This window comes from Siphateles boraxobius, unplaced genomic scaffold (assembly GCF_051911475.1).
Source record: "Siphateles boraxobius isolate OS27281-9 unplaced genomic scaffold, OSU_SipBor_1 1, whole genome shotgun sequence".
In the NCBI taxonomy this organism is placed as follows: domain Eukaryota; kingdom Metazoa; phylum Chordata; class Actinopteri; order Cypriniformes; family Leuciscidae; genus Siphateles; species Siphateles boraxobius.
The window spans coordinates 6,218,700-6,290,788 of record NW_027508699.1 but is presented as its reverse complement, the minus strand read 5'-3'; the positions used below and the strand labels follow the sequence as shown (position 1 = coordinate 6,290,788).

The 72,089-nt window shown below is 39.1% G+C and overlaps 1 protein-coding gene and 3 long non-coding RNA genes across 4 annotated transcripts; all 4 read right to left on the bottom strand.

The window, feature by feature from the left end:
• Positions 1-44,821: 44,821 nt before the first annotated feature.
• On the bottom strand, positions 44,822-45,426 carry LOC143710189 (uncharacterized). The gene is made up of 3 exons (XR_013194576.1): positions 45,334-45,426; positions 45,007-45,168; positions 44,822-44,836 (listed from the first exon to the last, which is right to left on the bottom strand). It is a non-coding gene; the product is annotated as an uncharacterized LOC143710189 (long non-coding RNA).
• A 37-nt stretch (positions 45,427-45,463) lies between these two features.
• On the bottom strand, positions 45,464-46,031 carry LOC143709744 (uncharacterized). Its single transcript, XR_013194428.1, has 3 exons — positions 45,936-46,031; positions 45,709-45,823; positions 45,464-45,615 (listed from the first exon to the last, which is right to left on the bottom strand). It is a non-coding gene; the product is annotated as an uncharacterized LOC143709744 (long non-coding RNA).
• Positions 46,032-51,023: 4,992 nt separating this feature from the next.
• Positions 51,024-52,123, bottom strand: LOC143756924 (uncharacterized). The gene is made up of 3 exons (XR_013210359.1): positions 51,976-52,123; positions 51,745-51,869; positions 51,024-51,525 (listed from the first exon to the last, which is right to left on the bottom strand). It is a non-coding gene; the product is annotated as an uncharacterized LOC143756924 (long non-coding RNA).
• An 8,114-nt stretch (positions 52,124-60,237) lies between these two features.
• LOC143746590 (G2/M phase-specific E3 ubiquitin-protein ligase-like) lies at positions 60,238-65,980 on the bottom strand. Its single transcript, XM_077238549.1, has 9 exons — positions 65,951-65,980; positions 64,230-64,361; positions 62,817-62,987; positions 62,411-62,634; positions 62,011-62,321; positions 61,295-61,473; positions 60,999-61,171; positions 60,680-60,894; positions 60,238-60,482 (listed from the first exon to the last, which is right to left on the bottom strand). The coding sequence occupies exons 1-9, from the start codon at positions 65,978-65,980 to the stop codon at positions 60,238-60,240; spliced, it is 1,680 nt and encodes a 559-aa protein (XP_077094664.1).
• Between the last annotated feature and the right edge of the window lie 6,109 nt (positions 65,981-72,089).

The following is a 72,089-nucleotide window of genomic DNA, read 5'->3' as shown; positions in this document are numbered from 1 at the left end:
CTCATAGACTCTTTCTGATGTTAAAAGGTCAAGTCAAGTCAAGTTCTCCAGACAGTAGTCCAAATGGGATCTTTTGAACTTTTTTCTGCTCAGAGGGTCCACAGAAGGTCTAAATGGTCAGAAATTGATCTGTGGAAATCAACACCTGGCTGATGATTTAAACTCATTTTATTGCAGGTTTGAAAAGCCCTCAATCACACCACACACTGGCTCTGACCTGCACTTCACACATTCACCATCACCTGCTGCACTCCCATTACTCCCCCCACCTGCCATCCAACCTGAGCTTAAGGTCTGTGTGGAGGACGTGAGCAGAGTCTTCAAAAACAGAAGACTAGGAAAGCCTCAGGCCCAGACGGCATCTCATCTGCTTGTTTAAAAGCCTGCGCTGACCAACTGGCCCCGGTCTTCACGCAGATCTTCAATATATCATTGGAGCAGTGTGAAGTTCCCTGCTGCTCCAAACGCTCTACTATCATTCTTGTACCCAAAAAAACCCAAATCACTGGACTTAATGAGTACAGACCTGTCTCTCTCACGTCTGTGGTTATGAAGTCGTTTGAAAGACTGGTAGTCCATACGGGAGATTTTTTTTTTTAATTCTCCTCAGTGGGTTCACAGAAGGTCTAAAAGCTACATGATGTCCTAATAGACTCTTTCTGATGTTAAAAATTCAAGTGAAGTCCTCCAGACAGTAGTCCATATGGGAGTTTTTGATCTTTTTTTTCTGCTCAGAGGGTCTAAAAGCTATGGAAGAATAACATTTAAAAGTAAAATGCATTCTGTTACATTAAAATGCATTCAAGAACTAATGCGTTTCATTACATTGCTCAAGCGTTTTGCATGGAAGAATAACATTTAAAAGTAATATGCACTCTGTTGCAATGCATTAAAGAACTAATGCGTTTCATTCCATTGCAAAAGCCTTCTGTTGCATTGAACAAGCGTTTTGCATGGAAGAATAACATTTAAAAGTAATATGCACTCTGTTGCATTCAAGAACTAATGCGTTTCATTACATTGCACGAGCATGCTGTTGCATTGCACAAAAGCGTTTTGCATGGAAGAGTAACATCTAAAAGTAACATGCACTTTTTTGCATTGCCATGCATTCAATAACTAATGCGTTTCATTCCATTCTGTTGCATGGCACAAGCATTTTGCATGGAAGAATAACATTTAAAAGTAATATGCACTCTGTTGCATTAAAATGCATTCAAGAACTAATGCGTTTCATTACATTGAACAAGCGTTTTTCATGGAAGAATAACATTTAAAAGTAATATGCACTTTGTTGCATTGCAATGCATTCAAGAACTAATGCATTTCATTCCATTGCAACAGCGTGCTGTTTTATTGCACAACCACTTTGAATGGAAGAATAACATTTAAAAGTAATATGCACTCTGATTCATTAAAAAATGCATTCAAGAACTAATGCGTTTCATTACATTGCACAAGCGTTTTGCATGGAAGAATAACATTTAAAAGTTATTCTTCCATGCAAAACGCTTTGTGCAATGCAACAGAACGCTGTTGCAATGGAATGAAACGCATTAGTTCTTGAATGCATTGCAATGCAACAAAGTGCATATTACTTTTAAATGTTATTCTTCCATGCAAAACGCTTGTGCAATGAAATGAAAAAAATTAGTTCTTGAATGCATTTTAATCAAACAGAGTTCATATTACTTTTAAATGTTATTCTTCCATGCAAAACGCTTGTGCAATGCAACTGCACGCTGTTGCAATGGAATGAAACGCATTAGTTCTTGAATGCATGGCAATGCAACAAAGTGCATAATACTTTTAAATGTTATTCTTCCATGCAAAACGCTTTCGTGCAATGCAACAGCACGTTCGTGCAATGTAATGAAACGCATTAGTTCTTGAATGCATTTTAGTGCAACAGAATGCATATTACTTTTAAATGTTATTCTTCCATGCAAAATGCTTGTGCAATGCAACAGAACGCTGTTGCAATGGAATGAAACGCATTAGTTCTTGAATGCATTGCAATGCAACAAAATGCATATTACTTTTTTGTTCTTCCATGCAAAACGCTTATGCAATGCAACAGCACGCTGTTGCAATGCAATGAAACGCAATAGTTCTTGAATGCATAGTGCAACAGAGTGAAAATTACTTTTAAATGTTATTCTTCCATGCAAATGCTTGTGCAATGCAACAGAACGCTGTTGCAATGGAATGAAACGCATTAGTTATTGAATGCATTGCAATGCAACAGAGTGCATACTATTTTTAAATGTTATTCTTCCATGCAAAACGCTTGTGCAATGCAATTGCACAATGCTGCAATGAAATGAAACGCATTAGTTCTTGAATGCATTGCAATGCAACAAAGTGCATATTACTTTTAAATGTTATTCTTCCATGCAAAACGCTTGTGCAATTTAATGAAACGAATTAGTTATTGAATGCATTTTAATCAAACAGAGTGCATATTACTTTTAAATGTTATTCTTCCATGCAAAACACTTGTGCAATGCAACAGCAAGCTGTTGCAATGGAATGAAACGCATTAATTCTTGAATGCATGGCAATGCAACAAAGTGCATAATACTTTTAAATGTTATTCTTCCATGCGAAACGCTTTCGTGCAATGCAACAGCACGATCGTGCAATGTAATGAAACGCATTAGTTCTTGAATGTATTACAGTGCAACAGAGTGCATATTACTTTTAAATGTTATTCTTCCATGCAAAATGCTTGTGCAATGCAACAGAACGCTGTTGCAATGGAATGAAACGCATTAGTTATTGAATGCATTGCAATGCAACAGAGTGCATACTACTTTTAAATGTTATTCTTCCATGCAAAACGCTTGTGCAATGCAATTGCATGCTGCTGCAATGAAATGAAACGCATTAGTTCTTGAATGCATTGCAATGCAACAAAGTGCATATTGCTTTTAAATGTTATTCTTCCATGCAAAACGCTTGTGCAATGTAATGAAACGAATTAGTTATTGAATGCATTTTAATCAAACAGAGTGCATATTACTTTTACATGTTATTCTTCCATGCAAAACACTTGTGCAATGCAACAGCACGCTGTTGCAATGGAATGAAACGCATTAGTTCTTGAATGCATGGCAATGCAACAAAGTGCATAATACTTTTAAATGTTATTCTTCCATGCGAAACGCTTTCGTGCAATGCAACAGCACGTTCGTGCAATGTAATGAAACGCATTAGTTCTTGAATGTATTTCAGTGCAACAGAGTGCATATTACTTTTAAATGTTATTCTTCCATGCAAAATGCTTGTGCAATGCAACAGAACGCTGTTGCAAGGAATGAAACGCATTAGTTATTGAATGCATTGCAATGCAACAGAGTGCATACTACTTTTAAATGTTATTCTTCCATGCAAAACGCTTGTGCAATGCAATTGCACTCTGCTGCAATGAAATGAAACGCATTAGTTCTTGAATGCATTGCAATGCAATAAAGTGCATATTACTTTTAAATGTTATTCTTCCATGCAAAACGCTTGTGCAATGTAATGAAACGAATTAGTTCTTGAATCCATTTTAATCAAACAGAGTGCATATTACTTTTAAATGTTATTCTTCCATGCAAAACACTTGTGCAATGCAACAGCACGCTGTTTCAATGGAATGAAACGCATTAGTTCTTGAATGCATGGCAATGCAACAAAGTGCATAATACTTTTAAATGTTATTCTTCCATGCGAAACGCTTTCGTGCAATGCAACAGCACGTTCGTGCAATGTAATGAAACGCATTAGTTCTTGAATGTATTTCAGTGCAACAGAGTGCATATTACTTTTAAATGTTATTCTTCCATGCAAAATGCTTGTGCAATGCAACAGAACGCTGTTGCAAGGAATGAAACGCATTAGTTATTGAATGCATTGCAATGCAACAGAGTGCATACTACTTTTAAATGTTATTCTTCCATGCAAAACGCTTGTGCAATGTAATGAAACGAATTAGTTCTTGAATCCATTTTAATCAAACAGAGTGCATATTACTTTTAAATGTTATTCTTCCATGCAAAACACTTGTGCAATGCAACAGCACGCTGTTGCAATGGAATGAAACGCATTAGTTCTTGAATGCATGGCAATGCAACAAAGTACAATGCAACAATGCAAAATACTTTTTAATGTTATTCTTCCATGCAAAACGCTTGTGCAATGTAATGAAACGAATTAGTTCTTGAATGCATTTTAATCAAACAGAGTGCATATTACTTTTAAATGTTATTCTTCCATGCAAAAGACTTGTGCAATGCAACAGCACGCTGTTGCAATGCAATGTAACGCATTAGTTCTTGAATGCATGGCAATGCAACAAAGTGCATAATACTTTTAAATGTTATTCTTCCATGCAAAACACTTTTGTGCAATGCAACAGCACGCTCGTGCAATGTAATAAAACGCATTAGTTCTTGAATGCATTTTAGTGAAACAGAGTGCATATTACTTTTAAATGTTATTCTTCCATGCAAAATGCTTGTGCAATGCAACAAAACGCTGTTGCGATGGAATGAAACGCATTAGTTCTTGAATGCATTGCAATGCAACAAAGTGCATATTACTTTTAAATGTTATTCTTCCATGCAAAACGCTTATGCAATGCAACAGCACGCTGTTGCAATGCAATGAAACGCAATAGTTCTTGAATGCATAGTGCAACAGAGTGCAAATTACTTTTAAATGTTATTCTTCCATGCAAAATGCTTGTGCAATGCAACAGAACGCTGTTGCAACGGAATGAAACGCATTAGTTCTTGAATGCATTGCAATGCAACAGAGTGCATATTACTTTTAAATGTTATTCTTCCATGCAAAACGCTTGTGCAATGCAACTGCACGCTGTTGCAATGGAATGAAACGCATTAGTTCTTGAATGCATTGCAATGCAACAAAGTGCATATTACTTTTAAATGTTATTCTTCCATGCAAAATGATGGAAGTCCATATGGGAGCTTTTGATATTTTCTTCTGCTCAGAGGGTCCCCAGTGGGTCTAAAAGCTATTGAAAAATAACATTTAAAAGTAAAAAGCATTCTGTTACATTAAAATGTATTCAAGAATTAATGGGTTTCATTACATTGCTCAAGCGTTTTGCATGGAAGAATAACATTTAAAAGTAATATGCACTCTGTTGCATTGCAATGCATTCAAGAACTAATGCGTAACATTGCAACAGCGTGCTGTTGCATTGCACAAGCGTTTTGCATGGAAGAATAACATTTAAAAGTAATATGCACTCTGTTGCATTGCAATGCATTCAAGAACTAATGCGTAACATTGCAACAGCGTGCTGTTGCATTGCACAAGCGTTTTGCATGGAAGAATAACATTTAAAAGTAATATTGCACTCTGTTGCATTGCAATGCATTCACGAACTAATGAGTTTCATTCCATTGCAACAGTGTGCAGTTGCATTGCACAAGCGTTTTGCATGGAAGAATAACATTTAAAAGTAATATGCACTTTGTTGCGTCGAATGCATTCAAGATTCAAGGTCTAAAACTCATTCATTTTTTTTATAATAAAACTAAAAACATTTTTTTTAAGGTAGCCTGTGTCCTACTCTTAAACCGACATGATTTTAATTATTGATATTGCCCTGCTGATTTAGTCAGTATTGATGTACGTTCACTGATTCTAGCTTCTCTCTTTTCTGTCTCTTTCTTTTCATGTAAAATGAGTTAAATACATAAATATAAAATTTTATTTCTATAAAATTTTAGGTCTAAAATTTAACCCTCAGAGGGTCCCCAGAAGGTCCAAAAGCTACATGATGTCCTCATAGAGTCTTGGAGTAATATTTGATGACCAGCTGGCCTTCACAGACCACGTTACAAAGACAGCTTGCGATCAACAAAGACATGATCGCATGCAGTTTTGCAACGTATAACACCAGGAAGATCAGGCCTTTCCTAACTGAGCATGCAACACAACTTCTCGACCAGGCCCTGGTTATTTCTAGGCTTGATTACTGCAATGCTCTTCTGGCTGGCCTTCAATCATGTGTAACTAAACCTCTACAAATGATCCAGAATGCTGCAGCCCGCCTTGTCTTCAACGAGCCCAAAAGGGCTCACGTCACTCTGTTCATCTCACTGCATTGGCTACCACTCGCTGCTCGCATCAAATTCAAAGCTTTGACGCTTGCTTACAGATCTACCACAGACTCAGCTCTGTCCTACTTTCACTCCCTACTACCAGTCTACATCCCTTCCAGAAGCCTACAATCGGCCAAGGAGCGACGGCTCGTGGTACCATCACATCGAGGCACTAAATCGCTCTCCAGAACATTCTCATTAACGGTTCTATGCCAGTGGAATGATCTCCCCACCCTCGTCCGTAATGCAAATCCCTGACAGCATTCAAAAGACAACTGAAAACTCATCTCTTCTGTGAGTACTTAACATAAAAAAAAAATAATAATAAAAAAAATCCTTCTCTTTTAAATCTTTCCTTCTCTTTTAAATCTTCCCTTGTCTGGCTTTTGCTACTCTGAGCAATGCCTGAACTTTTTATTTTGAGCACTTCTTGCGTTGTTTTTCCCCTCTTCACGATGACTCGCTTGCTTTAGTTGCAGTTGTAAGTCGCTTTGGATAAAAGCGTCTGCTAAATGACTAAATGTAAAATGTAAATGTAAGTCAAGTCCGCCAGACAGTAGTCCATATGGGAGCTTTCGAACTTTTTTCTACTCAAAGGGTCCCCAGAAGGTGTAAAAGCTACATAATGTCCTTACTGACTCTTTCTGATGTTAAAAATTTAAGTCAAGTCCTCCAGACAGTAGTCCATATGGGAGCTTTTGATCTTTTTTTCTACTCAGAGGGACCCCAGAAGGTCTAAAAGCTATATGATGTCCTCACAGACTCTTTCTGATGTTAAAAAGTCCGTTCAGAGGGTCCCCAGAAGTTCTTAAAGCCTTGGATGATGTCCTTAAAGACTCTTTCTGATGTTAAAAAGTCATGTCAAGTCAAGTCCGCCAGACAGTTTTCTGCTGTTTCTGTTTATAAAGCTATACTTTGAGGACCCTTTTAACAGAAAAAAGATCAATAGGTCAGATATGGACTTCTGTATGGCCACTGAAGTATCAGAAGGATCATAAGGTCAATCTGAATGAAAAGTTAGTATTGTTCAATAACTCTTTGTCCAGAAATATGCTCATTAGGTCAAAAATGGACCTCTGTAGGGCTGATTTAACATCAGAAGGAGTCTATTATAAGGAATTTGACCAGAAAAAAGAATATAAGGTCCGATGTGGACTACTGTCTGGCGGCCTTAACATCAGAAAGAGTGTAAAAGGATGTATAGTTTTTAAACCTTTAAAGGACCCTTTGACCAAAAAAGAGTTCAAAAGGTCCGATATGGACTACTGACTGGCCGACTTAACATCAGAAAGTGTGTATAAGTATGTATAGTTTTTAAACCTTTAGAGGACCCTTTGAACAGAAAAGAGTTCAAAAGGTCCGATATGGACTACTGTCTGGCGGACTTAACATCAGAAAGTCTATAAGGATATAAAGCTATACTTTGAGGACACTTTTAACAAAAAAGATCAATATGTCAGGTATGGACTTCTATATAGCTTATGAAGCATCAGAAGGAGTCTGTATATAAAAAGTTCAAGATCAAGTACTCTTGGACCAGAAATATGTTCAGTAGGTCAAAAAGGGACCTTTCTGTGGCTGATTTAACATCAGAAAGAGTCTATAAGAATATGTAGTTTTTAAACCTTTAGAGGACCCTTTAACCAGAAAAAAGTTCAAAAGGTCCGATATGGACTACTGTCTGGCGGACCTAACATTAGAAAGAGTCTATAAAGATATAAAGCTATAATTTGAGGACCCTTTTAACAGAAAATAGATCAATAGGTCAGATATGGACTTCTATATGGCCTCTGAAGTATCAAAAGGATCATAAGAAGTCAATCTAAATGAAAAGTTAGTATCCTCTTATATATAACTCTTTGTCCAGAAATATGTTCAGTAGGTCAAAAAGTGACCTCTCAATGGCTGATTTAACATCAGCAGGAGTCAACAAGTTTATATTTTTTAAAATGTTCTGAGGTCCCTTTGACCAAAAATAAGTTCAATAGGTCAGGTATGGACTTCTATATGGCTTATTAAGCATCAGGAGGAGTCTATATAGAAAGTTCAAGATCCAGTACTTTTGGACCAAAAATATGCTCAGTTTGTCAAAAAGGGACCTCTCTGTGGCTGATTTAACATCAGAAAGAGTCTATATGTAGTTTTTAAATATGTTCATTAGGTCAAAATGGACCTCTGTAGGGCTGCTTTAACATCAGAGTCTATTATAAGGAAATTGACTGTCTGGCGGACTTAACATCAGAAAGATTGTAAAAGGATGTATCGTTTTTAAACCTTTAAAGGACCCTTTGACCAAAAAAGAGTTCAAAAGGTCCGATATGGACTTCACATAAGAAAGTGTATAAGGATACAAAGCTATACTTTGAGGACCCTTTTAACAGAAAAAAGATCAATATGTCAGAAATGGACTTCTATATGGCCTCTGAAGTATCAGAAGGATCATAAGAAGTCAATCTGAATGAAAAGTTAGTTTTGCTCAAGAACTCTTTGTCCAGATACATTTTCAGTAGGTCAAAAGGGGACCTCTCTGTGGCTGATTTAAGATCAGAAGGAGTCTATTATAAGGAAATTGACCAGAACAAAGTTCAAAAAGTCCGATATGGATTACTGTCTGTCTGACTTAACATCAGAAAAAGTTTTTTAAGGATATAAAAATATACTTTGAGGACCTTTTAACAGAAATAGATCAATAAGTCAGATATGGACTTCAATGTGGCCTCTGAAGCATCAGAAGGAGTCTATGAGTGTGTCATAGAAAGTTCAAGATAAAGTACTTTTGGACCAGAAATATGTTCAGTAGATCAAAAAGGGACCTCTCTGTGGCTTATTTAACATCAGAAAGAGTGTATAAGGATGTATAGTTTTTAAACCTTTTGAGGACTCTTTGACCAGAAAAAAGTTTTCATCAAAACAAGGTCCGATATGGACTACATTCTAGCGGAATTAAAAAAGGTCCGATATGGACTGGCGGAATTAACATCAGAAAGTCTATAAGGATATCTAGTTTTTAAACCTTTTTAGGACCTTTTGACCAGAAAAAAGATCAAAAGGTCCGATATGGACTACTGTCTTGGCGGACTTAACATTAGAAAGAGTGTATACAGATATAAAGCTACTTTGAGGACCCTTTTAACAGAAAATATATAAATTGGCCAGATATGGACTTCTATATGGCCTCTGAAGTATCAGAAGGATCATAAGTCAATCTGAATGAAAAGTTAGTTTTGCTCAAGAACTCTTTGTCCAGATACATTTTCAGTAGGTCAAAAGGGGACCTCTCTGTGGCTGATTTAAGATCAGAAGGAGTCTATTATAAGGAAATTGACCAGAACAAAGTTCAAAAAGTCCGATATGGATTACTGTCTGGCTGACTTAACATCAGAAAAAGTTTTTTAAGGATATAAAAATATACTTTGAGGACCTTTTAACAGAAATAGATCAATAAGTCAGATATGGACTTCAATGTGGCCTCTGAAGCATCAGAAGGAGTCTATGAGTGTGTCATAGAAAGTTCAAGATAAAGTACTTTTGGACCAGAAATATGTTCAGTAGATCAAAAAGGGACCTCTCTGTGGCTTATTTAACATCAGAAAGAGTGTATAAGGATGTATAGTTTTTAAACCTTTTGAGGACTCTTTGACCAGAAAAAAGTTTTCATCAAAACAAGGTCCGATATGGACTACATTCTAGCGGAATTAAAAAAGGTCCGATATGGACTGGCGGAATTAACATCAGAAAGTCTATAAGGATATCTAGTTTTTAAACCTTTTTAGGACCTTTTGACCAGAAAAAAGATCAAAAGGTCAGATATGGACTACTGTCTTGGCGGACTTAACATCAGAAAGAGTGTATACAGATATAAAGCTACTTTGAGGACCCTTTTAACAGAAAATTTATCAATTGGCCAGATATGGACTTCTATATGGCCTCTGAAGTATCAGAAGGATCATAAGTCAATCTGAATGAAAAGTTAGTATTGTTCAAGTACTTTATCTCCAGAAATATGTAGAAAAGGGACCTCTCTGTGGCTGATTTAACATCAGAAAGAGTGTATAAGGATATAGAGTTTTTAAACCTTTTAAAGACCCTTTGACTAGAAAAAAGTTCAAAAGGTCCGATATAGACTACTGTCTGGCGGACTTAACATCAGCAAGAGTCTATAAGGATATAAAGCTATACTTTGAAGACCCTTTTAACAGAAAAAAGATCAATAGTTCAGATATGGACTTCAATATGGCTTCCGAAGCATCAGAAGGAGTCTATGAGTATGTATAGAAAGTTCAAGATAAAGTACTCTTGGGCCAGAAATATTTTCAGTAGATCAAATATCTTTCATTTTTCAGGTTTTATAACATCATAAGAAATTAATTTGTAAATATAGTAATTTAATTTTCAAGGACTCTTTGGTCAGAAAAATGGTCAAAAAGGATCTATGTATGGCTGATTTAACTACAGAAGGTACATAAGTTGATACAGTTTTTTAAACCTTTTGAGGACCCTTTGAAAAGAAAAAAGTTCAAAAGGTCCGATATGGATTACTGTCTGAAACATAGAGTAATATGTTGACTTAACATCAGAAAGATCATCAGCTAAGGATAGAAAGCTATACTTTGACGACCCCTTTAAAATAAAAAAAGATCAATATGGTCAGTTATGGACTTCTATATGGCCTATATGGAAGTATGAGAAGGATTATGAGGTTAATCTGTATGAAAAGTTAGTATTGTACTTAGTATTGACCTATTGATCTATTTTCTGTTAAAAGGGTCCTGTTAGTATTGAACACTTTTTCCAGAAATAAGGAGGTTCACTAGGTAAAAAAGAGACCTCTGTATGGCTGATTTAGCATCAGATAGAGTCTACAAATTTATATTGTTTAAAACGTTTTGAGGTCCCTTTGACCAAAAATAAGTTCAATAGGTCAGGTATGGACTTCTTATGTCCATTATGTGCTCATGAAGCATCAAAAGGAGTCTATATAGAAAGTTTTAGATCAAGTACTCATGGGACAGAAATATGTTCAGTAGGTCAAAGAGGGGGGTTTCAATGGGTCAAATACAGGCTTGGCTGTCGAAACATCAGAATAAGACAATGAGAATTGGTTGAAAGTTAAATATGGAGTACTCTCTGGCCTGATATTAGGTTCATTAGGTTAGAAATGGACTACTGTATGGCTGAGGTAACATCAAAAGGAGTCATTATGTATAGAATGTTCAAGATCAAGTACTTTTTGCCTAGAAATATATTCAGTAGGTCAAAAAGGGAATACTTTCTGGCTGATTTAACATCAGACAGAGTCTTTGGTAAGTTGCCTTTTGGGGACCATTTGGCCAGAAATACTTTCAATGTGCCAAATACAGGCTGAAACATCAGAATAAGTCAATGAGAATGTGTAGAAAGTTAAATGTAGAGTACTCTCTGGCCAGAATACATTAGGTCAAATATGGACTACTGTCTGGCAGATGTAGCATCGGAAAGAGTCAATCAGTATGGAATATTTTATAGGTCAAAAATGGACTATAGTTAAGGCTGAGGAGTCTATGAGTATATATAGTAAATAATATATTTTGGGCCAGAGATTTGTTAAATAAATCAGATATGGACTACTGCATTGCAATGCAACAAAGTGCATATTACTTGAAGATGTTATTCTTCAATGCACAACGCTTGATCGTATGTGCAATTTAATACAACAGCAGATTGCATTGCATATCTACGAAAATGGACTATGTAATGAGTTAGTTCTTGACTGCATTGCAATGCAACAAAGTGCATATTGCTTATATGATGTTATTATTCAATGCACAACGCTTGATCGTATGTGCAAGTACATATTGCTTCAACAGCAGATTGCATTTGCACATCTCTTCAATGGACTACTAAAGGAGTTTATGGGTTAGTTCTTGAATGCATTGCAATGCAACAAATTGCATATTGCATATATGATGTTATTTTTCAATGCACAATGCTCTATCCTATGTGCAATGCGTTGCATCAACAGCAGATTGAATTGCACATCTCTTCAATGCACTGCGAAATGAGTTAGTCTTGAATGCATTGCAATAAACAACAAAGTTCATATTGCTTTTATGATGTTATTCTTCAATGCACAACGCTTGATCGTATGTGCAATGCATTGTATCAGCAGCAGATTGCATTGCACATCTCTTAAAAGCACTAAGAAATTAGTTATGAGTTAGTTAGTTCTTGAATGCATTGCAATGCAACAGAGTGCATAGTGCTTATATAATGTTATCCTTCAATCCACAACGCTTGATCGTATGTGCATGCAATGAAATAGCATATTGCTTTGCGCGATCATCCCTCAATGCATTACGAAACGAGTTCAGTTAAATCTTGAATGCATTGCAGTGCAACAAAGTGCATATTGCTTATATGACGTTACTCTTCAATGCACAATGGTTGATCGTATGTGCAATGCATTGTATCAACAGCAGATTGCATTGCACATCTCTGCAATGCACTACGAAATGAGTTAGTACTTGAATACATTGCAGTGCAACAAAGTACATATTGCTTATATGACGTTATTCTTCAATGAAACAACGCTTGATTGTATGTGCAATGCATTGCATCAACAGCAGATTGCATTGCACAATCATCTCTTCAATCAAATGCAATACGAAATGAGTGTCTTGATTGCATTGCAATGCAACAAAGTGCATACTGCTTATATGATATTCTTCAATGCACAACGCTTGATCGTATGTGCAATGAATGCAACAACAGCAGATTGCATTGCACATCTCTGCAATGCACTACGAAATGAGTTAGTTCTTGAATGCATTTGCAATGCAACAAAGTACATATGGCTTATGACGTTATTCTTCAATGCAAAACGCTTTATCGTATGTGCAATGAATGCAACAACAGCAGGTTGCATTGCACAATCTCTTCAACGAACTACGAAATTAGTGTCTTGATTGCATTGCAATGCAACAAAGTGCATATTGCTTATATGATATTATTATTCAATGCACAACGCTTGATCGTATGTGCAATGAATGCAACAACAGCAGGTTGCATTGCACAATCTCTTCAATGAACTACGAAATTAGTTATGAGTTAGTTCTTGAATGCATTGCAATGCAACAAAGTGCATATTGCTTATTTGATGCTATTCTTCAATGCACAACGCTTAATCGTATGTGCAATGAATGCAACAACAGCAGGTTGCATTGCACATCTCTGCAATGCACTACGAAATGAGTTAGTTCTTGAATCCATTGCAATGCAACAAAGTGCATATTGCTTATATGACGTTATTCCTCAATGCACAACGCTTTATCGTATGTGCAATGAATGCAACAAGCACAATCTCTTCAACGAATTACGAAATTGGTGTCTTGATTGCATTGCAATGCAACAAAGTGCATATTGCTTATATGATATTATTATTCAATGCACAACGCTTGATCGTATGTGCAATGAATGCAACAACAGCAGGTTGCATTGCACAATCTCTTCAATGAACTACGAAATTAGTTATGAGTTAGTTCTTGAATGCATTGCATGGGAACAAAGTGCATATTGCTTATGTGATGCTACTCTTCAATGCACAACGCTTAATCGTATGTGCAATGCATTGTATCAACAGCAGATTGCATTGCACAATCTCTTCAATGAACTACGAAATGAGTTATGAGTTAGTTCTTGAATGCATTGCAATGCAACAACGTGCATAATGCTTATGTGATGCTATTCTTCAATGCACAAAGCTTAATCGTATGTGCAATGCATTGCATCAACAGCAGATTGCATTGCACAATCTCTTCAATGCACTACTAAATGAGTTAGTCCTTGAATGCATTGCAATGCAACAAAGTGCATAATGCTTATGTGATGCTATTCTTCAATGCACAACGCTTAATCGTATGTGCAATGCATTGAATCAACAGCAGATTGCATTGCACAGTCTCTTCAATGAAGTACGAAATGAGTTATGAGTTAGTCAGTTCTTGAATGCATTGCAATGCAACAAAGTGCATATTGCTTATATAATGTTATTCTTCAATGCACAACGCTTGATCGTATGTGCAATGCGATGCAACAGAAGCTTGCATTGCGCGATCATCTCTTCAAATGCATTACGAAACGAGTTAGGTTAAATCTCGAATGCATTGCAGTGCAACAAAGTGCATATTGCTTATATGACGTTATTCTTCAATGCACAACGCTTGATCATATGTGCAATGAATACAACAACAGCAGGTTGCATTGCACAATCTCTTCAATGAACTACGAAATTAGTTATGAGTTAGTTCTTGAATGCATTGCATGGCAACAAAGTGCATATTGCTTATATGACGTTATTCTTCAATGCACAACGCTTGATCGTATGTGCAATGCATTGCGTCAACAGCAGATTGCATTGCACAATCTCTTCAATGAACTACGAAATGAGTTATGAGTTAGTTAGTTCTTGAATGGACTAACTTCTTACTAACTAACTAACTAACTAACTATCTTGAATGAATAAATGCAACAAAGTGCATAACGCTTATGTGATGCTATTCTTCAATGCACAACGCTTAATTGTATGTGCAATGCATAGCATCAACAGCAGATTGCATTGGACAATCTCTTCAATGAACTACGAAATGAGTTATGAGTTAGTTAGTTCTTGGATGCATTGCAATGCAACAAAGTGCATAATGCTTATGTGATGCTATTCCTCAATGCACAAAGCTTAATCGTATGTGCAATGCATTGCATCAACAGCAGATTGCATTGCACAATCTCTTCAATAAACTACGAAATGAGTAATGAGTTAGTTCTTGAATGCATTGCAATGCAACAAAGTGCATAATGCTTATGTGATGCCATTCTTCAATGCACAACGCTTAATCGTATGTACAATGCATTGCATCAACAGCAGATTGCATTGCACAGTCTCTTCAATGAACTACGAAATGAGTTATGAGTTAGTTAGTTCTTGAATGCATTGCAATGCAACAAAGTGCATTTTGCTTATATGACGTTACTCTTCAATGCACAATGCCTGATTGTATGTGCAATGCATTGTATCAACAGCATATTGCATTGCACATCTCGTCAATGCACTACGAAATTAGTAATTTCTTAAATTCACTGCAATGCCAAAGTGCGTATTGCTTATATGATGTTATTCTTCAATGCACAACGCTTGGTCATATATGCAATGCATTGCATCAACAGCAGATTGCATTGAACAATCTCTTCTATGAACTACGAAATGAGTTATGAGTTACTTAGTTCTTGAATGCATTGCAATGCAACAAAGTGTATATGCTTATATGATGTTATTCTTCAATGCACAACGCTTGATCGTATGTGCAATGCATTGCATCAACAGCAGATTGCATTGCACCTCTTCAATTCACTACGAAATGAGTTAGTTCTTGAATGCATTGCAATGCAAACAAAGTGCATATTGCTTATAAGATGTTACTCTTTCAATGCACAACGCTTGATCGTATGTGCAATGCAATGCAACAGTAGATTCCATTGCACATCTCTTAGATCTTGTTCCAATGCATTACGAAATGAGTTAGTATTGAATGCATTGCAATGCAACAAAGTGCATATTGCTTATGTGATCTTATTCTTCAATGCACAACGCTTGATCGTGTGTGCAATGCATTGCATCAACAGCAGATTGCATTGCACAATCATCTCTTCCAATGCACTACGAAAAGAGTTGAGTTGAATTAGTTGAACTAATTCTTGAATGCATTGCAGTGCAACAAAGTGCATATTGCTTATATGATTTGATTCTTCAATGTGTAGAGGGGGGCCGCTTAAGAAGAGGGGCTCTATGGCTACCTCTACATGCACGACTATGCCACCCTTTTTAACAGGGAAATATTAATACTCATGAATTGAATAACCCACAAAAAGGACACACGTATAATATATCGTATAATAACGATAACGTTATTATCGAGGAAGGGCCAGAGACGTGGATACAAAAATACAAAAGATTTTATTATAGTCATCAACAATCTTAAGACAATATTTAAAAAAAAAACTGGGTCACCATGCAACACTCTCAACACTCAAGAAGTCAAGGAGGTAGCCGAGGCTTAACAATGGCAAGTACACTATTTTAATCACTCTTACCACACTTTGCCAGGCCAAGCATGAACGGCCAAGCATGAACGCACAGCACTCAGTGACAAACCCTCCACCACAGCACGTGAGGGCCTACTAGCAACCTACTAGTTATACAAAGGAAAGAGTTAGTTATTAAATGCATTGGAAAGCGACAGCTCTGTGATGTTTTGTCGTGAGTAAACAACTTGTATTGCATGTGCACAATTCTATACATCATGACTCCCTTTGATGTTACCTCAGCCATACAGTAGTCCATTTCTAACCTAATGAACATATTTCTGACCAGAGAGTACTCTATATTTAACTTTCAACACATTCTCATTGACTTATTATGATGTTTCGGCAGCCAGCCTGTATTTAACCCATCGAAAATATTTCTGGCCAAATGGTCCCCAAAAGGCAACGTACCAAAGAATCTTTCTGATGTTAAATCCGCCAGAAAGCAGTCCCTTTTTGACCTACTGAATATATTTCTGGGCAAAAAGTAGTTAATCTTGAACATTCTGTACAAATTACTTCTTTTGATTTTACCTCAGCCATACAGTAGTCCATTTCTAACCTATTGAACATATTTCTTGCTAAAGAGTCCTGAAACTTGAACTTTCTACACACACTGATTGGCTTCTTCTGAAGTTACATCAGCCAAACAAAAGTCCATATCTGATCTATTGAATATATCTCTGGCCAAAGGGTCCTCAAAATGTTTTTTTACTATATAAAACAAATGTTTTGCCCAAAAGTCCTCGAGCATGAACTTATTATACTTTCTCATTGACTCATTCTTATCTTTTTGCCATATAGTAGTCCACATTTGACCTACTGAACCTATATCTGGCCAAAGGATTGTCAAAAGGCAACATACTTTACAGTATCATAGACCTTTTTTTGATGTTAAAGCAGCCAGAAAACAGTGAATATTTGAGCTACTGTACATATTTCTGGGCCAAGAGTACTCAAACTTGAACAACCTATACATAATTAATGCATACTTCTGATGTTATGTCAGCCATATAGCAGTCGATATTTGTCCAAATGTACATATTTCTGGCCAAAGAGCACTCAATCTTGAACTTTCTACAGACTTCCATCCACTACTTATGTTACGTCAGCCAGACTGTATTTGACCCATTGAAAATATTTCTGGCCAAATGTTGCCAAAAGGCAACTTACTGTAGGCTACATTCTCATACCCTCATTCTGATGTTAAATCAGCCAGATAGTAGTCCATATTTGACCTACTGCACATTACTGTACCTATTGTAGATATTTCTGGCCCAAGAGTACTCGATCTTGAACATTCTTTACATAATAACTCCTTGTGATGTTATCTCAGCCATAAATTAGTCCATAATTGACTTACTGAACATATATATGGCCAAACAGTCCTAGATCATGAACTTTCTATACATGCTCATTCATTTCTTCTAAAGTTATATCAGCCATACACAAGTAGGCTACAAAATTGACCTACTGAACATATTTCTGCAACAGTGCATTTGACTTTTATGTTATTCCTCAATGCACAACGCTTGATCGTAAGTCCAATGCAATGCAGAAGCAGTTTGTATTGCATATTTCTTCAACGCACTACGGAATGAGTTAGTTATTGAATGAATTGCAATATGACAAATTGCTTATTGCTTTTATTTTATTCCTAAATGCACAACGCTTGATTATATGTGCAATGCTATGCAAGAGCGGATTGCATTGCACTTTTCTTCAACGCACTAGGGAATGAGTTGGTTCTTGAATGCATTGCATTAAAACAAAGTGCATATGACTTTTATTTCATTCTTCAATGCACAACGCTTGGTTGAATGTGCAATCGGTGCAATAGCAGATTGACCCATTCATAAATACAGTCGTTTGCTGGGTTAAACGAATTAGGATATTTGAACGACTCGTTTGAATGAAGGATTCAACTTCCTCATTAAGATGGAGACTTGCTTTGATTTGGTCATAATAGCCATACACGTGTCTTTGCATTCTGATTGAATTTGTTGACTAAATTTAAGTATCTGACATAAAAGAGGACATATATAGCTATAAAAATGAATTTAAAAATACAGTTGGCTTTATTATTAGAGTTTTGATCTTCTCTCAACTGAGTGAGCACATCCTGCATTATATTGTTGATGACGATGTAATATTAGCCTACCACTAAAATTTGAGGGCCCGTGTACTTTTTGATCATTTCATTTTCTGTTTGGAATGGAATAACGAGAAATGAAAACCAGCTCGTTTATTCGTTTTTTACTTTAGTTTAAAAAACGAAAAATTAGATTTTGGCTCGATTTTTCATTTTTCGATTGTGGTTTACAAATCGGTTTATGGGTTCGATATTTCATTTGGCACACGTGGGCGCGCTGACACACCCCTTTCATCTGATTGGTCAAACCGCTCCGCCTACACTACGAGCTTTTCTTTCTGTCAGGCAGAATAAAGGCTGATTTATACTTCTGCGTCGGACCTACGCCGGAGCCTCTACGCCGTAGACTACGTAGTACAGCCCATCTAATGAAGTAGATGGAAAGACATATGTAGTAGATTGTCGATCTGAATGGCGATCCTCTTAAGGCTTCTGTTTTTCTAATGTTGTTAGGACTGGTGTTTGGACTGTTATCGTGTCATATTTTTATTTCTTCATTGGGCACGTGCAGGCCTATCCCCCTTTTTCCTTTATCATATGTGGGTATATATGATTGTAGACTCTCTTTACATTCATGTCTTTGAAATACATTAGAATACCTAGATATTTTACTTCCTTCAGTAGGGCATTGGTCTGCGTGCATAGAGAGCAGTGTCGTTTTGCTCTTAGTGACAGGGGTTCGACTCCAAGGTCCGACCGTATTTTTTATCTCCGCTTCGTTTCTTTTGTATTGGTCTGTTGGTGTATGTCTTTTAAATTTCGGAAGACTACCCGATAGCTGACAACATTGAGTAGCAGGCTGTAGGCTACTTATTAAGGAAATGACAGCAGCAACTGTTTTAAGTCCGTGTACAGTGGCTGCTGTGGGTCCCTTTAATTTGCTGATTATAATGATTTAGATGGGCCAAGGTATATGCTTCACGATATAGTCCATTTCGCTTTTTAAGATAATAAAACTATTTTAGCAGTTCACAGGATACACAGGTAGAGCCTTCCTAAACAATTGAACTATTAAAACAAGAGATGACGCCAGCCCAAGCGAGGACCACCGCTGCTCTTGGCCATCATACAAGACTGTAATATATTTCGCATATAAATTATTTATTATCACGCTGCCATTGCCTTCCAATATACATTAATATTGTTAACAGTGAATAATATATTTTGTACTACCTTGTTCATTCTGATGTCATATACTATAACGATTTTATGACGTTTTTTTTTTGTAACACTAAATTATTTATTTTCTGTAGAATCAGAATCAGAATTTCTTATTTTTAGGAGACCATTGTGGAAAAAGGGGGCTAAAGATGGAAAATGTAATGGTCATTTTTTGCCAAGACTTTATTCAGTAATTTTACGGAATTTTCCGTTAACTCTAAAACACAACACAATACAATGCCTCAGTAAAAATACGGGAAAACTGTAAATATATTCTCGTATTATAATCGTATAATATGCCCTATTTTTATTGACTGTAAATAATAAAGATTTGTGGGATGCCTGTAATTTCATAATGGCTAATGCTACATATTTTATTAGGTTTTCTTTTAAATGTTTTTTTGTTGTTGTATTTTTCTAAAATAAAACCTTGAATTGAATTGTTTCAGTCAAACTTAAACTTGGTGTTTTTTTGTTTTTGTTTGTTTTTTAATAGGCTATATATATCTTGAAGCAGCGGGATCTGCGAACGTCTCCTTCAAGCCATAAAAAAAGTTAAAAAGCTGATGTGGATGTTTCTGCATTTCAGCACTCCTAATTTATACCACTTTATACAATACAGCATATTGCTTTAAAGCCACAAATATCATAACTTCCTAGAGGCTTACTGTAATTGAGACATGCACCGCGGAAACATGGGTCGTTTGTTACTCACTTTAATCCAAACCCGATGTTCTTGGTTTGCTTCTTATTTATTAAATCCAGTCCATTCGTTGATTAAATATTGATTCGAATTAAGATACAAATTATACAAAACGAAATTCACTTTAAAGAAAGTCTTTCGACAAAACAAAACTTAATGAAGTGGTCAAAATCATGTCTGACCCACTTCATGTCTCCCGTCATATTTCGCATCCGATGTAGCTCTTACTCATGCTGTTCACTATTCATAATCAACATAAATGAAATAAAATAGCCAATAGCCAAACATAAATGTGAAACTGGCAAAGAGCGGATATTGAGCGGAGAGTCACGGTGAAAAGTAACTTGAAACTTGTTTTTAAAGCGCGTCTTGGTTCACCCTCTGCCTGTCAGAAAATTAATATGCTTTATTACACGAAACGAAACTTTGAAACATTATTATATTTATAAATGACTATCACTTGGAGAATAGCCTCCTTCAATGGTGAGTAGCCTACTGTACAGTGAATGTTTTTGCTACACATCAATATGCTACAGATTGGGGCTGCACGATATTGAAGAAAAATGCAATATGTTATCATTAAACTATATTTAAAATTATACTACCCATGTACGTGTTTCACGTTATTTTTCTGACAAGAAAACATCACTACAACACAACTTCTATAAAGTGAACATCAGTGTTTTATAAGTAGTGCTATTTTAACATCAAACCACGGGGTTTAGGTTATCCTACATTCGGGTAATTTAACAACAGAAAATGAACAATCAAATGTAAAAAAAATTATAATTTAAAAAAAAAAAACACACATTAGTTTTCATTGTTAATATAGGCCTATACTGATTCTTATTAAAGCTACAAAAGTTATTCAGCCAAGAGCAGTGAGTGATTTTCTCTTCGTTGTTTGCTCATGACCCCAGTTATTGCAAGCCGTTGCGATATGCATATTGCGAAATACATTTGCGATATTTCGATAATTATGATATATTGTGCAGCCCATCTACAGATGTATGCTTCTTATTTTATTGCTATTTTTCTATGTATTGTTTTTATCATTGTGTTGTTGGAGGAATTGAAACGTCTTTGTTCCTCGTTTATAGGCAATATGTTGCAGGCATTATAATGCACAATGGTTGTGGTGTAGTTTGTATGATGGACTATCTACTTCAGTAATAATACGGGATCTTATGTTTTTCGGTGAGATGTATGTTTCTCAGATCATAATAAAAAATGCTTAGCGAAATGAGTAGCTACATATAGGCTACCCTCTATATGTTCTGGCCAGCGGTGTGTGGAATCTTCAGAAACGGGCTTTTCGCTCTCATGGTCTGAAACACGTAGCCTACTAAAAACGTTTTAATTTGTAATGTTTACAATTATGAATCAAAAATGGACAAAACCGACTGTTAGAAAACCGTTATGGATTTTTTAGGCTATTTTACTAGTCTGCCTATAACCAGACCAATGAATGGTCCCCGTCTATTAATAAACATAATTTATTTTTTTATGGCTTGAACGAGACGTCCGCAGATCCCGCTGCTTCAAGATATATTTATAAAAAAAAAAAAAAAAAAAAAACTTTTACAAGATTTTATTTTAGAAACGTAGAATATAATTATTTTTAAAAATACACATTTAAAAGAAAACCTATTAAAATATGTAGCATTAGCCATTATGGAATTACAGGCATCTCACAGCTTATTATTTACAGTCCATAAAAATAGGGCATGTATTATAATATTATAATACGAGAATATATTTACAGTTTTCCTGTGTATTTTTACTGAGGCATTGTATTGTGTTGTGTTTTAGAGTTAACGGAAAATTACGTAAAATTACTGAATAAAGTCATTTCCATCTTTAGCCCCCTTTTTCCACAATGGTCTCCTAAAAATAACGCCAGAAATTCTGATTCTGATTCTACAGAAAATTTATAATTTAGTGTTACAAAAAAAAAACGTCATAAAATCATCACATTATATGACATCAGAATGAACAAGGTAGTACAAAATATATTATTCACTGTTAACAATATTAATGTCTATTTGAAGGCAATGGCAGCGTGATAAATAATTTATATGCGAAATATATTACAGTCTTGTATGATGGCCAAGAGCAGCGGTGGTCCTCGCTTGGGCTGGCGTCATCTCTTATTTTAATAGTTCAATCGTTTAGGAAGGCTCTACCTGTGTATCCTGTGAACTGCTAAAATAGTCTTATTATCTTAAAAAGCGAAATGGACTATATGGTGAAGCATGTAGCCTACCTTGGCCCATCTAAATCATTATAATCAGCAATAAAGGGACCCACAGCAGCCACTGTACACGGACTTAAAACAGTTGCTGCTGTCATTTCCTTAATAAGTAGCCTACAGCCTGCTACTCAATGTTGTCAGCTATCGGGTAGTCTTCCGAAATTTAAAAGACATACACCAACAGACCAATACAAAAGAAAAGAAACAGAGATAAAAATACGGTCGGACCTAGGAGTCGAACCCCTGTCACTAAGAGCAAAACGACACTGCTCTCCATGCACGCAGACCAATGTCCTACTGAAAATATAAAATTTGTTTGGTAATCTAATGTATTTCACAGACATCAATGTAAAGAGAGTCTACAATCATATATACCCACATATGATAAAGGAAAAAGGGGGATAGGCCGGCACGTGCCCAATGAAGAAATAAAAATATGACACGATAACAGTCCAAACACCAGTCCTAACAACATTAGAAAAACAGAAGCCTTAAGAGGATCGCCATTCAGATCGACAATCTACTACATATGTCTTTTTCATCTACTTCATTAGATGGGCTGTACTTTGAAGAAAAGGGTGGGGCTGATTATAATATTATACAAAACGCCGCTTTTTACGCCGTCTTTGTCAGACAGAAGCGCCGCAAATAACGGCGCACTATGGATGGCCTGCGGTGTCAGAAACGCTTTTGCTTTGTAAACGCCGTAATTTGCGGCGTTTGTATCACAGAACGCCGTACTTTGCGGCGTCTTTTCGTCTTAAACGCCGTAAAAACGCCGGTGTAAGTTCGACGCAGAAGTATAAATTGGGCTTAAACGAGTCAGTACGAGTGCGGCACTGACAAATGCACGTTAACGAAAATAATGTCTGAAACCACCACTCACTGTTAACTACGCACAGTATTTGAAGCAGAAATATGTTGCTGGTCACGTAATTCGTGCTCCTGCGACTTGCAAGCGACCCGGTAATGTGAGCCACTAGGCCAACACAGATTATTTTAGCTAGATGTAGGCCTATTTCTCATTGAAAAATACAGTGTGAATAGTTCGGTCTCTTTGGATAAGGGGAAGTGGAAATAAAAATCAATAATAGGCTGAACTGTAGCCTACCATGATAATAGGCTATGTCCGTAACATTAGATGTCCGTAGATTAGGCTACCTACCCATAACTGTTACATTAGAGTTAGGGGACAACACAGTTTGTAGCTACAGTATAAAAATCACTATAGGCCTATGTCTAAAATTACCATAAAACATGAAAAGCCAACAACCCAATGGGAATACAGGTCCTTCTCAAAAAATTAGCATATTGTGATAAAGTTCATTATTTTCCATAATGTAATGATAAAAATTAAACTTTCATATATTTTAGATTCATTGCACACCAACTGAAATATTTCAGGTCTTTTATTGTTTTAATACTGATGATTTTGGCATACAGCTCATGAAAACCCAAAATTCCTGTCTCAAAAAATTAGCATATCATGAAAAGGGTCTCTAAACAAGCTATTAACCTAATCATCTGAATCAACTAATTAACTCTAAACACCTGCAAAAGATTCTTGAGGCTTTTAAAAACTCCCAGCCTGTTTCATTACTCAAAACCGCAATCATGGGTAAGACTGGCGACCTGACTGCGGTCCAGAAGGCCATCATTGACACCCTCAAGCAAGAGGGTAAGACAGAAAGAAATTTCTGAACAAATAGGCTGTTCCCAGAGTGCTGCAGGTGCCGCATTCCCCAGGTCAAGCCACTTTTGAACCAGAAACAGTGGCAGAAGCGCCTGACCTGGGCTACAGAGAAGCAGCACTGGACTGTTGCTCAGTTTTGCATGTCATTTGGAAATCAAGGTGCCAGAGTCTGGAGGAAGACTGGGGAGAAGGAAATGCCAAAATGCCTGAAATCCAGTGTCAAGTACCCACAGTCAGTGATGGTCTGGGGTGCCATGTCAGCTTCTGGTGTTGGTCCACTGTGTTTTATCAAGGGCAGGGCCAATGCAGCTAGCTATCAGGAGATTTTGGAGCACTTCATGCTTCCATCTGCTGAAAAGCTTTATGGAGATGAATATTTCTTTTTTCAGCACGACCTGGCACCTGCTCACAGTGCCAAAACCACTGGTAAATGGTTTACTGACCATGGTATTACTGTGCTCAATTGGCCTGCCAACTCTCCTGACCTGAACCCCATAGAGAATCTGTGGGATATTGTGAAGAGAAAGTTGAGAGACGCAAGACCCAACACTCTGGATGAACTTAAGGCCGCTATCGAAGCATCCTGGGCCTCCATAACACCTCAGCAGTGCCACAGGCTGATTGCCTCCATGCCACGCCGCATTGAAGCAGTCATTTCTGCAAAAGGATTCCCGACCAAGTATTGACTATTGAGTGCATAACTGAACATAATTATTTGAAGGTTGACTTTTTTTTTTTGTATTAAAAACACTTCTTTTATTGGTCGGATGAAATATGCTAAATTTTTGAGACAGGAATTTTGGGTTTTCATGAGCTGTATGCCAAAATCATCAGTATTAAAACAATAAAAGACCTGAAATATTTCAGTTGGTGTGCAATGAATCTAAAATATATGAAAGTTTAATTTTTATCATTACATTATGGAAAATAATTAACTTTATCACAATATGCTAATTTTTTGAGAAGGACCTGTATATCCTTGTTGTGTAAAACATCTGTTCATAATCTGTGATCACACAATTCCAATACGAATAGCACCGGGAGGCGTCTGGGATGTGCAATTATCAATCCGCATTTTAAAACCAGCTAATTTACAGTAGGCTAATATTCAGAATGTCCTTCTCATATAACGCCAACTACCGCACAAATGGGCTTCCTTTGTGAAATATAGCAGACCACATTTTTTAAACTATTATTTAAGCTATATTTGTGCATAAATGTTTGCATTCAAGTTTTAGAGACAGACAGACAGACAGCCAGACATATAGATAGATAGATAGATAGATAGATAGATAGATAGATAGATAGATAGATAGATAGATAGATAGATAGATAGATAGATAGATAGATAGAAGTTTAAATGTGTTTGGCCTATATAGTATTAAAACATAAGCATTATGAACTACAATAGCCTAAACAGAACTGGAACCTTTGTAAGATATGCGCTCGTCTTCACAAAAACTACACGCAGGATTTTTAAACATCTCGTGTGGAGAAAATATTCTTTATTCTGTGCAGTATGGCAAGCCATGGCAAAAGCAGGATGACTTGTAGGCTATAGCCTTGAAAGGAAAACAAATTTGCAGAGTAAAAACAGAGTTTGTGTTGTTGAGTTTGTGTGTTTTTTTTAGTACATCTTAAAATATAGAGCTCATGACAAATAATAGTTCCAGATGGACAAACAATAAATGCAAAAACCAGTGTGAATAACAATAGCCTACCTTAAAAGAAACTATAGAGAGTGGCAAACTTTGAAGTAGGGTTCAAGTTTTAATTAGTTGTACAGCTTGAAGTGTAAAGCTTATTCTCATACAAAGATATGGCCTATTTATGAATGAAATTCATGCTTTTATATGTTATTTAAACTGGTGCAAAAAGGGAAAGATAGTAGAAAAGACTTATTATCCTTTCGCCCCCTCTAGTGTTCGGCATTAAGTATTACGCCTTCTTCGCTCAGATAACGCAAGTCAATGGGATTTTTTTTTCGGAAAGTAAGTCTGACCAGTCCGAAAAGATATAAGCGAGTCAGACCGGTCTGAAGGTCTGAGCTGAGTTTGGCGAAGCATTAGTTAAGTTATAGGCGTTATAGTTTGGCGTTAAGTTATAGTTAAGTTATACGCCTAAAGTTATAGGCGGAGTCAATTTCTCATAATAATAATAATAATGTTTAAATATACGGCTTTCTCAAGGCAACATAATAAAGAAAACTCAGAGAAACATCGACCAATTCAATAGCCTATGTAATAAAATTGTATTCGTTTTAGGCTATAATAAAACTAATAACATTTTAAAGGTATGCCGTCTTCAACCGACGTGATTTTAATTAATCCCAAGCCCTGCTAATTTTGTCAGTATTAGTGTACGTTCACTGATTCTTGCTTCTCTCTTCATGTGAACTTAGTAGGCTACACATGATTACATTCATAAAAATAATCTTTATTTCTATTCAATTTTTGCCTTGTGGTAAATAAAATAAGAGAGTGGTAAATGTTACGGACATATTATGATGGTAAAGTTCAGCCTATTATTGATTTTTATTTCCTCTTCCCTTTTATCCAAAGAGACGGAACTATTTGCACTGTATTTATCAATGGGAAATACATCATGCTAAAGTAATCTTTCATATAGGTCCGTGGGGTTGGGTCGCTTGCAAGTTGCAGGAGCACGAATTACGTGACCAGCAACATATTTCTGCTTCAAATATTGTGCGTAGTTAACAGTGAGTGCGGTTTCAGGCATTATTAAGAGCATTTGTCAGTGACTCACTCGTACTGACTCTTATTCTGCCTGACAGAAAGAAAAGCTCGTACTGAAGGCGGAGCGGTTTGACCAATCAGATGAAAGGGGCGTGTCAGCGCGCCCACGTGTGCAAATGAATAGAGGGAATGCATTAACGTCACTTTCCCGCCGGAACACGCCCCCTCAGCCGGACTGAGTGGCAGAATAGCTGCTGCGTGACTGGATTTAATAGGGGAAACTGCGAAAACGCAAGTAAAACAAACGATTATCCGTTTAAACTAAAGATTGGACTCAATATAGTGTTCCTTACAACTTTCTAAAGATCCAGTGATCCATGGATATTAACATGCAGCCAGGAATCGTGTTTCCTGACATTTATATGTGCCTGATTTCGACACCAGGGAAATACATAACTGTTACAGCAAATTTGCCTGTGAATGCTTTATATAAATACAAAATAGGCAGGTCTAAATCCAGGTGATCACTTATCAATGTTATATATATCATCATATCGTCTAGAGACTTAAAACTTGTATAGTTTTTTGTCAGTGTTTATTTAAAAATGTCAAATTATACAGAATATACAGTGGTAAATATTTGATTGATGAGTTGTCACTGCAACATATAACAATACAATATAGAATGATTTTACCACTAAATTCAGCATATTGACAAAAATGATAACTGCAAATCCACCTTTCGCTGCCTGGAGTCCAGTTGTTTCTATGAATTGCAGCGATCTATTTGCTTCTCTGTTCTGTAGCTTTAGGTAGTCTGTAAAAATATTCCTCATATTTCTTGTCAAATCTAGTTGTACAGTCAGTCTCAAAGCTCTTTCCCGTTTTAGACGCGTTTTGTGTGTTTTTCCGCAGCATTCACACTGAAAACCAATGCTGCCGCTCAGTGTTTTTGCCACTTGTGGGCGTAACTGCAGTCACTCCGGCGAGTCCGGCCAACCCATAAACCGATTTGTAAACCACAAACGAAAAATGAAAAATCGAGCCAAAATCATTTTTCGTTTTTTAAACTAAACAAAAAAACGAATAAACGAGCTGGTTTTCATTTCTCGTTAAGACAAGTGAACTCATTTTATATGTAGCTTAGGATAGTAGGTAGTCTATTTATGTATAAGTTTCTATTATTTAATTCACATTTTAGTTTTGTAACATATTTAAAGCCCTTCTTGCTATGTGGAATCTCAACCAGCAGAGGTCACCCTTCTGTGCACCAACTCTTTCTGTGGCGACAACAGGCAACAAGGGTTTGACCTTTTGACTTGTGTTTATATCAAAGAGAAGGCAAGCACTGCTACCAACAGAAGCTAATCACTGAGTTTGAAGGGTGTGCAGAACTTCACCTGCCTTCCAGCCCCTCTTTCTATGGCACTAGCTGCTAAAAACTCTCAGCTTCCACCATCTACTGTTACCCCTTCTGTGTCAAAACAAAACTCTTCCAAAACAAATCTATAAAGTTGTATACTTTTTATTTTCCTTTGCATTTTTCTCCATTGTAATTAAAAAAGTAATTTCAAAACTTAATCCCGAATTGTGTCCCTTACTGCCGTCCCTACATTTCGGGCAGCTGGACTCATTAACTAGCCATTGTTGAATGCAGGGTTGGCATCCAATAACACTGCGGCAGCATGGAGTTGCCATGGGGTTCCTCATGGCATCTGCAAGATTCATAATAATAGAAGAACAACGTGATCACTTTGCTGTCCTCATACAGAAAAAACAAAACTAAATTTTTATCAAACCTGGCTTTGCAACACAATTAATATTGTAAGATATTGTAAGATACTTTGTTTTTGCAAGTAAGGTGTGGAAACTGATTTGGTATGAACATTGAGACATGAAAATCATATTTCAATATAACATTATATGCACAAAGCTAAGCTTAGGATGATGATTGAGTACTAATTTGCTTATGAGTATCCTTAAATTGGTTTTCAATATCTTTTGCATATCAGCATTTTTATTATACAACACATACGTGCATGTTGTGTTGAGTCATTGTATTCATCAATTCACATATGTAGTAGATTACTGTTACTTTAAGTGTTAAATAAAGTGCCCAGTTCAGGGGAGGATTCCCCACTTCTCTTCTTTAATGGCAGCACGAAGTCTGAAAGGTCAGAAGAGGGAAAGGTGGCTTATATTACATATATTATGACAATAAAGGCCACAGCCTGTTCACCCTGCTGCCTTCTGGGAAGAGATATAGACGTTTCTGCTGCGGTACCACCAGACTGCAGAGCAGTTACCCCCCCCCCCCCCCAAAGCTATCAGACTTTTAAGCTCAAATCCATCCTCAGCACTGCTCCATTGAGTATAGTTTATTTCTGTTGACCATTTTTATAAGTGGCCATTTTCTTCTGTATTAATGTATACTGTCTGCTATGTAGCAGAAGGGAGTAAATTTGGACATAACCTTAAATAATTGAACATTTGATCTCACTAGCCTTGAAACCCTTACAAGTCAAAACCATGGAACAAAATGACCTTCTCTGTCCATCAGCCATATGGTTAGTGCTGCACCACAGCCTGAGGAGCTGGATACCATGTTGCGCCAGACACATTTTACATTTAACAAGATTATTACTATACTCCTTTGTTTTATTATTTATTTAATTATAAATTGATTTGAGGGTGGGGGCCACAAACACCACACAACAGACACCACAGAGAAAGGACAACACCAGTAAGAGAACGGGGATGGGGGCTTGAGGCAGAGAAAAGACAAACAAACACGAAACCAAGAGACAACCAGCCAAATAACAGCAATAAACAGCTAATGTAAGAAAACAACTGAGGGAGAATCAAAAGAAGAAACAGTCAAGCAAATTAAATAAACACAGCACAGCCATGAGAACTAGAATAACAACAATACATTTACATAGATAACTTAAAGCATAAAGAATAGTTCTACCTGTGACAACTAAAAAAATTTTGTTTGGGTGAATGTTCAATTTTAACCATAAACATAATAGTAGTATTGTTTGTTGGGCTGGTGATAAAGGAAAATCAACCACTAATTTGTGCCCTGGTCACTTCTTTTAACAGTTTCCATTACAATCCAATTAGTAGCACTTGTGTCCCACTATTTCCAACAGAAGTATTACTAGTGACACTGGGTGCCGCACTTGTAGCACCAAAGTCACAATTAGTCTTAGTACACACTTATTTCAATATCCAATTCCACAAAAGTAGTGCCACAATTCAAAGATGTGGCTTACCATAAACCATGATGTAAATATCTGAAAGTGACAACAAGGCCCTTTTATGGTGCCGGAGGAAGGAGTCGTGTTCTGCTTTGTCCTGCCAGTCCAGCATTTATTTGAAGAGGGAGTGATGGTAGGTGACTGGGGCCAGTCTTGCTACTATCATCAGTCTTTAAACCCTGCACACAGTGGACATGCTCACATCCTCCAGGTATTCGGGTAAAATCTGGAAGGTCCTGAGATGAGTACCAGTGAGACAAACTAAATTATTTAACTTCACTTTTATTTTACTTTACACAAGTACCAAGAGTACAGAGCACTGCCTTTCCCTGCTGGTTCATCAAACAGAATTTAACCCAAAAAAGCACTCAAAGATCTGAAAGCCCCAGAGCTAGAGATCATTTTTGACTGAGTAATGCTCAGTGAATAATGAGAACTACAAGCTGCATAAAAAATATTTCATCTACTTAACTAACATAATCAGTATATCACACTGGAGAAAAATGCAAAGGAAAATAAAAAGTATACAACTTTATAGATTTGTTTTGGAAGAGTTTCGTTTTGACACAGAAGGGGTAAGAGTAGATGGTGGAAGCTGAGAGTTTTTAGCAGCTATAGTGCCATAAAAAGAGGAGCTGGAAGGCAGGTGAAGTTCTGCACACCCTTCAAACTCAGTGATTAGCTTCTGTTGGTAGCAGTGCTTGCCTTCTCTTTGATATAAACACAAGTCAAAAGGTCAAACCCTTGTTGCCTGTTGTCGCCACAGAAAGAGTTGGTGCACAAAAGGGTGACCTTTGCTGGTTGAGCTTATAAAATTAAATGAGTTCACTTGTCTTAATCTGAAGTTACAGGTCACCAATGGTCTTACAAATGTCTAATTCTCCCTAACAGCCAGAGTTATTATTTTATAATTTTTAATTTTTATTTCAGTTAACTAAAGTGTTTTTTTCACACCCAGTGCTACTTTAGTTGTACTAAAAACGTTATATTAGTTCAGTTTTAGTCTACAATCACCTCGCTAACTATAGTTACTTTTATTTTGAAAGTATTACTGGTTACTTCCGCTTCCAAAAAAAAGGAATAGACCACGTGACTTCCGTTTTTGGTTTATAGATTCGTTTTTATAAACGAAAAACGAATTGACTGAAGTTCAAAGACTCTCTTCATTCTTTGTTCAAAAAGGAATAACGATAAAATGATAGCCAAAAACGAAAAACGGCCCGTTTTTAATTAGTTTTTAGATCATGATACCAAAAACGGTTATTTGGTTTTTCGTTTTGAAACAAAAAACAGAAAAACGGTATTTTCGTTTTATAATTACAAACGAATTACGGATAATCCAGAGATCCCCTGACCACGGACCATTATATTTTTCATAATAATTTAAGTTAATAAAAACATCTAAAACAAAAAATAAATGTATTATTTAAATTTGTATAATGAAACCTGTCAATGTTTCATTTTGTATTTCTATGATTCATGTTGTATTTGTATATGTCCACTGGAATCCTCAGTACCAAAACAAATTCCTTGTGTGTGCAAGCACACTTGGCAATAAAGCTCTTTCTGATTCTGATTCTGATTCAATGCGTGAACATGTTTACGGTCCAGGTATCGTTCGTTCATTTGTTTTTGCTTTCACATATGAAAACGAAAAAACGAGAAAACAACTCCTTTTTTCGTTTTTTCGTTTTTTTTTCGAAAAAACGAAATTATGACTTGATTTTTTGTTTTCCCGTTCTTTCACGGAAATCAGAAAAACCACTGATATTCCGATTTTCCCCTGTGGGTAGTGCTAAATCTGATTGGCAGGATATGCATTCATTGTTTTTCAAAATAAAAGTTTTCCCAACACTGTATTTGTTAACCTGTAAAATGAATAGTCTATATGCATGCTATTTGTTACCCAATTATTTGGCTTCACTGACTGAAAAAATCTATTGAAATAGCCTAAATGTAAACATGTTCACGCATTGACAGTTGTCATCATACCAATTTAAATAATACATTTATTCTTTGTTTTAGATGTTTTTATTAGCTTAAATTCTTATGAATAATATAATTGATATAATGTCTATTTGTTATTTATGACCTTGTATGCACATACAGGACTTAGGGGGCTGGGGGGCACCTGGTAGGGATGGGGAAATGAAGCCTCGTGAAGCAATGAGCCTTTCCCCTAACTGTTCCGGGAAAAGATTCAAAGCTTCGAGAGTGTCGAGAACAGCGCCATCTGGTGCTTATTTAAAATAAAGCAGCCAGAAGCCTTTCTCTGTCAGATGAAGCAACCACAACACACTCCATAGTTTCAATGTTATGTGTACAAATAAAAAGCCTTTCACGTTTGTGTTTGATTTGTTCATTATTAAATAAATTATTTTACCCATTAAAGTGTGACAATAAAATATAAAATGAGCATATTATTTATTAAGATCTAATGTAGGCCTACTCTCTCTCTCTCTCTCTCTCTCTCTCTCTCTCTCTCTCTCTCTCCACACACACACACACACACACACACACACACACACACACACACACACACACACACACACACACACACACACACACACACACACACACACACACACACACACACACATAGTGAATAAGGACATTGTGTGATAGGATCATCTGTTCATCTGAAACTTGGCAGTGATAGTGCTTATGTAACTGTAGGAATGACAGAAAGGGTGATAAAAATTAATTATTCTGTAATGCCAATGTATATAGATGGGGGTAGACATGTTTCTGCATTCTCTAGCATTCAAGTGGATCTTCAGCTCTTTGTATGTTTGTCTCTGTAAGGTATTTATCCACTTCTAGGATCGCATCAGAAGTGTCATTTGAGCTTGTTTGCGCACTGCGCTGGACTGTCCAACAGAAGACAAAGGTTTCCACCTCAGAAGTTTGAGGATACATTTTTTTTGTTGGGATTGACTACATACTATACAATGCAATGATAAAAAATAAAATAATAATAAATAAATAAATATCTATTTTTTCTTCTTTTTTAGAAATGCATTCATTGGAAGCCATAAGCTCAAAATATTCCCAGTTAGGGGAAGTCTTCCTTTTTTTGGCTGTTGCCATTGCTGTAAATACAAACCCTTCACCAAACACCCAAATACCAACTAGCCAAATTTACTAATTGTGCAAGCTAAATTCTATATCCATAAGTGCAAATATATAAAACAAAAGCCGGCCTTTAAACATTTTCATTGTGATATGTTAGCATATATAAAACTAATTAGTGGTTCGTTGAACAAAAAGGCTATGAAAACTAGAAATATTTGTATAACTTACAATTTATTTGAATGTATGTGATGCCTATCCCCTGGGCAAGGGTAATATTAAGTTTTATGTTTTGTATACTTTGTATACTGTTGTTTACGTTTGAGCAATAAAAAAATAAAAAACAAAAAAAAAACAGTAAAAACAAGTAGTAAGTGTTTTAACTCATTACAATTCGTGTTTTATATAGTTTTATCACAATATTTGTGATGTGCAAATATTAAAAGTATGTATTTATCCTCAAACTATCTTTTACTCTCGTTTACCAGCACACCTAGTAACGTTATAACTGAAAAACAGAAGAACAACTCCACAGACCGCAGACCAACAATGCACGTGAAATTGTCACTTTATTTCCTTTTTTGGAGGACCAATTTTCTTATAATGGGTAACTAATTCTTTCAGATTAAATATTTATGCAAAATGTACTTATCAGAATAACTTTTGATTGATGTTTGGTGGTTATGCTTTTATTTTTAAATGTATTGATTTAGCTATTTGTGTTTGCAAGGAGCATTTCTATGATGCACCGAGTGGCTAAGGCTAACCAGGCTTGGTGTTTAAAGACTGTACAGACTAGAACCTGGTGATGTTAAGATTTAACAGATAACATGAGAGAATCATGGGCACAAACATAAAAACTAATTATAGCTTTGTTGCTATTTGGTATAACTAGATTTTCTGTGTTTCTTACCACTCATTTTGAATTTGTCCAGTTAAATTACTTTACAAAAGTAATTTTTATTTTTTACTTAAAATTAGTTTTCAAACCAATTGTTTTCATGATTTGACAGGTAGATGTTTTCTTGCTGTTTAATTTTAGACATTTTTTCATTGTTTATTTTAAAGGTTAACCTATGATGTAAAGGGGCTTGTTCGTTAATGAAATAAATAGTTTGTTAAAACCACTGTTTGCATTTTGCCTTTATTTTTTACTTTACAATGAACAGAATTCCGCTATAATCCCAGACTAAGGTTACGATTTAACTTTCTGGATTGTTTTGAAATAAAGTTTTGAAAGAGTAATATAGAGTGATGTGTTTATTTCAAAGTGAATTTATTCTTTTCAGATTAAATGATTTGTCAATTTATTTTACAGTTCTTTAAAGTAGGTAATGCAGAACCCTAATAAGAAAAACGTCTCGGTTACGTATGTAACCCTCGTTCCCTGAGTAGGGAACGGAGACGTTACGTCGGATGACGACGAATGGGGTTTCGCTTAGAAAGCCTATCAACTTCGAGTATTACAAAACGAGCCAATGGCAAAGAAATGCCATGGGTCTGCGGAATTTGCATGACGTAACTCCGCCCCACCTCGTGGGTATAAAAGGAGGACGGCGGCAACAGGCAGATATGTTTCTTCGCTGAGGAGCCAAGACTGAGCTCAGGCGATCCCCCCGGTACAGCGGAAAGTGGCAGGCAGACGTAACGTCTCCGTTCCCTACTCCCTACTCAGGGAACGAGGGTTACATACGTAACCGAGACGTTCCCTTTCGTTGTCACTCCGAGTTACGTCGGATGACGACGAATGGGGTTACCAGTCTAATCACGCCACCTTCTCAGCTGTCTTCCAGTGCCCTGCGTAAATCTGAGATCCCTGTCGTGAGACTGGCACGGACGAAGGACTCCTATTTAGCACAGGAATACCAAGGTACACTGGGGAGCATATCCCAAGTTCAGGGGAAATATGCAATTACTGCCAACCCAGAGGGGGGGACTTAGAGAATACACATGTGACCCGAAGGAGACATGGAGAAAACTGGGGTGTCCAGCCGCAGGTGGAATATTTCAACCCCAGGGGTGGGAAGGTGGCTTGCCAAGGGAAATACACATGCTAAAGAGGCTTACAGTGGAAATACACATGTGGGGGTCGCTCAGGGGAGGGACCATGCACACGGGAGGCACCTAGCCGACGCACAGGCAATAGACACTGGCGCCAACGTCAGGAGTGCTGGAGGAACTCAGGGCTTTCGGGGAAGCTCACCTGAGGAGAATATCGCACGTATCCAGTCCGTGGAGTGGAATGGCGAGCAAGCGAAGACACCTGAGCGGGTCCAGTACTAGCTGGTTGAAGCGAGTACATGAGAGGACACTTGCTCCACTCGGAGATTGTAGAATCTGGCGAATGTGTTAGGTGTCGCCCAGCCTGCAGCTCTGCAGATGTCTGTTAGCGAGGCGCCATGCGCTAGAGCCCAAGAGGATGCCACACTCCACGTGGAGTGGGCAGTCACACCAAGGGGGCACGGTCGACCTTGCTGCTGGTATGCCAAAGCAATGGCGTCCACTATCCAGTGAGACAACCTTTGCTTGGAGAGAGCCTTTCCCTTCAGCTTCCCACCATAACAGACAAAGAGCTGGTCTGGGGTCCTGAAACACTCCGTCCTGTCTACATAGGCGCGGAGGGCGCGTACTGGACAGAGCAGTGCCAAGGCTGGGTCTGCCTCCTCCGGGGGCAGCGCTTGCAGGTTCACCACCTGGTCCCGGAAGGGAGTGGTAGGAACCTTGGGCACATATCCAGGCCGGGGTCTCAGGATCACGTGAGAGTAAGCCGGCCCAAATTCCAGGCACGCTTCGTCAATGGAGAATGCGTGCAGGTCCCCCACCCTCTTGATGGAGGCCAATGCAACCAGGAGCGCTGTCTTCATAGACAGGAAGTTAAGCTCCACTGATTGCAACGGCTCAAAGGGAGCACTCCGCAGGGCAGTTAGAACCACTGAGAGGTCCCAAGAGGGAACGAGAGGAGGGCGAGGAGGATTCAGTCTCCTCGCTCCTCTCAGGAACCTGATGATCAGGTCGTGCCTTCCAACAGACTTACCTTCGACCGGGTCATGGTGTGCGGCAATAGCGGCAACATAGACTTTCAGGGTGGAGGGAGACAGCCTTCGCTCCAGCCTATCTTGAAGGAAGGAAAGCACGACACTAATTGAACATCTCCGGGGGTCTTCTCGGTGAGAAGAGCACCAGTTGACGAAGAGGTTCCACTTCAACGCATAGACGTGTCTCGTGGACGACGCTCTAGCGGAAGTGATGGTGGCCGCCACCGCTGGTGGTAGAGTACTCAAACCTGCCTCGTCCCGTCCAGGAGCCACACGTGGAGGTTCCAAAGATCGGGACGAGGGTGCCATAGGGTGCCCCGTCCCTGAGAAAGGAGGTCCTTCCTCAGGGGAATCGGCCAAGGAGGTGCTGTCGCGAGGAGTACTAGTTCGGAGAACCAGGTCCGGGCGGGGCAGGGTCTGCGCAAGAAGGCTCACTGGGGGAAACGCATATTTGCGGCCCCGCGGCCAGCTGTGCGCCAGTGCATCCGTGCTGAGCGTACCCTCGGTCAGGGAATTATACAGGTCGCAATGGGTCGAGTCGTGAGAGGCAAACAGATCTATCTGTGCGTCCCCGAACTGGTCCCAAATCAGCTGAACCGACTGGGGATGGAGTCGCCAATCTCCCGGGAGGGGCTGAAGCCGTGAGAGCTCGTCGGCTGCACAGTTCAGGGCTCCGGGGATATAAATGGCATGAAGCGACCTCAGATGCTTCTGACTCCATATGAGGAGGTGGCGGGCGAGTTGCGACATACGGCGGGAGCGTAGACCACCTTGATGGTTGATGTACGCTACAGTGGCGGTATTGTCTGAACGGACTAGTACGTGTTGGTTCTTGAGCACGGCCCGGAAGCGGCGCAAAGCAAGATGTACGGCCAGCAACTCGAGGCAATTGATGTGCCAGAGGCGGCGGGGTCCTGTCCAGAAGCCCGCGGCAGCACGTCCATTGCACATGGCACCCCAGCCCGTGGAGGAGGCATCTGTCGTTACAACGACGTGCCGCGAAGCTCGTTCCAGGGGCACTCCGGCCCGTAGAAAACTGAGGTCCGACCACGGGGTGAAGGTCTGACGGCAGGACGGAGTAACTGTTACTCGGAAGGTGCCGTGTTGCCATGCCCACCTCGGGACTCGGTCGCGAAGACAAAGCTGAAGCGGTCTCATATGAAGCAATCCGAGCGGCGTTGCCGCGGCTGCAGATGCCATATGCCCCAGAAGCCTCTGAAAGAGTTTCAGTGGAACCGTACTCTTGCCCTCGAACTGTCTCAAGCAAGTCAGCAGTGACTGCGCGCGCTCGCTCGTAAGCTGCGCGGACATGGCGACCGAGTCGATATCCATACCGAGAAAAGAGATCCTCTGCACGGGGCAAAGTTTGCTCTTTTCCCAGTTGACCCGAAGGCCCAGACGAGCTAGGTGCCGGAGCAGTAGGTTCCTGTGTTCGCATACCTGGTCTCGAGAGTGAGCTAGGATCAGCCAGTCGTCGATGTAGTTCAGGATGCGAACCCCGTGTTCCCGAAGGGGAACAAGGGCTGCCTCGACGACCTTCGTGAAGACGCGAGGAGACAGGGCTAGCCCGAAAGGGAGAACCGCGTACTGGTATGCCTGTCCCTCGAAGGTAAAACGAAGGAACGGTCTGTGTCGAGGGAGAATGGAGACATGAAAGTAGGCGTCCTACAGGTCGATTGCTGCAAACCAATCCTGGGGCCGCACACATTCGAAAATGCGATTGGCAGTGAGCATCTTGAACGGCAGCCTGTGAAGGGAACGGTTCAGCACACGCAGGTCCAGGATTGGCCATAACCCACCGGTTTTCTTGGGGACAATGAAGTACGGGCTGTAGAAGCCGGTCCTCATCTCGGCCGGAGGGACGGTCTCGATCGCACCCTTCGCCAGCAGGGTGGCGATCTCTGCTCTCATGATAGGGGCGTTGCCACCGACCAAAGTGGAGAGGACTCCCCTGAAGCGGGATGGAGACCGCGCGAACTGAATCGCGTAGCCGAGCCTGATCGTCCGTGCCACCCATCGGGACAGGAGGGGAAGCTCTAGCCAGGCTCCCAAGAACTGTACCAGCGGGGTCATACGGACCACAGACTTCCCACCGATGGTGCAGCAGGGCGGAATGACTGGCCCGGACGTGGACGGCATAGCGGCCCGGTGTGGGGGCACAGTCATTAACTTCCCTGACAGAGGAGACCAGGGAAGGAAGAACGTTCCACGGGGGTCTGCTCTGCCAGGGGGCTGGCGACAGAGGCGGAAGAGAGCGGCACGGTCCGGGGACGGCGCGCATTGTCAACCGGCTCTGGGACAGAGGGGGACGAGGGGTGCACGGCTCGGGGGCGGCGCACCGTATCGTCTGAGAACTCTGTGTGCTCAGGGATGGAAATGTTACTTCTGTCTTTAACCACATTAGGGTGCTGCCCACCCGTGGGTGAGCAGCGGGGAGTGGAGAACAAAAGATTCTCCCCCGACCCTCCACCGGGGGAAGGAGTGGTCCTGCTACCATCTCCTGAGAAGTAATCTTCAACGTCCCTGAGCAGCCCGTCTCAGGAGCGCCGCTTGGCCCGGCGTTTAGCGGGGGGCGGGGCTGGAGAGGGCTGGGGCGCCTTCTTACGGCTTCCTCCGCGACCGGGCCCGGGTGGAGGCTGCTGCTTGGGCCGGGCGGGAGGGGCGGGAGCCGCAGGAGGGCGCCCTCGGCGGCGAACAGACTGAGGAATCTGCCCGGTCGGCTGGGTGGAGGCAGCAGCGGGCCGTCGGGGCAGAATGTGCTTGATGGCCTCAGTCTGTTTCTGGGCGGTGGAGAACTGTTGGGCGAAGTCCTCCACCGCACCGCCGAATAGGCCGGCCTGGGACATGGGGGAGTCGAGCAGGCGAGAGCGCTCAGCATCCCGCATGTCAGCCAGGTTCAGCCATAAGTGTCTCTCCTGGACCACAGCTGTGGACATCACCAGACCCAGGGAGCGTGCGGTCACCTTCGTCGGAGGTCGGTGGCGGCGCGCAGGTCATCGAAGAGCCCTGGGTCCGTCCTACCCTCGTGCATGTCCCTTAGCATCTGGGCCTGATAGACCTGCAGAGTGCCCATGGCATGCAAAGAGGCAGCCGCCTGTCCCGCCGCTCTGTAGGACTTCGCCACTAGGGTAGACGAGAACCTACAGGCCTTGGATGGGTGCTTAGGCTCGCCACGAGAAGAAGCACTCTGAGGACACAGCTGCATTGCAACAGAGCGCTCAACCGGGGGGAGCCCAGTGTACCCACGGGCGGCTGCCCCATCGAGGGGAGGAAAGGCGGATGAAATCAACGAACGGTCGCGGGAAGACATGGGAGTCTTCCAGGGCTTCGAGATTTCATCATGCACGTCCGGGAAGAAAGGTATTGGGGGAGGCTGAGGACGGGAAGCCGCAGCTGCACCCAAAAACCAATCGTCCAGCCGCGAGCGCTCAGGACAGGGTGGAGGGTTCCACTCCAAACCAATGCTCGCGGCCGCCCGGGAAAGCATGGCCGTCATCTCTGGATCGGACTTAGCCACAGCCGTATTCACACCCGAGGGTGGCAGCTGTGACGAGTCGTCACTTCCAGACGAATCAGACCCGCCTTGTGATGCTGCGATTGACATCGCATCTTCCTCTGGAGCGCCAAAGGACACCCGCGGGACCTCAAAGGACGGTCCCGCGGGGATCCCCTGAACGCTCGTGGGTTGCAACACTGGAGAAGGTGCTGCGGGGCACGGACGAATAGTCGGCGCTTTGTTCCACACAGTCACTCTCAGATCACCCTGGCCACCAGCCGAAGTAGAGCCTCTCGAGGAGGCGCTAGATCGGGGTGTGGATGAGGGGACTCTCACTCTTGCGAGATCATTGAGTCTCGATCTAAGTGTTGCGATGGTCATGTTCCCACAGAAAGAACATTTCTTTCTTTAGCGTGCTTTAGCGTGATTAAAGCCCAAACACACCTAGCAGCGCTCGTGCCCATCAGAGTCAGACACCAGCCGACCACAACCAGAAGTGCACGGGCGAGGCATCTTTAAAAAGACGTGCAAGCTCTTTTTGTGAGCGAAACTCAGTGCTGAAGCGCCCGCGGAGAACAAACTCGCTGGCAAACCACGCTCAGATAAGCAGGAAGTGTGCACTCGCCGGGAGATCGCCGTCACACCAACACTGGAGAGTTGCTCGTCTCGTAAGAAGCTGACAATCAGAGATAGCTTAAGGAGTGAAGAATTACACTTGGCTCCGAAGCGAAAACATATCTGCCTGTTGCCGGCGTCCTCCTTTTATACCCACGAGGTGGGGTGGAGTTACGTCATGCAAATTCCGCAGACCCATGGCATTTCTTTGCCATTGGCTCGTTTTGTAATACTCGAAGTTGACAGGCTTTCTAAGCGAAACCCCATTCGTCGTCATCCGACGTAACTCGGCGTGACAACGAAAGGGAACTGGTAACTCCTTTAGTGTTGTTTTTCTTTGTAAAAAAGTGTTCTATCAACACCAGGATGGAATTCCATGATGAATGATTTTCATCTTCTTTTAAAGTGTTAGGTTGACACCCGAACAGTGTAGAATTGTAACTCTGCCAGTGTTTGCTACAAAGCTGCACCCAGCTCTGTAACAGTGTTGTTGTTCTCTGCATTGGTGGTCATATTTTACTCTTAGTGTTCATATTGTAACACTGTGTCAGTGTTGCGAGAGGATACACTTTTGAAAGTGTTGAGATTTCAAATTTACTGTCCAAATCCTGAAGGAAAATGACCAGTCCTCATAAAGGTCAGAGATATTTTGACACTACATCCTCCAACCAGCTTCTGCACTGTACAATTTCCAAATTTGCAAACTTCATATAAGTGATGTTGGTCATCTAAACATGAAATCTGTATGATACTGTAAGAATTGATAAATTAGGAAATTCCAGACAGTCTGTTTCGGGGGTGACCAGACACTGAGAGGACAAAAGGACCTCTCTGGAGATTACCATTTGAACTGGCCTTCATGCACCATTGAGACGAAAGTCTCACCTCTGAACCAACTTCATCTACATCTCCCCTCACCCCCACCTGAATGCACCCAAGAAAATGTAGTTTTAATGTGAATGATTATCACAGAGTATTTTCATGTTTAGTATTATTTGAAATGTCTCGGTACGACTGGTACAAATGTCTCATTCCCAAAGAAGTAAACCCAAAAGGTAATAAAGTTCTTAGGAAGTTTAGAAATATCTTCCACACCCTCCAATACTGGAGGGTGTGTCTTTGAGTTAACACCTTCGACCATTTGACTGAATGCTAATTTTCCACTGCTAGCAAATGGTGACTTACAGGTAAATTTCCACTGTGAATGATGTTTAGATTTGAAATGAGGTCTGGGTATATAATGAAACGCAGCGAGAGCTCAGGGCCTTTTTTCTATATCTGAGATCGGCCCGTGAGGCTGAGAGTTGTGAGACTCTCAGCCTCACGCATTTCTTGTCGGGTAAACTTTTTCCTCTTTGTTCTAGAACATTTGATGGTTTGCATTGATTATCTTTCAATTGATTATGGAATTGTAATAATACATTTTACCTGACATAATAAATTGTTATATTTGATTATTCTAACATACTTTGACTTTATTTTCATTGGAGTTAAAAGGAATAGTCAAACATTAACGTATATTTAATGATGCACAGATATCATTGAAAAACCTTTTCATTTTATGGAGTCAGATGAAACGAGTTAATACATAAGATAAAATGTATTGCATTTAACCAAAAATACTTTGCCACGAGAAAGACAGTAACACGCAAAGACCTTCACCGCTAATTCGAATACCGCCATTGGATCGAGTTAGACAGGCTTACAATACACTTTATATAACACGTATAAAAAATGACACAAAATGTCTATAAAATCCTATATGACTTTAATTTGACTAGCATATGATTCAATATAAGAACTTTAAATGATTTGTATATGAATATCGGGTGTTTTCTACTAATACCATACACCATTGCATACTTTTGTCATGTACAACTCATATAAGACTTTTTACAGTATTCATATATGATGCAAAAATCCCCTATAAGTTGTATGTGTGCTATTTAGTATGAAAGGGGCCATAATCGGTCTGATTTTGTATAGGACATGTATTGGTCTTACATGAAACACATCAGGTAATTCTGGCCAATTTAAGTAAGGAAGATATATGGTTGCTGTATATGAACCATGCAGGTTTTTTTCAAATGGGAATGCTTTTATAACACCTTTCCATGTATGCCAGACATCTCTGTTCAACATTATGTATTAAACATAACAAAAATAATTGTCCTACCAATTTTCACTTCAATACGTACGCTTATCAGACGTTGCATTTGCAGACTTTGCAGAACGTGCATTTTTTTTGCTCTTCCAGGGGTGCTACGGGACCCCTGAGGGAGGAAGGGCAGTAAAACCTACACAGATGTACTCTCTTCATCGTGGACAACAAACTGTATTGAGTCACATTTATATCTGCACATTATTTTTCTTTCCCACCTTTTCTATATTTACATCATGCTTGTGTTTGGTTTTGATCATATTGCAAGACTCTGAACTCGGAATACAAAAATACAGTCATATTTTACAAATGTTTTAAAATAGACTTTTCAGAATTGCTAAAACACTAAACCCCCCAAATTCTCAATAGCCTAATCTAATTTGTAGAATAAATAACTCTTTTGTTTTTGATTTTCCTTTTGCCTGAGATGACATTGTCTGTGATGTGGACAAGGTCCTCCAGCCGGACCAACAAGAAGACATGATGCTGAAGCAGAATCACTCTCTCACTGACCTTGATTTTGCAGTTGAACAACTCTTCTGAGTGTACAGTAACATGCTTTTGATTTAGGCTTTTTTTACTGTAACCTTTTTGTCTTTTGCAGTTGTTTCACATGTACATACTATATACTAATTATAGTAAATACAATCACTGGGTCATAACTAGGTACTAACCCTGAACCTACCCCTAGCCTATGTACTTACCTTATATTAGCCAGTACTTTCTAGGTAAGTACACGTAAGTACTGAACTGTAAAAGGAAGCGTTACCCTATATTCAGTACAATACTATACTTGCAGTGCTTACAGTATACAATTTATTCACCTTGCCATTACTATACGTAATTACAAATTTTTTTTACTTAGTTGCGATACATTTCTTTATGGTAACTGCATGTTTTGGATTCTGTTCTTAATTTTTTTATGTAGTGTCTAATAAATGATCTGTAGTGATCATGATAATGATTATTCCTCCTCATTATGGTTTTCTTCCTCATAATCTGCTTCTTCCATATCTCTAAACAGGTTTCAATTGTTAGGCCCCATCCACACTACTGCGTTTTCGTTTAAAAACGGAGACCTTTTGCTACGTTTGCACCTCCCGTCCACACTAAAACGGGAAAAACGAAGACCCAAAACGGAGAAGTTTAGAAACGCTGCAGCTCCGTTTATCGTTTTGAATCTCCGGAGGGCGTTTTAGTGTAGACGGGACAAAACGGAGGAGTTTAGAAACGATGACGTAGAAGGTCACGCTCGGCTCTATGATTGGGTGTCATCACCCATGACGTATCCTTCCCTGATTCGTCAGCCACCCATCACATGTCCCGTCACCGGAAGAAAACAAACAAAAACATCCTGGACTACGTAGCTGATGTTAGTGAGTGCAACATGGATAACGAATTACAAGCGTTACTGACTTTGATGTCTTTGTTAGCAGCTGTTGTGCAAGCAAATTCTGCATTTTACAATGCTATAACTGCCTACATGCGCCGGAGGCAAACTATTATTCGAGCGATCTATGACAATTCCCGTGTGCAGCGGCGGTATCAACCGTACATGGAGCGTCGGTTTTGGGTTAAGCTTCGACATTTTCTAATCTTTGCAGAGGTAGCTAACGTTACTTGCTTCCTCATCAAATCTGAGGAATAGTCCATCCGTTTCCTGTTTACACCGGCACGCGCATGCACAGTGTTGGAGAATGGTCACGTGATCCGAGTTTTCAGTCGTTTTAATGTGGACGGAGATCAATTCTAATACGCAGCTAAAACGCTGGTGTGGACGGAGATTGTTTTCGTTTTAATTCTCCGTTTTTAAACGAAAACGCAGTAGTGTGGACGGGGCCTTATACAGCACCCTACAGTTCAACTAATGAAAGTTACTGTACCACACAGTACAGTACTTTAATTAATGCAATAACTTTACACCACTGACTGGTTGTAGAGGCATGCATGTACACATTTCTATGTATGTGAAAGAAGAGGTTACACTTTGGTTTTATTTATATGGTGATAAAAATCGGATTTTATTACATGCTTTATATTCATAATTAAGGTAATTGTCCAGAAGTATGAAAGGTGTTACAGTCTTGTAGATTACAGTCCATCATCAGAAATGTCATAGTAACTGTCGTACTCATCAGATGATGCATTGTACAAGAAGCTCATGTTCTCTGCTCGAGACAAAACTTGCAGGTAACAGTCTCTTGCTTGCACCTTCATTTCTCTGATTTGATGCCACTTTCTGAAGATGATGCTGTGCAGACCTTTCAAACCCTCTTCACTTATGCCACATTGCGAATCTTAAAAGAGGAACACAAGAATATAAGACCAGCCTTAGAAACTTTATAAACAGTCATCATTGTTGTGTGTACCGTATATTTATCAGGGCTGCCCCCTAATAGCAATCTTTTGTCGGTGCAACCCTATGTTTATGTAATTAATTACACATTTATAGTTTTCATTGTCTCACTTGAAAACAAGCAGGACAGCTCTCTGAGGGTATCGGAACGAGTTGAGAGAGATTTCCAATGGTGGTCCATCTCTGCAACAAGAATCTTCTGCTCCTCCTCAAGCCTCCTTACTGACATGATGATGTCAAAAGCTCTTCTCTTTGTCCTTAGATCGACAGAGTCTGGAATGCATTTATGATAAATAAATAAATCATTAGTATTAAACATCAACCTTCAAAGAACCTCTAAAATAGTATGGGGTTGCAGAATGACATTTGAAGCATTGTGGGTTATGTGTCATTATGTATCAGATTTGTCAGAAGCCGTTAACAGACTAGTGTACATACCACTGTGTGGGAGCTGCCATGGCCAAGCTGTCTCACCAGAATGGTTTCCAAGCAAAGAGTTTCTGTGATTGGAACCATTTTGTTGTATTTCTCCACAACAGATGTCAGGATTCCCTTCTCCTCCCTGATCTTGAGGCGGATTCTGGCACGACCTTTGTTGCCATCGGAATCTTTATAGAGACGCTGGGAACGTCTCTTGATACTGGCTACCAGCACCTCAATTCTGCTGGCCAAGGCACGTCATTTCAGCATCATTTGTAGTTGTTGTTAATGTTGTTGCAGCTGACAAGAAATAGGTGTGGTTTGCACTTTACAATACCAGTAACAATTACAATTATTTGTGACTAGATGTATTACAAGTAATCATTTCCTTACCGTCAGCCCAATCCTTTACATCATTCACCCAGTCTTCCAATTGGCTCGCTGTCACTGTCAATTGGGCTTTCATGGTCTCTAGGTTTAGTAACTGGCTTTGCAGAGCTTTTGTGGTCTACAATAACAAACAGTAGTAAGAAACAAGAACCAAATGTTCAATGCACAGCTTCATACACTGCTAATATGCAATACTGAACATATAGAATTAATTCTACTGATGTCATTACCTTTTGATATCGGCGGGTCAGTGAGATAGCCAAATTGTTACACTTTTGCTGATTCCAGCGCATGGCCATGAGAGTCAGCATGTCTGTGCGTCCTGCAAACACAGAAAATATGATGTTACCATATTCCTCCAACTTATTATGTAAGGATGTATCAATATCTCACATGTTCACATAAACACTTGTACATTCACATAAAATGAACAAAGTTCAAACTTACTCTTTGTACACTTAGGTACACATGCTGTCCAATCTCCACCGTCGGACAAAACACCTTCTCCTCATGCCTCGCTACCCGCTCCGCAGCCTTCCTTTTTGCATATTCCTTCGCTCGAATATGGGCATCTCGCAGACGTTCCTGGTGTACTTTTAACCAGTCAGGTTTGTCATCCGTTTCAGCCTCCTGGCCCAGCAGAGCATCAACCGGCAAATGCGGCTGGACCCCGAACAACAGATAATGCGGTGAGTACCCTGTGGATGAGTGTGGCGTCACATTATAGGCGTAGACGAGCTCTGATAAGTGTTCAGGCCACTTCCGTTTCCTTTCAGGTGGGAGGGACTTCAAGAGGTCATGCAGGGTTCTGTTGAACCTCTCACACTGAGGATTGCCCTGTGGGTGATGCGGTGTCGTGCGCGTTTTCTTGACTCCATACAACTTGCAAAGCTCTGCAATCACAGCACTTTCGAAATTCCGGCCCTGGTCCGAGTGCAAGCGTTGGGGCACTCCATACTTCAGGAACCATTCTCGGAGGAGGATCTTGGCAGTAGTCTCCGCCTTCTGATCACGAGTGGGAAAGGCTTGACCAAACTTCGTGAACACATTCGTTACTACTAGAACATTCTCTCGCCCGTCACTGGCTGGTTCAAGAACTGTAAAGTCTACTGCTACGACCTCCAACGGACGTGTGGCCAAGAAGGAGGCCCAAGATGCTTTGACTTTTGGCTGGGGCATCTTCGCCAACACGCAACGCTGACATCGCTTAATCCACTTTTCCACATCCTCGTACATTCCTCCCCAGAAACATCTCTGTCTCAACAGACCTGGGGTTCTCTCGATACCCTGGTGACCCATTTGATCATGGACATTCTTCAAAACTTGATCCGTCAAACAGGTAGGTAACAACAACTGATGACACTCTCCAGTGTGGACATCATTGATCACACGGTACAACAGACCATCCTTTTCCTTCATCTTCGGCCACTGTTTCAGCAGGGATCGCACGGCTCTGGACAAGCCTATCCTCTCTTGCTTGGGCGGTTTCCTTTTCCTGTTCCAAAACTTCCTGAGCACACTGAGTGTTGGATCAGACTCCTGGAACTGACAGAGTTCCGACTTCGTATACCCGGGCAGCGTGGGAGTATTCCCGCACTCGCTAACCTCTTTTCCAGCCAAGGTTGCCCGTAACTGCCTGACTCTACTGCGCTCAACTCCTGCTGCCAACAGGTCCGGTCCCAGAGCTTTTCCTGTCCTGAGCAAGTTGCAGATCGCCATACAGCCATCATACTCAGTGTCTTCGCTCGCAGAGTCCGGTTCATCCGTTCCTGGCTTCCTCGAAAGAGCATCGGCAGCCGTGTTACACCTCCCGGGGCGATACTTGACTTCGAAGTCAAACGCAGCGAGTTGAGCGACCCAGCGCAGTTCAATGGCTCCCAATCTGGCGGTACTGAGGTGGCAGAGGGGATTGTTATCCGTTATTATAGTGAATCTGGACCCCAGTAGATAACTTCGGAACTTCTCCGTGACCGCCCACTTCAGCGCTAACAGTTCCAGCTTCATGCTGCTGTAGTTTTTATCATTTCTCTCAGCCCCTCTCAGCCTTCTACTGGCATAAGCAATCACAGTCTTCTTGCCATTTTGATGCTGGTACAAGACTGCTTCTAGTCCCAGGTTACTCGCATCAGTCTCAATCACGAAGGGCAGGGCGAAATCAGCATACCCCAGCGTGGGTGCCCTCGTCAGTTGGTCTTTGAGGTGTTCAAACGCCGTTTGGCACTGAGAGGTCCACAGATCCTGAAACAACTGAGCTGCCTTGACGTGGCTTGCCTCCTTAAGGCACACATTTACTACATCGTGCAACGGCCCGGCTATCTGGGAGAAACCTTCAAAGAATCTCCTGTAATAGCTAACAAACCCCAGGAAGGATCTGAGTTCTTTAAGATTGCCGGGGGCTGGCCACTCCCGTACGGCACTTATCTTTCCAGGGTCTGTACTCACACCTTGGGCTGACACTTGATGGCCCAGGAATCTCACTTCCGGCTGCAGGAAATGACACTTCTCTATCTTAACCTTCAGCCCAGTTTCCTTCAACCTCCTGAACACAGCCTCCAGTCGCACAAGATGTTCCTGAAAGGTGGAGGAGTACACCAACAAGTCATCCAAGTAGATCAACACCATTTGGAACACGAAGTCACTCATTATGGCCTGCATGAGTCGCTGGAACGTGGCGGGCGCATTACATAGCCCGAACGGCATCCGATGGTATTCATAGAGGCCAAACGGCGTCGTGAAGGCCGTCTTGTGTCTGTCCTTCTCATGGACCGCAACTTGATGGTAACCGCTAGCAAGGTCTATTGTCGAGAACACTTGCGCTCCGCCCAACGCATCTAAGCTCTCATCGATGCGTGGCAAGGGAAAAGCATCACGGCGGGTCTTGGAGTTTAGTTTCCTATAATCCACACACAGTCTCAGACTTCCATCAGTCTTGCGCACCAGAACAATGGGTGAAGCATAGGAGCTCGAGCTTTCCTGGATAACTCCCTTCCGGAGCAGTCCCGAGATATGCTCTTTGACCTCTTCGAACTGGGTCGGCGGTATCCTACGATATTGCTGAGGTACGGGAACCTCATCTGTCAAGTGGATCTCATGCTTCACCCGGTCGGTATAGCCCAGGTCTTCATCACAAACTGCAAACACATCTGCATACTTCAAGAGCAGCCCCCCAAGCTTCGCTTGCTGTTCCGGCGTACCTCCTATGTGCAGTCTACTCAACAGATTACTCGGGTCAGCACCAGACTCAACTCTCACTTCTTCGCACTCAGCAGAGATACGCTGGAATCTCACTTGGCTAACTTCATTCTCAATGCGCTGACAGGGGGTAAGTACCCCGAGCGGAACTTTAGGCGACAGCCAGACATCTTCTTGGGAGAAGTTGACCACTTGAACTGGGAACACTGGACTTCTGGACGACACTAGGGTGGGCATGGGGATCAATCCGCCTGGTAATGGGGTGCTTCCTGGTTCCAGCAATCGCCAAGCATTGGCATCCGAATCTCTCTTATTTACTCTGGCATACACAACGGCCACAGAGGATCCTGGGATATGGGCCTTGCCTTTGCCCCGACAACTAACCCGGGCTGTCAACATTGTCTTCCCCCGTTCCTCTTCCTGTACACGGGTGAAAGCTTCTCGCCACACAGAGTCCAATTTCCCCCCTAATGTGGTATCAAACTCCGTCAGTGCTGACTCTCTGCATCTCTGGGTGATACTCATGCCTAGGATACCGGGTGGAGTTGGGTCCGGCTCTGCAGCATCCACATCCCTGACTATCAGGAAACTACACTCCGGGATAGTTAGCCCCATCGCTTGGATGTCCAGTTCAACATATCCCAGGTAAGGCAGGGGTAACTTGTTTGCTGCAGTTATTCTTAACCACTTGGAGGTGCAATGAAGGTCCCCGTCTTCTCCATGTAGGTTTTCTCTGAAGAAACTTTCGGTTAAGGTACTCACATTACTACCTGTGTCTAGCAGACATCTCACCGGAACACCACCAATGCATATATCCACTTCAGGACACTTTCCAACAGCACGTTCCAAGAACCGCTCTCTTGTTAATGTAACGCATCCTGAGCCTTCTGGTCTTCCTCTCATTGCTCGGCTCACTGCAACAGAGGGACCCCGTTTCCCTGACCCGCAGAACTTGTGGTGGGAGTGGGCTGGCCTTTGAAACTACGAGGCACAGGACACTGTCTGGCTATATGTCCCACCCCTTCACACCTCAGACGGATGGGTTGGCCATCAGCTGTGTACTTGGGTTTGACTTTGGGGCTACCCATCTGGTTACTACTCGAACTAGCCTTTGAGAGGTAAGTTCACGAACCGCATTAGTGAGTTCTCCGATGGTTTTGCCCTGCTGCGTGATTGCCTTCACTATCTCTTGTAGAGCCACAACCATGTCACTTTGTGCGGTACTGACCGAATCCGAAGGCTCTGACGTCCCCTCTGAGCACGTGCTCACGATTTGCCGACTATTGGCCACATTAGCTCCACGGGGTCTGTCCTCCATAACCCACATCAGGGCCTCTTCACGGACGTCAAACAGGGTAGACTGAGGTTTTTCTCTGACAAGCTTGCGCAGCTCCCTTCGCAGAGTCGCATCTCTTATGCCTTCAATGAACTGGACTCTTAGTGCAAGCTGGGGGTCAGACACAGCGCTATGGGACTGCTGGAGAACAAAGTTAAGCAGTTGGGAGAGAGCATGGGAAAAGTCACGGAGGTCTTCCCCCTTTAACTGTCTACGTGCGTAGAAAGTATGCAGCAACTGTGGAGTAGTACGTTTCTCCCTAAACGCCCCCCTCAAGTATGAAAACAGATCCCTGGGTTGTTTGCTCCCCCCCCCCATACACAGTTTGACCTCGTCTAAGGCTGAACCTCTTAAATGGGACAGTATGAAATCTAATTGGTCATCAGTATTCAACCCTCTGACTCGAATTACATGTTCAACCTCATCAATGAACTCATCTACAGATTGACCATCTTTAACAGGATCGCCACTAAAGGGCACAATTTGACGTTCCCTTGGAATGTAGACATATGACCTAGTAGCATTGTTCATATTAGACAAAGCAGACATTACTTGGTCGTGACTTCGACCTAACTCCAGAATCTGTGACTGAAGTTCGGCTACAGGATTACCCACATCGTCCTGACCTGCCGCACCAGCATCGTCCACATCACGGCTGGCTCCAGCCTGAGCAGCTTGAACATCGTCGTCCCGGTCCATGGCCTCGCAATGTCTCTATCTCGAATGTCACAAAGAGATAAAACACAGTCACTGCAGTTAACCCTGAGGCTCTCCTCTGCGGCTGCCTTCGCCAACGATCTCCGCGTTGAAGCGAACACCCGCCTGCGCTCCAGGAAGCTGGTCCTTAGCTCCCCTCACAGGCCCCCCAGGTACGTCACACTTCACGTCGTTGACCTCCCGGGCACCGGCTACTCGACACCTCTTCACCACTACTGTTGTCTATGTTTCTCCTACTCTACCTGTCTGTCACCCTGAAATTAGCAATGGGACCCCACTCCTGGTACCAAAATTAGTCTGTGGCCCGGTGTGCAAGATAGTGACGACACCGAACACAGAGCTAGAATTATAAAGGGGTTTTTATTCCAGACTGCGTTTTGAAAGGCGCAGCATTAATTAAGCAGAATTTCAGGAACTTAAATTAGACAGGATTGTGTAAATTGAACTAAAACAATAAAGCTGGCTTTTCACATCAAAATGAGTCTCACTGTCTCTTTTGTTTTCCGTCACAACATCAAATGAACCCTTCACAAACTCAGTCTGACTAACATAGACAACAGTAGCAGCCTTTCTCTCTAGAAAACACATACACAAACGGTTATAGCATTTGTCATCACATATTACCAGGAAAGCTGCTTTGCCACAAGGAAAATACAGTACAATGAATCTTAGAAATCACACTTCCAGTATTTGCATAAACCTTTCAAAACGATCACACACTTTTACACTCAATATCTCACATGTTCACATAAACACTTGTACATTCACATGAAATGAATAAAGTTCAAACTTACTCTTTGTCACCACTTAATGACCCATAAACAGCTTCACAGTGGAAGAGGCACTTGAATTTCCCTCTGATGTCTCACTCTCTGCCCAGTAACACACGGAGGGCCCACACAGATCACCCTTCTCCCCTCTAATTTATTAGACAGAAGTATCACAGATCAAAAATACTGTTACACATCACATTATACACACAATAGTACCCCTTTCGCGGTAATGATAATGTTTTTATCACTCACGCTTCTAATGAATTGTGTTGTTGGAATTTCCCCACACCGAGATGATTCTCGACAGAAATCACCATCAATTGACGCAATACACGACCAGCCGGTCTCGCAAAGCACCTAACACTTTACACACTCTTAAAAGTCCTTATTTCTCACTATTTCACTAAGTTCAGAAACTAACTTTAGTGACTTTTGACCCGGTTACACATATTTATATAAATATATATATTTCTTTTTTTTTACAATATTAAAGTGTACTCCATTTGGCTGTGAAAGGATCAATTTTCTACAAAAGTTTAAAGTAGAAACATTTATTTACATTCTAACCCACTGTCAGGGGGTTAGAATGTAAATAAATTTATTTACATTCTAACCCATATATATATATACACAAGGGCTAATGGTGACACAATGAAGTACACACCAACAGTCTCTGGAGTAAAGGCCACCTCACAGTTAGTGTCAGGAGCAATGAAGGGAGGATCAGTCTTCCGAATGTGATCAGCTGTAGAGGATAAAAACAGCACAAATCAACATTTATAACTTGTCCCAAGGCCTGGTTGCCAGCCTAAAATGGTGCAAGCTCACTGTTTAACAGAGCTAGAGAGAAATATTAGTACACTTATTTCCCAAACCCTAATGGGGGAAGTCCAATTACTATTGGTTATCTGCATATAAGGTGTCATATAGATGATGACAGCAAATAGGAATGCTTATATAGAAGCAGGTTAAAAAGAAACAAGTTGGTTGACCATTGACAACACTCTGAAGAACAAACTGTTACAAACACAGCCTTGCCAAAACCAATAACTTGAAAGAGATTTAGTATGATGGTAACCAGGCTAGCTCATATGACATTATAACCATTTTGACAAGATTTCCTGACAATGTCAATACAGCCCACAATTGAACTATTTTTTATGCTTTACACAAATATGTAATATTAGCCTTAATGTGTCTTTCACTTAATCCAAGACTAGTGATATCTTTCATAAATCTAATTTTTATGTAAAAAATCAAATGATTGGTTCTGGTTTGATTGTTTCCCTGCCATATCAAGCTATACATGTATTGTAACATATACTCTCATAAGTGGTTAAACAATGTAGATCTACAATATATCTTGAATGAAAAACAATACTGACCCTTATTTGAATGATTCCTGCTTGATCTTGGCCTCGCATAAACAATATTTCCAGTAATGTCTCTTTTTCTCCATTCCACCCTCGGCTCAGGTGTCTTCAATGGTGCTGCTGCCTCCTCTTCTTGCAGCTCACCAAGAAGGTCATCAAGACTTTGGAGCTCATCCTTCAGTTCTTGGTCATCAACCAAGTTATTTTTCAGGATTTCTGAATCACTCTTGGACATTGTGATGGGCAGAAACACAAACAGACAGAAAGACTCACAACGAAGTGATGGACAGATAAAACAAATATAAATGTAAACAGAGAGAGAGAGAGAGAGAGAGAGAGAGAAGAGAGAGAGAGAGCTACAGAGAGACTGATGAGTACAGATTAACAAGACGGACGTGGCTCTTAAAAGTGCCTTTGTTTGCGCGAGTGTGTGTGTATTTGTGTGTGTATGTGGTGGGGGGTAAGAATAAATATATTTTTTTGAAGCTGCCAAATTTGAGGGTCACCAGTATACACCAGTATTCTCTTCATCTGTATTGCCAGAATGGGCTATATTTTATGTGATATTCATTTTATACAGTTCAATAAACGAGAAGTTAATATTGTTAATGACATTTTAGACAAAATAAGACAAGAAGTGTTGTCTAACATTCTATATAATTCATATATGAATCAGTCAATAAGTTATGATATCATTACTTATTACATTAATATTGTTTTATTTCATATTGAAAAATTGTGATGGGCCAAAATGTAGTAGTTATGAATTAATTTGTATTGTTAATTATAGATTTATTTGGGTGTTTATTATTTAAAAACGGCAATTTCTTTGCAAGTGAATGCTAAAGACCTATATTTTTGTGAATTGGTGAATATTTCAACGCGTTCTCATCCCAATGCGTCATATACGACGCTTTTGCCAAAGCGTACATATCTATGAACGCTTTGGCAATTAATAGTAGGCTTATGGCAAGCCGTTTTAACTTTTATTCATTTCCAGGATATGAATCCTTGATATCAACAATTACATTTTCACTAGTAAAAATGATAATTATTGATATCAGGAATAATATTCCTACTAGTAAAAATGGCAATTTTTGATATCAGGAATTACATTTTCACTAGTAACAATGCTAATTCTTGATATCAACATTTACATTTTCACTAGTAACAATGATAATTCTTGATATCAACAATTGAATTTCAACTAGTAAAAACTATAATTCTTGATATCTGTAATTGTATTTTCACTAGTGAAATGTCACCATAGGCTGCCATTCAAAATCAATTGTTGATATCAATAATTGATTTCTTACTAGTTGAAATTCCAATTTCACATATCAGAAATACAATTCTTACTAGTAAAAACCTTTATTTTTGATATCAAGAATTCAATTGTGACTAGTTGAAATGTCTATTCTTGATATCAACAATTGAATTGCTACTAGTAACAATGGTCATTTTTGATATCAATAATTCCATTTTCACTAGTGACAATGTTCATTTCTGATATCATGAATGTGATTGTTACTAGTAAGAAAGCCATTTTAGATATCTGAAATTATATTGATATCAGAAATACAGTTTTAGATATCAAAAATTAACATTTTTACTAGTAGCAATTCAATTGTTGATATCTAGAATAGACATTTTTACTAGTAACCTCATAATTCTTGATATCAGGAATTCGGATTTTTACTAGTAATAATGCAATTATTGATATCAAAAATGATATTTCTACTAGTAATAAATACAAAGCTGATATGTGTATTCGTAATTATAACTCAATTCTTGATATCTGTAATAGTTTTGTCGCCATTTTAACATTTAAACACATTTGGGATATGAATTGTTGATATCAACAATTCAATTATTGATATCAACAATTCAATTATTGATATCAGAAATGCTGATTGTTGATATCAGGAATTCAATTGTTGATATCAAAAATGACGTCATCACTCGCAGAAATACATTTATGATATCACAAATGAAATTACAACTAGTAAGAAACATACTTCTTGATATCTGTAATTTAATTCTTGATATCTGTAATTTAATTCTTACATGTTAAAATGTAATTTTCACTAGTAAAAATTGTTATTGCAGATATCAAGAATTCGTTTTTGGATATGTGCATATATAATGAATTCCTTTTTGGATATGTGCATAATGACGACTGCTTATAAATATTCAAATAAGAGCGTGATGTTTTTGCGTGCTCAAGAACTCCGATGAATTGTGAACAAACTGGCAATGGCAGAGGAGGTTTTGAGGCAAATTGGAAGGCAATGTTATGCCATTGAAAGGACGTACCACTATGGCCTTTGTGGTCAACGACATCTACGTGCCATAGAGGCATGTCTCACAAATTTATCAAGAGTTGCCAGTCTGTTAAGAACAGAGACAGCGGACGAACTTAAAGACGCGCTCATCGACTTGCATCGACTTTTGCTGGTGCAAAATGTAGAGCAAGACCGTGCCGGACGTGTACATTTAGGTGAGTAAAATTGTTGTTCTCCCTAAGTTATTAAAATGTTAGACCTGTTAATTGAGAACATTTATATTATTTAAACTAGGCTATATTTGGGTCGCTACGATGTCTTTCTTGAACACGTGGCGGCGCTCCTTCTCTGGTTCAGAATGAGCTATTTACTGCAAAAATACCCCAGACTGGCCTCTTTGATGCATTTATACAAATGCTATCATACACAAACATTAATATAAGCATTTTGTTTGATCATAAGCAGACATGTATGCAAAGTAACAGTTTACAATTATTGTTAAAAAAAATATTTATTTGTGATCAGACCCTTAATTGATTATTTCTAATTTTGAAAATTCCTAGAATTTTGCAAACAAATTATTAAAGGAAAACAGACACTTCATATTTAATTGTATTTAATCATTTAAATTGTGATTTTTACATTTAATAGATTACACAGATAGATAGACTACTCAATAGATTGAAAACGTACTAGATTAAAAACAGGCATTTAAAACGGTGCAGAGCAGAGCGACCAGTGGAGACACACTGTTATGAATGCTTTTGTGGCTTCAGCAGTGCCTGTTAATTGTTGTTCTATTGTTCTTTGTTTCTTTTTGTCATAGGTGTACCTGGAAGACCTTCCATTAATGTTTCACAGCAGCAAATTGAGTTTCTAATGAAACAGGGACACACCATTAAGCAGATGGCCAATATTCTGGGCTGCTCATCTTCATTTCTTTATAGGAAAACTAAACAGCTCGGAATTCCTATACGAAAACTGCAAACACAAGTGACTGAGGAAGAGCTCATTCAGCATGTCAGAAGACTTCGCAGTCTCTATCCCAACACAGGAAGTGAGGTGTGTTAGGCAAAGAAAAGTCAAATTCATTATTCTGCATCCATACTGTCAAAATAAATAAATGTGCTTTTATTATTACTTCTTAGATCATGAGGGGGCTGCTACGTGGAGAAGGGCTGTTTGTCCAGCGGTGCAGGGTCCGAGAAGCCCTTACCCTAATCGATCCCACTGCGACTGCACGCAGGTGGAGTAATGCCATTGCCAGAAGAGTCTACCATGTTCCTCATCCAAACAGTTTATGGCACATAGATGGAAATATGCGGTTGATTAGGTAATACACTATTCATCCCTCCCCCCAATACAAAGAGACACAGGTTCGGTGGACTGGAAACACTAAATTGCCCATAGGAGTGAGTGCATGTGAGAGTGTCTTTGGCCCTGCTTACACCTGGTATTAGGATGTGTTTTCGTCGATCGGATCACAAGGGGACACAGGGGATGCTTAATACAGGCTTAAACATGGTCTAAAACTTTTAGAGCTTTTGAACACTTCCAGAGGTAGTTGAAAAAGCATTCGACCGGATGCTTTCATAGTGTAAACGCTCATGTGGTAGAATGTGTTCGAACAGCCACAAAACATTGTCTACTCTCCTCCTACTGACCAATGCGTAAACATTATGGGAAGAGCTCTAGCCAGACCGGATTTAAAATTTGTCGGCTGAAGACCCAAGTTTGGTTTGAAGATGAAAAACGTATCAAGCTCAATGTTCTCTCACCATTCCTGATTTCTAACACACACTCACGCGTTCACCTTGTCTTGTGGCTATCAGAGCAGAAACGAAAGCTGCTATTCTCTGTGTTTTTCAAACTTCTCCTTCATTCCGACATTATGTACATTGCATGAGCTTATTTCGTCCATTAGACTGAAAGATCTGAAAAAGCCCATACATTTACCACCCAAAGACCCTCCTCTAAGAAATAAGGACAGAAGTGGTTGAAAGTGGACAAAAGAGACGGATTTAAACACCAGGTGTAAACGGGAATTTGTCTCCCTCGTCTACTTGTGATCCAATCAACCAAAACACATCTTAAAACCAGGTGGATACAGGGCCCTATTAGTACTGAGGTTACACAAGTTAGTGCACTTCCAGTGCTGGGTTACATCAGGAATAAATCCTGTCGAAAAAGCCTTATTCAGACTGTCAGTCCAAACCCAATTTTTGTGTATATCTAATTGGAATATGATCATATTTAGCAAGTGTGAACAGCAACAAAAAAAAATCACATGAAATACATTTTTTTTTTTTACAATTCCGTTTTGAGGAAAAAAGCCTTTCATCACAATATTATGGTTGTCAAAACAATTGGAAACTAAACAGAACTTGAACTATGTTTACATGACGGGTAGACTACTGTTATTTTAAGAACTTGACACAAATTTCATTATTTTCATGATAAGCTTGCGATTTGATTTAATTTTTTTCAATATCGCACTCCGCTAAGTCAGTATTGCACCTAAGACAGCTTATGTCACAGGCCACCACAACTTCCAATAGGAAAATTCAACTGCAGTAGCCACCGTTTAACCTGAGGAGGGCAGCACTCAGACGTTTTTACACCATATATTGTAGAATTAAAACACTATATCCAAATGTAAAAAAAAATTACTTGAATCAATGAACAGCAATAATAAAGTCCCAGTCTTACAGATCATTAACTAAAAAAAGTTGGTTTTGGTATTAGTTACCCTTTAATTAACCTTGTGTTGTTTCTATGCTTTTTTTTTATACAAGATGGGGTTTCGTTGTACATGGAGCCATCGATGGAAAATCTCGCCTTATAACCTACCTGAGCTGCAACACAAATAACCGTGCCTCCACTGTGCTTACCCAGTTTGTGAAGGCCACATGTCTTTATGGCCTTCCCTCGCGAGTGCGATCTGACCATGGAGGGGAAAATTCACAAATCGCCCTCTTCATGAATCTTGTTCAAGGGGTGGAACGGAGGAGTCACATAACAGGAGAATCTGTTCACAATCAGCGCATAGAGCGGCTTTGGAGAGATGTTTTCCTGCATGTGCTCCAGTACTTCTACAACTTGTTCTACACTCTTGAGGATTCTGAGGTCCTTGATCCAGACAATGATGTCCACAAGATGTCCCTGCAAATTGTCTTCCTCCCAGAGATACAAAAGAGACTGGGTTTATTTAGGAATGGGTGGAATCACCACAAAATCCGAACGGAGAACAATAAAACACCTGTCCAAATATGGACTGCAGGAATGCTTGCCAACATGGAGACAAACTGCAGAGCCATCAGCAATGTTTTTGGGGAAGATCCTTATAGCACACAAACTCTGCAAGAGCTTTTGGCACAACATGGCATAGACAACTTCCCTGCGACTGATGATGATGATGATGAAGATCATTTCCCAGCTGTAGTTGTGGAGCAACCCAGAATCAATCTGAGCCATCAGCAGCAGCAAAACATTATGCAGGCAATTGAGACCATCTCAGATACTACTGTTAAGTATCAGACATGCTGTAGAGAAATTGCAAACACATTGCAAGATGGCTGAGATACAATTTATGATACAGCATATTTTTTCTTGAAACGCGCCATCGGAGTGATAAAAATGTTGATAAAAATGTATTCCTCTATTCTCTATCAAATCTATTAAATGCCTTCAGGTAAATACCACACTGTCTGTTTCATGCTGTGACAATGTTTTTAGCAGGATTACTAGACTCCAATGTGAAAAAAGGATTAAGACAAATGCAATCAAAATTGATTCAGGTTTTATTTTTCCATTTATGCAGTGAAACATTTAGATGTCAGATGGATCACTGTTTTGAATCACAACTTGAGTGTTATGTACTTTTTCAATTTAGAGAAATTAAAACAGATTAAATGTAAGTGTAAATGAAGCAAAATGTGCTAATATAAATCATATTAGCAACATTAATGGTAAGTACAGTAAAACAATAACAGTAAACACAGTAACAGTACAATGTGTGTTTGAGATGGCATAAGGGTGGATAAGTGTTAAAGGAACACGCCAACTTTTTGGGACTTTAGCTTATTCACCGTATCCCCCAGAGTTAGATAAGTCCATACATACCCTTCTCATCTCCGTGCGTGCTGTAACTCTGTCTGACGCACCCACCGCTAGCCTAGCTTAGCACAAAGCCTGGAAGTAAATGGCTCCAGCTAGCATACTAATCCCAATAAGTGACAAAATAATGCCAACATTTTCCTATTTATATGTTGTGATTTGTATAGTCACAGTCTGTACAAATACCAAGATCACATGAGACACAGCCATCCTATTAACCGTATACATACTGGGAACTATATTCTCAGACGGCGAAGCACTGCTACTTGGGCGGAGTGATAAGCGCAACACTCTGAGCGAACTCTCTGCTCCTCACCACGGCTTCTCAGGCGCTGCGAGCAAATCACTCCGCCCAAGTAGCAGTGCTTCGCCTTCTGATAATATAGTTCCCTTTATTTATATGGTTAATAAGATGGCTGTATCTCATTTGACCTTGTTATTAGTACACACTGTGACTATACAAATCACAACATGTAAATAGGAAAATGTTGGCATTATTTTGTCACTTATTCGGAGCAGTATGCTAGCTGGAGCCATTTACTTCCAGTATTTGTGCTAAGCTAGGCTAGCGGTGGGTGAGTCAGACAGAGTTACGGGATGCACAGAGATGAAACGAATATGTGTGGACTTATCTAACTCTAGGGGATACGGTGAATAAGCTAAAGTCCCAAAAAGTCGGCATGTTCCTTTAAGATAATTTTTTCAAGTATTTCCTTTATCGCCCTTACATGAACGAGGTACTACATTGTGCCGAAAGTTGGCGACTGCAGAATACCTTCAGTCATGTAGGTTCTAAATGAGTCATAGGTACTGTGAATTGGAAGTCTTAGAACAATAAGGCACGTGTTGGCCTCTGGAAAAATTCTGGTGTCTTGAAGTAAAAATTCGATTTTTGGCTGATGGGGGAATCCTAGAGGAGGCACAGATGAGGCTCCAGAAGCAAACTGCAGCACCATTTCCAGTGTCAACGGATTGCAGTCACCTTCTGTAGCCACACAGATTCAGACAGACACACAAAGAAACAGAATAAGGTTTAAATTGAATATCAAATTCAGTATAATTTTTTTATTGGAAAGAAATTTTACTTCATAAAATGTGTCACTCAAAATCACATTAAACGCAAATTAAATTTTTACCACAAAGTGGTTGTAATGTTTAAATGATAAAGCACTAAAACCCTACCTTCTACATCTATTAACCAGTCTCTCCAGAAACAGATGGTCTTATTTTCCAGCTGCCGTTTGTTGCTGCCAAGGGGTGAGAAGTCCACTTCGAAAAGTGTTGTCAGATCTTTTGCCTCCAGTGGTCTGATCGCATTGACAAATAGGTCCTCAAAGATTTCAGCATGCTTTTTTATCTCGTCCAACAGAGCAAAAGTTTTGAAACCCTCTTCAAATCTGTCACAGGACATTTAGTCGTAATTTTAGTCACAACCAAATTTCCCATTTACCACATTTTTCCTTTCTAAGACATTTACATGGTTCTCATGATGGATACTTACTGTCTGAGAGCCAAATTTGTCCGCCCATTGACAAAGTATTCTGCTGCAGATTGGACCAGGGAATCCCTCTCTTCAAGTGATGAGATGTACCTAAGGGCTCCCATCATGCTCAGACTGTCCCCAGCATCTGATATAGCAGAATTTGCTTTTTGAACAGAGTCTGCTTCTTTAATCTACAAGTAAATAATTAGAAAGTTATGCCATGAAATCACAAAGTATCCATTGCAAATGACAAAATAAAAAAATACCTGCATAGATGAGACTGTTTAATGTACAAGTCTAAAGTTTATAATCACCTTTGAGAGTTTTTCTCTGAAGCAGCTGTCTGCTATTTCCTCAAGGGAGACAGGAAGTGTACATGTACCACTGAGTTGCATAAAAAGACGATCAGAAAAAAAACGAGGGCCAACTCCACCATGAATTATGCACACTGCAATCATTTTTGCAACGGTCATGTACAAGCCATTCTCAAGTGCTGAAAAACACAATATATATATATAGATATATTTAGTGATATATTTAGTGAGTGTGGTGAAATACATATATTTATTACATGGCTTGGTAGAGTTACAATGTAGAATGCGGTCTGTTATTTCTTGATAACAGACCGTTGCCATGGACGCAGTTCAGAGACGGAACGGACTATTTTCTTTAGCGGAAGCAATATAATTGTTTTTAAATCAATAAACTCCTTTTTAAATCAATATTTTGAGTCAAATTATTGATTTATTTGTTAGGTAGCAATGTAATAAGAGGGATAATGTAAAGTGATGCGGTTGTTATAGCGTATACCACCCCTTCAGGCTGATTAAGATTCCTCCGCTTCGCGTCGGGATCCTAGTCAGCCCGTCGGGGTGGTATTCGCTATAACCGGTATACATTATCCCTTACATATATATATATATATATATATATATATATATATATATATATATATATATATATTCAATTTCATAAGAAAAAAAAAGCTAAATTTTAGATTATCTAAAAAAGCAAATTAGATAATCCCCACCATGAGTATCAAGAGCCAGTAGTCTGTTATCTTCCGGGCCTTCAAATATTTTTGATATCTGGATTGCCCTCATCAGCAAGCGTAGGTATTCCCTGGTTGGTCCACCATCATCTATAGCTCCTTCTCCAACCCCATCAGAGTCCACAAAAATCACATCCAGCCTTGCTTCTGGATTGAAGCGCCTTCGTTTGAAAGCGTGCAGGCTACCTTCTAATATGTTGTCTCGACTTACATTAATTTGATTGCTTGTGGGACAACATGAGAGATCAACTCTGCTATGAAGCTTCTTCAAAATCATCTGTAGATCAACTCTAAAACATAAAGGGGTAAAATAATTTAGCTTTCATGAGTCTGAAAAAGTTTAGTTCTTTAAATTCCTTTAAAGTATAACATAACATACTGATCTGAAATAATTTCACAGTTGTCAGTTGTTACAGAGGATGGTTGAGTGGGAAGAGAGTGTTCAGGTGACCAGTGATGAGAAGGTGAGAAGGTGTGAGAAGGTGAAGGAGCAGGTGACCAGTTTGGAGGTGAAGGAGCAGGTGACCAGTTTGGAGGTGTTGGGGAATGACAATCATTCAGTGGCAAAGAAGTAATCGGTTCATTTGATGATGAGGCAAGCGACTGGTTAGAAAAGGACGAGGTGAAATTAACTTCACCAGAATTCACTTGAATGCTTGCTTCGTTCTGTTTATCTTGACTTTCCTGTACATATAGACCAATATTTTAAATAAAAAATATATTTAGAAAAAAAACTTTATACACCTAAAATAGTTTCAGAGACTGTAAATAGAAGGGTTACTCACGTGTGCATCCATTGGTGAAACCCAAACAACATAAAGAGTTGAATGACCCTGGATGTTGTAATCATTAAGTGTTCCTGAAAGGTTATTTTCAAGAGGTGTAGATGAGATCGCATCTTGAACATAGAACACTTCACTGGACAGGTCATCCTGACCAACAAAGTCAAATAAGATCTGAGAAAAAGAAGTAAATGAAACATAGGTAGATTACACTTAGTGAGATTATTATACAATTGTCTATCTTCATCAAGGCTATTTACTATATTATTCCCAAACACATTTTAAATAATGATTGTTTCCTATACTTATTGTCTATCCTTTAATTAAAAATCAGCAAACATTTACTTGAATTGTGTCTGACAAGATGAATTTTCGAATTTTTTCCACTCCATTAGGAAACTTGAACTTGATGGGCACCGCATCAATGGGTTCCTCGTAATTCGCAATCCTCTTCCTTCTGTCTTCAATTGCCTATTATGCAACCAAGGTTACATGAATGCAGTACTTATTTTTACTTCAACCAAACAAATTATTAGTTATATTTGTTAAAATAACATTTACCTGTAGTCGACTCTTCTCCTGTGCCTCTAAACATTGGCGTCTCATCTCCTGTTTATAATATAAAGAATTAGTGGATACTATTTAAATAGAAATTTATATTACACCTATTAATATACCTTAGAACTAGTATGTTCATAAAAAAAACATTACAGAGCAGTTTAGTGTCCATACTCTCAAATAAATTGTTTCTTTTGTATTTCAACCGTCTAAGTTTCTTGTACCATCCAGACCTTAATGCCAATTCAGAAAATGTACTAAAGGTTAAATGGGTTCATGTAACAATACATTAAATTTTCCTTAAATGAAAAATGTCTTTCATACCGGACTCAAAAACACGATTTTCCCAAGATTAGTAGAGGATCTCAACATTCAAAAGTTTATATATATATATACAGCTAATGCAGTTTATATATAGCTTAATGCAGGATTTGAATAATGTCCTTAATAAAAGACATTTACACATATTAGCTGAATATAATACTATAATATATATATATAATACTTAGCTGAAGTATTACAAGACTCTAGTTTCTTAGTTTACAAGACTCTAGTTTCTTAGTTCTTAGTTTCTTTCTAGTGCTAGTTTATTTGATGTAAACTTGCAAATTTAGAAAGTAAAAAGTTAGGTGGTTGCCGGGTTGCAGTGAAATAAATAATACAGTTCCTTACTTTTTCTCTGTCTGCCATTAAAGATTGTTCAAATTCTTTGTCTTGTTCTTGCCGCAAAGATCGCCACTGCTGCAAGACCTATTAACACATCAAAAAATATCTGACTTAAATATTTTGAGAAACAAATGATCAACACAGACTCTGGTACATATTGGTTTAAAACATTATAGTTATATTCTTAGTTACCACTGTGCTGTCTGCAGTGTCATCTGTGTTGCCACTGAAATCAGTAAGGTCAATCACCACAGACGGAGTGCTCTCAGAGTTGGCTCCTACTTCAGGTGCACTTTGTGACTGGCACAAAGGAGGTGGTGATTCCTGTGCGGGTAATTGTTGTTATTTAAACCACACAACACACTTTTACATTTAAGCATTATCAAAAAAAAAATTACAAACCTGGTATAATTCTGCTAATGGCAGAATGTACAGCCTACATTCTCGACTTACTTACCAAGAGCTTGCTTTAATTCTTTGACAGAAGTAACCTGAAGCTTCTGTAATTTCTTTCCTCTGTCCGCCTTGGCTAATTCATATCCAATCAAATTCAGGCTGACATCTGGGAAACTTTGACAGATACATTGTTTGAAATCTGCCAAACTCCAATTCATTTGGATTTGGGAGACTTTTTCTTTACCTGTGTCATCCACAGGGCTACCTAAAGATGTTTTGAAAAAAATATATATATTATTACTGTATTATTATTATAAAAAAAATATAATTATTATATTATTAATATTATTATTATTACCGTATTATTATTTTTTTTTTAAATAAAAAAATAATAATAATAAATCTCATAATTCACTGTGCCATTACCAAATCCATTTTGTGTAATTTTTCTTCGTTCTGTCACTGTAGGTAGCTTTGTAAAGGTTGGGCTAGGAAGCAAAAACAGGCCAACATTCCAACAAAGGTTTTCTCTTCTTCCGGCTGTACCTTTAAAACAGAACATTAAAGACTGAATAAATGAAATAAGAGAACCCTCTGATCAATGTGTAGTGTACATTTTACCAGTTTGATATCCTATTCAAAAAGGAATAACTTGAAATTGAAAGAGTTATTTTTATTATTATTATTAATAATAATATTTATTTCGGCTTGACTTCGAATGTCTACAAATGTATAATCCGAGATCAGGTATAAAAAAAAAATCATAATAGAGATTGGTTCATGGTTTTAGAGATGGTTTATAGCAGGGGTCGGCAAGTAAGGTTGGCATTTAAGAAATTAATTGATGAAAAATGCAACAAGAATTGTCTGTGACAGACTGTTACTGTCTTTTGTAACTGTTAGTGAGCTGTTACTCTGTGTTAAATCCTGTAGTAGGACAGTCATTAACAAAAAAACACATTTGTGTGGGGGTGTCCGGGTTTTACACATTAATAAAGCAGTAGGGATGAGTCACGATTTTCGAATATTCGATTTGTTGATTTAATTAGGCCTATAGAATATCGAATAGGTCGTGCGATTATTGTCTAAAAAAATCCCAATGTTTTCGGTGCTTTTTCGGTGGTGACGCCGTGTTCATGTAACCAGAGGATGACGCCAATAACGCAAAAGCTGTCACAAGGAACAGGCAAAAGTCATGATTATGAATGTTTCAGATATAGCAAGGAGACATTTTAATTGTTTATTAGTGTCAGTGTCGGCTCCAATAGTGACCGCAGTAGTTAACGCGCCTATAGAGAGAAATTCACTTTTCATATGGATTACATAAGCAGAGAGTAGGCTATAGTGGGCCTAGTCGGTCTCGACTTACCTGAATGTCGATTTCGAGACCGTCGAAAAAGCCTCCTTGTAGCAGCAAGCAAATTCTCGTTCGATGAACTCTGCATAAGTTCCATTCTTGCTCTATTTGCGACATTAAAAATTCTATCAAAAGCAGAAACTGCCGCATCGAGCGTTACCTGCTCTGATGAAGCTGTTTCTTCCTCCATCTTACACGGATTGCTTTAAAGGCGCCAAAAGCGAGAGTGACGGTTAGGCCTATTGTTGATATCAAGAATTGAATTTTTGATATCAAAAATTGTAATTGTTGATATCAAGAATTGAATTGTTGATATCAAGAATTTAATTGTTGATATCAAGAATTGTAATTGTTGATATCAAGAATTGAATTTTTGATATCAAGAATTTAATTGTTGATATCAAGAATTGAATTGTTGATATCAAGAATTTAATTGTTGATATCAAGAATTGTATTTTCACTAGTGAAATGTCACCATAGGCTGCCATTAAAAATCAATTGTTGATATCAAGAAGTGATTTTTTACTAGTAGAAATACAATTGTTGATATCAACAATTACATTCTTGATATCAACAATTACAATTTTTGATATCAACAATTAAATTCTTGATATCAAAAATCAGAATTCCTGATATCAATAATAACTTGGCTAGTAAAAATGTCTATTCTGGATATCAACAATTAAATTGCTACTAGTAAAATTATAATTTCAGATATCTAAAATGGCTTTCTTACTAGTAACAATCACATTCATGAAATCAGAAATTAACATTGTCACTAGTGAAATTGGAATTATTGATATCAACAATTGATTTTGAATGGAAGCCTATGCAGACATTTCACTAGTGAAAATACAATTGCAGATATCAAGAATTATAGTTTTTACTGGTGGAAATGTAATTGTTGATATCAAGATTTAAAGTGGAAATTGAATTCTTCATATAAAAAATTGCATTTAAGATATCATGAATTCATTTTTAGATATGTGCATAATGACATGACGAGTGCCTACGTCTGATGCTTGACCAATCAGCGGAAAGGGGCGTTTTATTCCTAGGCTGTAGGCCGAATATCCAACCTGTTTATTAATTTACCCCTGAACGCGAGATCAAGCTGAATTCTCTCTCTTTTTCTTTTTAATTAAAGGCGTCAGTGGCTAGGTTATCTTACAACACATACTCAGACTCACTGTCATATTTTACGCACCTATTTGGTTACCAATTTGCAAGAAAAGTCGATCCGAATTGGGTAGAGTTCGGCTATGTGAGAATGTGTCGATGTACAATAAATCAAAATTTACATGTGTATTAACATTGCATAGGCTCAGTAGCGTTGTTAACCACCATGCAACCCACGCAAATGGGTAGGGCCCCGCAGGTTTGACTGAGGGCCCCCTGCTGACCAAGCAAATAAATCAGTAGATGACCGCTGTTGGCTACCTGATTTATTACATACTAACATTGCTTCAGTAACCAAATTTAGAATGCTGCAAACATTGTTCGCTGATCAATGTTTATAAGCTTAAATTAAAATGCTCATCATTTAAAGCAATCGTTCGTGACTTTACCGTATATCGACATGACATGGTTAAATTCAGATTGTAAATATTAAGTTGGGTGTTATTTCATATAATAAAATATATTTATTTGTTACTGCAAAGCTTTATAAAATTATTATGGGATCTTATTCAATGCTTTCAGAATATTTAAAATTTAAACATTCAACCATGAGTTGTGATGATAGTTCGTTATAGCCTAATTAAAGAAAAAAAAAAAAGGAAAAAGATGAAAAGCACATTTATTAGGGTGTGCCCCATTGTACCCTTGGTATTGTATATTTGTAGGCTAACGCACCCTCCTTTACCAGGGAAACGCCGAAACGAATTGGGAACGCATATGACTCATTCTGTTATAGGCCAGATGTGGGGGCACAGTACAATTCTGCTTAGGGCACCCATAAGCAGCGGCCTTGAAACATATATTGTCCAGTAAAACTGCTTTAAACTTTGTAGGCTACGCATTAGGCTACACATAATTATGTTCTGTCTTTACCACGTCGTTGAAAAGGGTTATCGTTTAAATCTGCATAACAGGCTCCGGCGCCGGCTTGAAGAAAGAAACAATTAAATAGCCTAAGCTAAAGACCCTTAGATTATACAGAGTTGTGTTATATTCAGTGTAAATAAATTACTGCGCTGAAATTAGTTTTTTTCTAGAAGTTAGATTAGTTGGAAAATCTTTCTATTGTCTATATCCTGCTTAGTTAATGTAGGCATATCAATTGGGCCAGGCTGGTTGTCTATTAACAAGACATATATTTCAAATGAATTGATTATTTTAAAGCATTTTTAAACCCCGGTTAAGTACATTTCTATAGCCCTATTCATTGCATTAAATAGTATAATATAATGAAGAAAGAATGATAATGTAGGCTATAGGCTACTAAATGAATAGACCTATTAATCAAAAGGGAAAAAGGGAGAACTATAATTCATGAATTCATGATTTAGTAGTACACAACACAACTGTACAAATGGTAGCTAATGTTTACAAAAATGTTTTATTTTTCGTTTGGTTGTAGGCTACTGTGTTTTCATTTGATGCATTAGAACAAAGTGTGAAAAAAATAGGACTATATATGAAAAAACGCCATGGGGTTTATGTATGTTCACGAGAAGGGCAAATATGTGATAAATGAATGCTTTGTTCATTTTTTTTTTTTCGTTTTGAAGACAAAAAATGGGAACACAAATTTTCTGACCTGGTGATGATGACCAATCAAATGAAACGTGATGTTTCACAGACATGGCTACACATTTTAGCCTCGCGAGATCTCGTGGCAGGACATCTCGCCACACCCCTACTCATTAATATTCATGAACTCATTACCATAGCTATTCTTACCTGTAAAAATGACATTTCTAGATATCTGTAATACTATTTTTACTAGTTAAAATATTATTTAAGATATCATTAATTCCATTTTCACTAGTTGCAAGGGTAATTTCAGATATCAACTTGCTTTGTTGATATCAATAATTACATTGTTACTAGTAAAAATCCGAATTCCTGATATTAAGAATTATGAGGTTACTAGTAAAAATGTCTATTCTAGATATCAACAATTGAATTGCTACTAGTAAAAATGTTAATTTTTGATATCTAATACTGTATTTCTGATATCAATATAATTTCAGATATCTAAAATGGCTTTCTTACTAGTAACAATCACATTCATGATATCAGAAATGAACATTGTCACTAGTGAAAATGGAATTATTGATATCAAAAATGAGCATTTTTACTAGTAGCAATTCAATTGTTGATATCAAGAATAGACATTTCAACTAGTCACAATTGAATTCTTGATATCAAAAATAAAGGTTTTTACTAGTAAGAATTGTATATCTGATATGTGAAATTGAAATTTCAACTAGTAAGAAATCAATTCTTGATATCAACAATTGATTTTGAATGGCAGCCTATGGTGACATTTCACTAGTGAAAATACAATTACAGATATCAAGAATTATAGTTTTTACTAGTTGAAATTCAATTGTTGATATCAAGAATTATCATTTTAACTAGTGAAAATGTAAATGTTGATATCAAGAATTAGCATTGTTACTAGTGAAAATGTAATTCCTGATATCAAAAATTGCCATTGTTACTAGTAGAAATATTATTCCTGATGTCAATAACTATCATTTTAACTAGTGAAAATGTAGTTGTTGATATCAAGAATTCATATCCTGCGAATGATTAAAAGTCAAAACGGCTTGCCTATTGCCATTCCCAGGATATAAATTGTTATTATCAAGAATTATAGTTTTTACTAGTTGAAATTCAATTGTTGATATCAAGAATTATCATTGTTACTAGTGAAAATGTAAATGTTGATATCAAGAATTAGCATTGTTACTAGTGAAAATGTAATTCCTGATATCCAAAATTGCCATTTTTACTAGTAGAAATATTATTCCTGATATCAATAATTATCATTTTTACTAGTGAAAATGTAATTGTTGATATCAAGGATTCATATCCTGGAAATGAATAAAAGTTAAAACGGCTTGCCATAGTAGGCTAGCTATCAAACTTTTTCTTACCTGTGAAGATAGCTCTTCAGTGAAGGCCGACTAGTGTTCTCATATCCTATGTACGCTTTGGCAAAAGCGTCGTATATGACGCATTGGGATGAGAACGCGTTGAAATATTCACCAATTCACAAAAATATAGGTCTTTAGCATTCACTACATAATTAATAGTAGGCTATAGCTATCAAACTTTTTCTTACCTGTGAAGATAGCTCTTCAGTGAAGGACGACTAGTGTTCTCATACAGCTTTTTATTACTTTTGCAAAGAAATTGGCGGTTTTTAATAAGCTGGAAAAATTTCCGACTTTAAACAAATACCCATTTAAATGCTTAGGATGTTTGCGTTGTGAGAATGTACATGGATAGGCCTACTTTATATTTAAAAACTGTGTCTCGTTAGGCAATGTTTTTTTTCAGTCAAATCATAAAATTTCCTAGTGATATAGACCCCTTTAGTTGGTAAACATGGTGACGTTTTTTGTGGGCGGAGCTTAGGTGGAGGCAGAACGATCCCCCTTGCCGCTTCACTAACGTCAGTTTGCAAGTTTTGTTATCTTGTTTTTTTAACAATGACTGGAGAAAATCCGATTTTATCTTAATTTGGAATGTCACTCACTGTCCAGGACCGCGATTGTTATTTGCAAAAGTTAATTTTAACGGACGGAACCAGATTGGCTGACCCCTACACGCTCACTCAATGGATAGATAAGGCTTGTTTGAGATGAGCAAAATCCAATCTGCGCAGAAGATTTTGAGATAGGAATTTTGGGTTTTCATGAGCTGTATGCCAAAATCATCAGTATTAAAACAATAATAGACCTGAAATATTTCAGTTGGTGTGCAATGAATCTAAAATATATGAAAGTTTAATTTTTATCATTACATTATGGAAAATAATGAACTTTATCACAATATGCAAATTTTTTGAGAAGGACCTGTATATACACACACACAGTTTACTGGCTATTACCACACAGCATATTTTAGTCAGGAGACTGAAATAAAAGGTTGAAATGAGATCAGATCCAGATGGATTAAGCTGTGATAAAATATTTGCTGTTCATTTCTGTAAATGTTTTATTGAAATTTAATGTTAAGTTTTTAATATGTATAGTATTATATATAATATATATAACCCTTGACAAAAAGTATTATTTGAGAATTAATAAAAAAAAACATACATTCAAATCCACAGCTTAAAAGTAAGTAATTTTGTACAAATCTACTTGAGAATTCACAAGCCTCTCCAGAGAGCTATACAGGCATCTAGTGGTAGTTTTTTTTATTTTTATTATTATTGACTCGTGTGTATGATATGAAAGCATTAAGCCCAATTTATACTTCTGCGTCGAACTTACGAAGTAGCTACGCCGCAGGCTGTGCGTAGTGCCCGTACCCTTCGGCGTACCCTGACGTGCACCTCTCCAAAAATATAACAACGCGTCAATTCTACGCGGACGCAAACGCTGTGATTGGTCTGCTCAAACCGCTCCCTCGGGTTTCACATGCTCCTTCTCCGTGCGTCAACGCGGACAACGACGCAGAAGTATAAATGAAAACGTACTCGGTTACTAACGTAACCTCGGTTCTCTCTAGAGAGGGAATGAGTACTCCGTAATATCTTACGCTATGGGGAAAACCTCTTTTCCACGAGATATTGAAGCTAAAAATTATCCTTAATTTTGAATTAATGTAAAACGCTGTGCAGCAGTATGCAGATATAGGCAGGACGGCTCGCGTGCCTATTGGCTGCCCTGCGGCAACAGCAGTAGCCTATCGAGAGAGGCGCTGCGTGACACCATCCTATGGGGGCATTTCGCGCCCATTTCGTCACGTCCCGCCAGAAAAGGCGCAACCTGCCCTATAAATATAGCTCGATAAGGCTGGTACACTGGTTTTCATCGCCGAAGCGAACCAGAGCTGTGTATGCACGGCTAGATACGCAGTACTCGTTCCCTCTCTAGAGAGAACCGAGGTTACGTTAGTAACCGAGTACGTTCTCTTAAGAGAGTATCTCTCGTACTGCGTAGTATCTTACGCTATGGGGAACACAATGCAAAACGCCGTGCGTACTGGGATCCGACACCAAGGTCCCAAAGGCAGTAGCCCGGGGCTCATGTAGTGCATAATCACCATTGACTCACAGAGAGTCGGAGAAGAGAGGCTGTAAGCATCATTCCCCATGAAATAGCATCCTATAG

Excerpts from the sequence above, each read along its gene's own strand:
- LOC143746590 (XM_077238549.1), bottom strand. The coding sequence starts at position 65,980 with ATGGAGGAAGAAACAGCTTCATCAGAGCAG. Across the intron at positions 61,474-62,010 it reads ACTGGCTCTTGATACTCATG|CACTTGAGAATGGCTTGTAC; the intron begins GTGGGGATTATC and ends TGTGTTTTTCAG. Across the intron at positions 60,895-60,998 it reads ACAAATTTGGCTCTCAGACA|ATTTGAAGAGGGTTTCAAAA; the intron begins GTAAGTATCCAT and ends GTCCTGTGACAG.